The 72,089-nt window shown below is 41.3% G+C and overlaps 5 protein-coding genes across 5 annotated transcripts in view; 1 reads left to right on the top strand and 4 right to left on the bottom strand.

Moving 5' to 3' along the window:
- Positions 1–5,852: 5,852 nt before the first annotated feature.
- LOC109178744 lies at positions 5,853–6,239 on the bottom strand. The gene has a single exon (XM_019328285.1). It carries the CDS (start codon positions 6,237–6,239, stop codon positions 5,853–5,855), a length of 387 nt encoding a protein of 128 aa, XP_019183830.1.
- Positions 6,240–23,070: 16,831 nt separating this feature from the next.
- Positions 23,071–27,298, top strand: LOC109178723 (synaptotagmin-5-like). The gene is made up of 13 exons (XM_019328258.1): positions 23,071–23,451; positions 23,544–23,648; positions 23,719–23,769; positions 24,012–24,132; positions 24,269–24,390; positions 24,661–24,762; positions 24,910–24,984; positions 25,172–25,251; positions 25,438–25,588; positions 25,677–25,907; positions 26,063–26,347; positions 26,462–26,575; positions 26,950–27,298. The coding sequence occupies exons 1-13, from the start codon at positions 23,347–23,349 to the stop codon at positions 27,094–27,096; spliced, it is 1,689 nt and encodes a 562-aa protein (XP_019183803.1). The 5' UTR covers positions 23,071–23,346; the 3' UTR covers positions 27,097–27,298.
- A 1,070-nt stretch (positions 27,299–28,368) lies between these two features.
- On the bottom strand, positions 28,369–28,902 carry LOC109178745 (agamous-like MADS-box protein AGL61). The gene has a single exon (XM_019328286.1). It carries the CDS (start codon positions 28,900–28,902, stop codon positions 28,369–28,371), a length of 534 nt encoding a protein of 177 aa, XP_019183831.1.
- A 4,115-nt stretch (positions 28,903–33,017) lies between these two features.
- On the bottom strand, positions 33,018–33,578 carry LOC109178746 (agamous-like MADS-box protein AGL61). The gene has a single exon (XM_019328288.1). It carries the CDS (start codon positions 33,576–33,578, stop codon positions 33,018–33,020), a length of 561 nt encoding a protein of 186 aa, XP_019183833.1.
- Positions 33,579–67,915: 34,337 nt separating this feature from the next.
- The window catches only part of LOC109178792 (ubiquitin carboxyl-terminal hydrolase 22), a 4,883-nt gene continuing 709 nt past the window's right edge, over positions 67,916–72,089 (bottom strand). The window contains exons 1-3 of the mRNA XM_019328354.1: positions 71,574–72,089; positions 71,011–71,135; positions 67,916–69,349 (exon numbers count right to left, since the gene is read on the bottom strand). The exon at positions 71,574–72,089 is cut by the window's right edge and continues 709 nt beyond it. Coding sequence (XP_019183899.1) covers positions 68,583–69,349; positions 71,011–71,135; positions 71,574–72,089 — 1,408 coding nt within the window. The 3' untranslated portion in view covers positions 67,916–68,582. The remainder of the gene's footprint in view (positions 69,350–71,010; positions 71,136–71,573) is intronic.

Consider the following 72,089-nt stretch of genomic DNA (forward strand, 5'->3'; position numbering starts at 1 on the left):
GTTTATATTTTACTTGTGTTTTAATTTCAAATCTAGTAATTTAGAATCGACAATGTTAGATGCATATATATTAATTTGTATACATAATTTTACAGGATTTGATGTGATGACTTCATTTGATTAAATAATGATGGAGTCCATCAAATTATAAGTAGTTAATAAGTATAAAGATTTGAATACGCACTTTAACTTGTGAATAAAATTTTATGTACAAATATTTTTCATTTAAAAAGTTGTAAAATATAACTGTGTCATAAGTCTTGTACAACTCGAACACACTATTACACTTCAGTGTTGGAGCAAAAATCACAACCTAGCTACACAAAAGAGCAAGAGCTTTTTGATTACTAGAGAAAGTGTTACAACAAGAATATATATATATATATATATATATATATATATATATATATATATATATATATATCTTTTAAACACGTAAAGATTATAATTTTTTAAAAATTGATACTCTATATACAAAACAATAAGGTTATACAATACAACTTTTGGGCCGGAATACGAAAAAGACACTATTGTTTTAAATAAGGGAAAATGGCACTTTTTCCCCCTGTGTTATATGCTTATAGCATTTTTTCTCCCTGAGTTATTCATGCATTCACATTTGCCCCCTCAATTATTATAGAAGTGGCGGTTTTTCCCCTGATAATATTAAATGGACATTTCTACCCTTAAAACAAATATTTTATTTATTTCTCTTCTTCACCAAATTATTGCTTATACGTAGGGATGACCACGGTTCGGTTCGAACTGAACCAAACACTATAGCAATCAAATTAAAAAATTTCGGTTATGATTCATAACATAACCCAATATTTGGGTTTCCGTTTATTAAAATCGTGAACTGGAAAAAAATAGATCCTGAACCGTGAACCGGAGGTTCAAATCGGAACAACTACTAGCAATAGCTTAAATTAGAATTATAATATTTGCAAATAGTGTATGTTTTTTTCCGCATTTGTATTTGAGTTTTATTTTGAACCGTCGGTTCACGATTTTGGATCCAATTTGAACGGTTGGTTCAAACTTTCTTTTAAAATTTTATTTTTTTATTTTTAAAATATTCTAAATTTAACACTTAATGTATTTTATTTTTTCAAATCGTGGTTATAATTTGTTGGATAAGAAAAATAAATGAAATATTTATTTTAAGGGTAAATATGTCCATTTATTATATCAGGGGGAAAAACTGCCACTTAAATAATTTAGGGGGAAAAAGTGCTATAAGTATATAACAAAGGGGAAAAAGTGCCATTTTCCCTTTAAATAATTTATTTATAGCACTTTTTTTTTTAATGTGCTTATGTTTTGAATTTATCAATTACTACTTTCAATGGCGTGGTACACTCCACAAAGCAACAATTTGCATTATATTAAACTCCCATCATTTCTCTAACATCTTTTACACATGACATGCATCATCTATTTATATTGAATTAGGGGAAGTTAAGGTGGATGAATAATTGGATAGGGTGTTGAACTTTTTAGTATAAAATTATATTATAAGTAGCTATTTTGTGGTATAAATATATGTGGGATTTATTTTTAATTTGAATCGGGTTAAAATGAATTTGCATTTTTTATAGTGAGATGACGAAATTAATATATTATACGTTCAAAATGAGTAATAAGTGAATAAGTGAAATTGTTTCTTAAACTAGTCGTATTTGAAAGAAATGAAAACTTAAAGTGTTAATTAAGATTAGCACTGTAAAGGGCTATCTAAAAGCACCATTCGTGCTATATGTAGCACTTCCAATTTGTGTCAATCAGGCAAAGTTACGAAATTTAAATTAAGCTTAAGTAAAGCTTTATGAAAAGCTTACGAGGAGTTGGAATTAAAGCACTGTAGTAATTCGTAGTGTGCCAAGCACTTTGTGCTTAGTAAATCGACTTATTCTACACCTACATATATAAGGAAGTTAAGGTAGTTTAACTTCCATTGAATAAGGGCATAATTAAGGGGTTGAGGTGGTTAGATCAAATTCAAATCATGAATAAGATATTTAAATTGTAATCCATAGGAATAACCACCAAAATTGATCATATGAATATGATTTTCATATAAAACCATCACCTTGAATGAAATATTAAAATTATAAGTTAATTAAAAGTGACAAAAATGAAATAAAATTAATCTCCCAATAATAGCATAGAGTGTGTTTACTAAAAAATAATGTTGGAAAATGTTTTTTTTTTAAATGAAAAACAGATAAACAATATGTGAAAGAAAAATAAATAAATAAATAATTTTGAGAATATTTTAACCAATTTAAATGTTCATCACTCTTTTACGTACTATCTGATCTCTTTGATAAAATGTACCAAGGAGTGCAGCATGTTGCTCTTGCTATTTTGGGAAGGAAGTTTCTTAAGTAGTTATATTATACTGGGTGTGGGAAGCTTCTTGATGAGTGGATAGAGATACAAAAATATTATCACGGCCAGACAAAATATATGGAAGTACCCTTGAATTGTTGCATCACTGGGATATGAATGATTGAATGAATTTTGTGGAGCAGTACATACTAAGCTTGTTGGTATTTTTTTTCTTATTTATTTATTTATTTTTTTATGGTAGGTCCATTCTTTTCTCAATTAGTTGGCAACTGATAGCTTATAGTTGATTGTGTTAATTATTTTGACCAACTAATAGTATTGACTGTTATAGAAATGTGTTTGGTAATTGAATAGTTTAAGCTTAGCTAATTACATATAAAATGACATATAAGTGCATAAGTATAGTACACTATTTACTTAATTTTTAATTATTTTTAGAATTTATTATTGTTATTGTTATTAATTATTTTTTTCTATTTTTTGTTTTATTATTAATAATATTATAATTATAAAAAAAACTCCATAGTTGATAATAATAATTCAATATTAGGTATATAAATTTAAATAAAATAGAATAAACATAAGTTGTTAATAATAATAATAATAATAATAATAATAATAATAATAATAATAATAATAATAATAATAATAATTTAACATAACAGTTAACAAAATTATATATAATAAAAAAAAAGTGTTGTAGGGCGAGACTCAATTAAGATATCCAGCTCTAGGCTTGGTGTAATTAAAAATGTACGTGTGAATAAAAATTGAATAAATATATAAACACTACAATAACTTACGACTATTAATGGTAAACTAGACTTTTAAAATGAAAATACAATAAGCTGATAAAATAAGCTACTCAAAATAACTTTTTTATTTTCAGCTTAATTATTGGTATTATTAAGCCAAGGCAAAAAGTTATTTACCAACAATAAGCCAAACTTTAACTGATAAGGCATTATCCAGACACCCTATTTGTATCTTACCCCAAATACATATTGGCTTTAAAGATTCAAAGGATAATTTTCTTTACTTTTCTATAATCAACAACTCTACTGTTTTCAAAAAATAAAAAATAAAAAAATCAACAACACTACTATACATAGACATTTTAATTAAAAGTCAAATATATTTTAATCATTAATCGTTTACGAGACATTTTTGATGAATTAAAGATTTTTTTACACTAAATCTAAGACATCTCGGCATTCAAAAAAAATTTTTTTTTAAGACATCTCTTGCTCATTGTTTGGGTTGTGTTGTCTTATTTAAAAGTAGGAATAAGGGTCAAATAGGCCACTGAACTGTACACGAGAATGCAATTAGGCCACTGAACTTAAAAAACCTACAATTGAGTCCCTAAACTAACCAATTTCATTCAATTTGTCCATTTTTTCAAGTTTCTCAAGTTGCTAACAAGTTACCCCTCCACCTAGGATGCATATGTGGTACTGTATTTTTTTTAAAAAATAATTTATTTTTAAATTAGTTTTTTTAATATTTAATAAATAAAAACTAAAATAATTAATTTTTAAATCAGTTTTTTTTAATGTTTAATAAATAAAATTAAAATATTTTTTTTTTGAAAATAAAATAATTTGTTAAGTCGTACAGGGCTTGGATTTTATTTTCAAAAAAAAAAAAAATTATTTTAGTTTTTCACTACTGGAAATTATGAAATTTCCGACCACCTGAAAGTGATCTTAAATCAAGTCAAAAGTCTTGTTCCGATCACTTTTGGTATTCGGAAAAATCTTTGTTGCTATTTCCGACCACTTTTTGGTATCAACTTGATTTAAGATCACTTTCAAGTGGTCGGAAATTCCATAATTTCCAGTAGTGTTTATTTATTAAACATTAAAAAAAAAACTAATTTAAGGTGTTCAAAAAAAAAATTAAAAATAATTTTTTTAAATGCCACATATGCGTCCTAGGTGGAAGGGTAACCTGTTAGTAACTTGAGAAACCAGAGAAATGGACAAATTGAATAAAATTGATTAGTTTAGGAACCCAATTGTAAGTTTTTTAGGTTCAGTGGCCTAATTACATTAGTGTGTGCAGTTCATGGCCTATTTGACCCTTATTCCTTAAAAGTGTATTGCTTTAGTGTGCCTGCTCTTAAACAGATTTGTAAACCCATTAGTTAGATTTTAGCTTTTAATTATGCTACTTTGAACTTTACTCACCACATGGCCAGGTACTAAAATCCCTTGTTGTGGTCGTTGTGGAGATATGGTTTTTGGCAAAATATTGAATATGAGCATGTTCCCACATATTGTACTAATAATGGCAAAGATGGGAGAAGAATAATGGCAAAGATTCCCTCTTTATCAGGTTGTCAGTGAAAATGTTGGTTCAATTCGGAAATGACAATAAGAGCATCCACAGTAGTGGATAATAGGGGGTTAATGTTAGATGAATTATCTTGGACGGTGTTAATAACAAATGTGGAGTGGAATTATTTTACAAGATATTTATCCTGCAAATGTTGAGATAATGTCAGCAAAAAAGAAAAAGTAGAAAGAAGAAGTGAACAATGGCTGTGCGCGTTTGCGCACAGCCCATGCTACACGGTGGCGCGTCAGGCGCGCTGTTACGCAACTGTTTTTTATTATTATTTTTTTCTTTTCAATTTTTGTTATTATTTTTTTCTTTTTTGTTTTTCTCCCTTCCCACATTCTCTCTCCTAATCACTCTTACATTATCCCACAATTCTCCCAAACCATTGTGGATGCTCTAAGAGCATCCACATTTGTTGGGGAGAATAGGGGGATAATGTAAGAGTGATTAGGAAAGAGAAGATGGGAGGGGAGAGAAAAAAAGGAAAAAAAAAAAGGAAAATTAATTTTTTTTAAAAAAAAAATAATAAATAAAGACTGTCAGGCGTGCCTGACGTGTGCACGCGCCAGCTGGGCGCAGAGGTGACAGCCACACATGGCTGTCACACTTGGTTAAAAATTATGGTGGGTCCCACATTTCTGAAATCTCCCCACATTTGCAGGAGGATCCCATTTTTCTCTTTCTTCCTTCTCTTTCCTCCACATGGCACAAATTTCTGACATTATTCTCCCATTATGCATTGGTGTGGTTGCTCTAAGGCCCCAATTCAGTAGAAGTTGTAGTTTTTTTTTTTTTTTTTTTTTTTTTTTTTTTTTTTTTTTTTTTTTTATTGAAAACCAAAGATAAGTGCATTAATTCAAATCTGAACAAAGGGTATTACAAATGATAGAAGGAGGGTTCGTGAACCACTCCGAGCAATCAGACATAGAAGCAGACTGCCTTGTCACCATGTGGGCTGCCTGGTTCGCGGATCGCTTAATAAAAGTTAAACTAGCATGAGCAAACAAACTCATTAAGTTTTTAATATCATCTAAAATCAAATGAAAGGATGAGACTCCACTTCCTGAAGAAAAGCTCCGGACCACTTGTTTGGAGTCAGTCTTGATTATAATGTTGTCTGCAGTAAAAGAACTGAGCCAGTGAAGAGATTCTCAGATGGCCACGACTTTAGCCTCTTTAGAATTGAAAATGCCTCTCCAATGAGCTCCCTTAGCTGCAACAAAATTCCCTTGATGATCTCTTAAGACACACCCTAAACCCATGCGGCCATCATTAACATTTATCGCTGCATCAACATTGAGTTTCAAATATCCCTGTCGCGGCTTGCTCCAATGATCCAAATGTACGACATTGTTTTTGGGACGGTGCACCTCTATAGTAACCTCTTTCCAGACTGCATAGTAGGTCCGTGACTTAAGAATGAGACTAACTGTTGGCTCTAAGGGCTGATTTTTCCACACAATGTTGTTTCTTAAGTTCCAAATATTCCAGCACACCATGGATAGAGTGCAGAACTGCTCATTTGATATAGTATCCATAGCATTGCTCAACCACAAGACAAAGTTAGCAGCATCTATTTGAAGAGAGTGGAACTGAAGATGATTCCAGCACGACTTGGCATAGTCACATTCAGACAGAAGGTGCAAAATAGTCTCACTTTCATTGGTACAGAGACTACAAGATTCGTTGCAGTCAATGTGTTTCTGTCTTAGCTTATCCTTGGTGGGGAGATATAAGTTGCACGCTTGCCATAGGAAGATTTTTACCTTTGGAGGAATTTTACTCTGCCACAATCTGCTCCAACTCTTGGTGATGGTTTTTGGGTTTTCGAGCCAAAGGAGGTCCAACACAACCTTAAGCTGGAGGATACACCTTTCCCAAAAGGGTTTGAGTCTTAGTAAAATATGATGCTTAGTAGTACTTGTCTATTCCCTCTCCGGGTTCTTGAATCTGCCTCATACAAGGGTGGAGGAGCCCTCTTTATAGTGGCTCCTCCTCTACTGACTTAAAGGCTTATGATGGCCGACTTAAAGATTACATTCAATGCGCCGAGCCGTTGGGCGACGTTACGGATTCTGCCAACGGCTCTCTTTTGGCTAGTAACTGGCGGACCGAGCCCGGCCTTTAATGCCTCAACGGCTCCTTGTCTTAACTGCGTTGAAGGCTCCCTCAACGGCTCTCTGGACCGAGTCCTCTCCTAGGTCGGGCCTGGGCTGACTCCTCGTCCCCATTTGGTATTGGGCCGTCCTTCCAGTCTCTGAACTGGGCCTCCCTCTTTGGACCTGGGCCGAGTCCTGGACTCGGCCCATGCATTCTTTCTGGGCCTCTTTTCTTGGGCCGGGGTTCTCACCCCATCAACTAGTCCCTCACTTTTCCATACCCGGTCCACCAACCTGGGTTTGGAAAAGTAGTAACCATCTCCTGCTCACCGAATCCGTGCCTTGAATGACTCAGGATTGGCCCAGATTATTCGCTATCTCCCGGATCTCGCGGGACCGTTCTGATCTCCTCGGCCTGGCCTGACACCTATAAATGACCTTGGCCGTTCTTTTCTTAACTTACTAATTCCTTATGGGTCGCTCACCACTGAAAGGGAAGCAGATTGATTTTGGGTCGCCCCGGCGCCCTTTGCCTTTGAAACGGACTCGGCCTGAGAGGGAGCCTAAAAGGAAGGCTCCCCGTCCGACTCCACAGAGATCACCTGCTGGCGCTGCCTCTATGGCTCTTCATCCGCCGACTCCTGCTCGTCATGAAGTCGCTCCGACTTCTCGCCATTCTCCCCCTCCGGGGTCTGCTCGAGTAACTTCCCCAGGCGGGACCGTTGTTGACGTGCCTGTCCCAGAGCAGCTGACCTTTCATATGACCTTTTCTATTCCTCTGGATGACTTGGACGGTCCGGTTACCGGGCTAATGAACGAGGAAGACTTCGCTCGTTATCAGGAGATGTACCCGGACGATGAAGAGCTGGTTGTGCCGCCACTCATGCCGGCGTTCTGGGACTCGCTTTGCCCACCCTCTCCTGGGCCATCGGAAGGGTTCTTTGGAAGCGGCTCCTCCTCGCCGAGTGAGTGATCTTTGTGAACTGGGGTCGGCCGGATTCTCTAGAGGGGTAGTTCTGTTAGGAGCACTCGCTTACTCTGTAATAAGCTCCTTGTAACCTGCACCTTCTTTATTTTATAATAAAATATTTTCGGCCTTCAGTTTTCATCTTTTTCAGTATATTTAGTGCACTCGTCCGTCTCAATTGTCGAGGAGTCGGCTGCGATGTCGAGTCCTACTTCCGCTTGACACTTGTAAATCTCGCTTCCCAGGGCGAGCCAGGCTTTTTCCAGTTTAGCGTGCGAATCTCACCCTTCCCGAGCTAATTGGATGGGATTAATCTCTGACAGAGATTCACGCTGCCCATCCAATCCGGCTCAGTTATGTCAGTTACGATTCCCTCCGTGATTTGCGCCTCGGTCGTTGCTCTCTCGAGGCTCTATATATAAGGGCTTTTGGTAGCTCTGTGCTTTCTCACCATTTTACACCTCAAAAACCTCAAGCTATGAGTTTCAGGGACGGTGATCGTCGTTGGTCCATCCGTAATAAGGAGCATGCCCGGCAGGAGGAGCTCCGGCGGAAGAGGGCGGCTAGCGGAGGGTACCTGGTGGGCGACTCCGCTTCTGATCCCATCGTGGTGCCTCCTGACATGCTTGATCCGATGGTCGTGGAACCGGAGGAGGACGAGATGGTGCCCATGGTAGAAGATCCAGAGCCAGAGGGGGACCTAGACTGGGAGGCTCCTCCGCTTTTTGGCGTGGCCATGTCGCCGAGTGCTCTGGAGAGGCCCCTGCAGATGGTCGTAGATGGGAAGCCTGCTGTGTATCTGGATGAACTGCCCGAGCCCGAGCCTGAGCCGAGTCCGTTGCCTTTCCGCCCCCACTACTGTTTGGAGGGTCCGGAGCCGGTGCGTCACGCGGAGGAGGAGGAAGTTAAGCCCTAGGCCTGTCTTTTCTGTGTAATGCCTATAGCCGAGTCCTCGGTCTTGTACCCCTGTCTTTATGGAATAAAATCTCGTTTTTACTTTTCGGTCCCCGGTTTTTGTGTGTTCCTTTGGCCGGCTCTTGGTCGTTATGACCGACTTGTAAACTCTGTCCGACTAAGTCCCGTGGGTGGGGGACTTGGCAAATTTTTTCGGCCGATCTTGCAACCTGAAGCTCGTCCGGGCCTCTTTATTTGGCCGGACCCGGCCGGGTCACTTCTAGAAACTTCCAGCGAGATCTGGATGGGCCCCCATAGTCTTTGCCTTGATGGGCCTTTGGTCTGGCAGGCCGGGTCATCGTCACTCAGCCTTGGCCTAGGGTAGACGCGCCGCTTGCAGGCTAGCCCTAGGCCTGAACCGTCGTTCCGCCCATCGAGGCATTAAATGCGGCGTCCCTTCGACGTCTTGTCGCCTCCGATTCCTCCACTACGGAGGCGCCGCGTGGCAGCCTCTTGGACTTCCTTCTCCCTTTAAAAGGCCTTTTCCTTCCATTCTTCTTCTTCAATTCTCCCACCAAGCTTCTGCTCTTTCATCGTGTTCTCAGCCTCAACTCCAATCTGTAAGTAATGCCTTCCTCTTCTCATTCTTCTTCTTCCTCCCGTCGGCCGTCTTTTGACAATCCGGCGGGGACCTCTCCATCATCCTCTTCTTCTTCTTCCGTCGTCCGCCGCCTGGAAATGCCGGCGGACTTCCAGGCGGTGTCTTCTTCTTCCCTCTTAGCCCCTTCTTCTTCTGGGGCGGCCACTCCGATGAGCCCAGCCCCGTTAACTACGGTGGCGGCTTTGCCGGGCGGTGTTGCACGGCCGCGAGGCAAGTTTGACTCGGTTGTCCGGCCGTCCGGTCTTCCGTCGTCGGCCACAACGGCGGACCTGGATATGGCCCGCTTTCTGCTTGGCCCTTCGGCCATGGTCGTCGCGGCGGAGGGCCGGCCTATCCACGACCCGCCGGAGGGTTTTGTGGGTATCCATTTGCACTCGGTTGCATTCGGCTTCCGAGTGCCCCCACACCCATTTCTTTCGCTTCTCTTTCGGCATTATAACTTGGTCCCGGGCCAGTTAGTGCCTAACTCTCACCGACTCCTTACCAGCTTCATCAATCTCTGTCATTGGTGGAAGTGCGAGCCTGGACCTATTCCGGTACCTCTTTACCGTGAACAAGGTCGGCTCTCACTCGCCCGGCTTTATCCAAGTGGCCGCCCGTCCGGGGCGACAACTTTTCGAGGGGTTGTCCGACTCGATAAAAGAGTGGAAGCCCCTTTATTTCTTCGTCCGACCTCGCTCCTCTTCCTTCACCTTTCCGACCCTTTGGCCGGCGACTCTCTTCAAGCCCTGCTCTCGGCGCGCCGTCTTTACGGAGGATGCTGTCATGGGCGGCGACTTCTTGAAGGGCTTCGGGCCGTACTCCGTTAAGTACTGGTCTCGAGTCCGGGCCATGGCCAAGCATGGCCTTCTGCCGGAGGGCGCCGCCACCATAGGTAGCGTCTCTTTCCTCTTCCTTCTCGTCTTGCTTTTTGTTTTCTACGGGAACACTCACAAGTGAGTGTATTTCTTTTACAGGTCCGTACGACTCCGATACCTCCAGCTCCGGCGAAGCAATCGCACCGACTCCTGAGATGGCAAATAGAGCGGAAAAGATGAGGCGTCGCCTGACGCAACGCTCCACGGGTACGGCCGCTGCGTCCTCTTCTCAGCCATCGCCGGCGGTCCGGCCGACTCCTCCGTCTTCCCACAACGTGGTCGACCTCACACCTTCGCCCGTGGTATCGCCCAGTCGGCAGCCGCCTCCTCCCTCTACTGAGAGTCCGAGTTCTAAGCGGCCTGCTGAGCCTACGGAGGGGCCGGCTCCAAAGAGGATCAGGCTGTGCCACGAGGTGGACGAGGACGCCCAAATCTGGATGGGCAACACCTCCGTTCGCAAGTGGTGCAAGGATGTTCTTTTGCCAAAGGATGTGGAGTCGACCCGTGCTCTTGGCGACGGGTTCATCATCGAGGCTTTGCTCCGGCAGTCGTATCGCGTAAGTGTTACTCATTCGGCCTTTCCCTCTGTTTACTCTCTTTTCTTTTTTTTTTTTTATTTTTTTTTATTTTTTTTATTTTTTTATTTTTCTTTTCTTTTCTGTTCGACTGACGGCTGGGTGTGCAGGACCTCGCCCTCCAGATGGAACTGGGCAATCGGTTCCAGGGCTTTAGGAACGATATGCGGGCCATGACCGCCAAGCAGCGCCAGACAGAGGAAGCTCTTCTGGAAGAGCAGGCGAAGCACCTCAAGATGGTGGAGGTGCACAACGCCGAGCTGCTGAGGGTCACCCGTCAATGGGAGGAGGAGAAGGGCAAAGTGGCCACGATCGCCGCGACTTCCGTCGCAGATTATAAGAAGTCGGCGGCCTTCGAGGCGGATGTGCAGGCGGAGGTGGCAGCTCGGAGGAGAGAGGTGGCCAAGGAGTGGCTGGCGACCCCGGAGGGCGATGATTTCCTCCTCGACCTGGGCGAGCGAGATTACCGCCTCGGCTTCCGCGAGGCGCAGATGGAGATTCACGCCACCTTGTTGGCCCGCGACCCTTCGTTTACTCCCGAGAGCTGGGGCCTCAAGCCGGTGCTGGACGCTGATGGGCCGATTGCGCCTACTGACCCGGCGACTCTTCCTGCGGCGACGCCTCCAGAGCTTGCCGAGTCCCTTCCTCAGGCGGAGGACCCTTCCTCTGTTCCCCTTGCTGGACCATCGGCGGGGGCGCAAGTTGAAGGGGTCGCCGTCGATACCCCCTCCACTGTAGACTAGGGTCTTTTTAGAATAGACCCTCTTTTTGTAAGGGCTGGCCTCCTTATCGGCCGTATTTTAATAAAGAAACAGTTTTTTTTCATCTCTTTTCACGGAATTTGTCCTTGGGCTCTTTTAATATTGGCATTCTTCTAAGGCTTTGAACTTTACTTTTTCCTCGCCGAGCTCCTCAGTCAAGGTGACTCTTTCATGCTTCCTCCGAGAAACGACTAAGGGCCTGGGCTCTTGTCTCCCAGCTCTTTCTCGCCGAGTCCCTCAGTCGAGGCGACTCCTTTCCGCTTTTTCTCTTGGAAACGACTAAGGGTCTGGCCCCTTGCTTCCTATCTTTCTCTCGCCGAGTCCCTCAGTCGAGGCGACTCCTTTAGGCTTTTCCTGTTCTCAGGAACGGTTTAGGGTCAGTGCCCCGTTGTTTCTATACATACTTGCCGAGTCTCTCAGTCGAGGCGACTCCTTTTGGCTTTTTTACGGAAACGTCTAAGGGTCTGGGCCCTTGTTTCCTATCTTTCTCTCGCCGAGTCCCTCAGTCGAGGCGACTCCTTTAGGCTTTTTCTGTTCTCAGAAACGGTTTAGGGTCAGTGCCCCGTTGTTTCTATATATACTTGCCGAGTCTCTCAGTCGAGGCGACTCCTTTTGGCTTTTTCACGGAAACGTCTAAGGGTCTGGGCCCTTTGTTTCCTGTCTTTCTCTCGCCGAGTCCCTCAGTCGAGGCGACTCCTTTAGGCTTTTTCTGTTCTCAGAAACGGTTTAGGGTCAGTGCCCCGTTGTTTCTATATATACTTGCCGAGTCTCTCAGTCGAGGCGACTCCTTTTGGCTTTTTCACGGAAACGTCTAAGGGTCTGGGCCCTTGTTTCCTATCTTTCTCTCGCCGAGTCCCTCAGTCGAGGCGACTCCTTTAGGCTTTTTCTGTTCTCAGAAACGGTTTAGGGTCAGTGCCCCGTTGTTTCTATATATACTCGCCGAGTCCCTGGGGACGATTGGCTGCAACCCACGCACTTTTATTCGGATTTCTTGGAATCCTCGATCTCATACATGACTTGTCATTGGCTACTGATAAAATCTTTTCAGATGCGTAGCATTCCATATTCGATCTATAAGCTTGCCTTCCATGGTCTCTAACTTGTAAGTCCCGGCCTGAACTACGGTCGCGATGCGGTACGGTCCTTCCCACTTGACCGCGAGCTTGCCTCCTTCGGTGGGCTGGCTGGCTTGTCGATCCCGCAGCACTAGGTCGCCAACCTGGAAGGTTCGCGGGCGAGTTCTGCGGTCGCGGTATCTTTTCACTGCCTGCTGGTACTCAGCTATTCGCGCACTCGCGGCTTCCCTTCTTTCTTCTAGAAAATTTTTCTCAATCTGCAGGCTCTCCTCATTTGTTGCGTCCGAGTAGGTGCGAACCCGGTGGGTGGGTTCGACCACTTCGACGGGAACCTTGGCCTCAAAGCCGTATGCGAGCGAGAACGGACTCTCTCCCGTCGCTCGCCGCTGGGTAGTGCGATAGGCCCAAAGGACTCGATCAAGCTCGTCCGCCCAGTTTCCTCGGACGTCTTCGAGTTTCTTCCGGATCCCATCGACCAGGGTTCGGTTCACATTCTCCACCTGTCCATTTGCATGGGGGTAGGCCACCGATACCTTGGTATGCTTGATACCGTGTCGGCGGCAGAATTCGGCGAACGCTTGGCAATCAAACTGTCGCTCGTTATCGCTGACGATGTGCTCGGGCAAACCGTAGCGACAGATCACCTTTTTCCACAGAAAACGTCGACACTGGTACTCGGTGATGGTAGCCAGGGGTTCCGCCTCGACCCACTTGGTGAAGTAATCGATGGCCACAACGCAAAACTTCAATCCTCCCGGGGCGACGGGTAATGGTCCCAACAGGTCTATTCCCCATTTGGCGAAGGGAATGGCAGTGGTGACCGGTGTATAGAAGGTGGCTGGCCGAGTGTCTTTCCTGGCGAATGCCTGACAAACGCCACATTTGGACATCCGTTCAACACAATCTCGCATCATGGTCGGCCAGTAATACCCTTGAACGACCAATTTTCGGGCGAGCGTGTGAGCGCCCTGGTGCGCAGCGCAAATGCCTCTGTGGGCTTCATCCATTACCTTCTCGGCCTCAGGCTTAAGTAGGCATTTCAACAAGGGTCCTCCGAACGACTGTTTATATAGGTCTCCGTCTACGATCCGAAAAGAGGGAGCTTTCCGCCGAACCCTTGCGGCGACTGATGGGTCAGCTGGCAACTCGCCTGTTTCCTTGAATCGCCGGATGTCATCTATCCAGAACATCTCCGGGTTTTTCTCTCGATCCCACCCTTCGATGCTTACTTGCTGGATATCTAGCGGCGCCTCTTCGACACTCGGCCGACTTAGCTCCTCCTTCTGGCAAATCTTTATTAAGCGGTCCGGCACCCCTTCCAGGGCGATTTTAGACAAGATGTCGGCCTCTACGTTGTCCGCCCGGGATATGTATTCTATTTCATAAGCTTCGAACCCCTTCAACATCTTGGTGGCACATTCTTTGTACAACGCCATCCTCGCGTTCTTAGCTTCGCACGTACCCGAGATCTGCCCGACCACTAGTCGGGAGTCGGTTTTGACTCGTAGCCGTTCGATTCCTAGACCCTTGGCGAGTCGGAGGCCGTTCAATACTGCTTCGTACTCGGCCTCGTTATTTGATACAGAGAACAGGTACCTTAGGGCGTAATACAGCCGAAATCCCTCCGGGGTGATGAGCACAACGCCGCCTCCGCAGTGCTGTCGACTTGATGCTCCGTCCGCATGCATCTCCCACCACTCGCCCGGGGTGCTTTCCGAGGCACTTTCCTTCTCCTCCTCGCTCGCCGTACACTCGACCAGGAAGTCGGCCAAAGCTTGGCCTTTGATGGAGGGCCTGGGTTGGTACTCGATCCCGTATTGAGTCAGCTCGACGGCCCACTTCACTAGCCGGCCAGAAGACAAGGGGTTCCGTAGTACACTCCCGAGTGGTTGATCCGTCAGGACCCGGACGGTATGGGCTTGGAAATAAGGCGCCAACTTGCGAACGGTGACCACCAAGGCATACACGATCTTTTCCAGGGCAGTGTACCGTGTCTCGGCAGCTTTCAGTGAGCGGCTTACATAGTAAACCGGGTGCTGGACTCGGTCCTCCTCTCGAACCAACACCGAACTTACCGCTTTGGCCGAGGCGGCGAGGTACAACAGTAATGGCTCGCCCTCCTGGGGGGTAGACAGTACTGGGGGAGTCGACAGATATCGTTTTAATTCCTCGAACGACTGTTGGCATTCGGCAGTCCAAGTGAATCCCTCTTTCTTCTTCATGGCTTCGAAGAAAGGCACAGTCTTATCCGCCGATTTGCTCAGAAAACGGCTGAGAGCGGCCAGTCGTCCGGTCAAGCGTTGTAGGTCTTTGATAGTAGTAGGAGGCTGCATGTCGAGGATGGCTTGTACTTTCTATGGGTTAGGCTCAATGCCTCGTTTGGTGACCATGTAGCCCAAGAACTTACCGCCCTGGACGGCGAACGCACACTTCTTGGGGTTCAGTCGGAGGTTATACTTTATCATTACTTTAAAGCAGTCGGCTAAATCCTCCGCGTGCTTGTCCTCCTCTCGACTCTTGACGAGCATGTCGTCGACGTACGCGGCCATCGACTTTCCTAGCAGGTGGTGGAATAACCGGGCGACCATTCGGGTGTACGTAGCCCCGGAATTTTTGAGTCCGAATGGCATGACTTGATAGCAATACACTCCGTCCGGAGTTAGGAAGGCGGTCTTCTCCTCGTCTGCCGGGTGCTTGAATATTTGATGGTACCCTCTGAAGGCATCCATAAAACTGAGCAACGCCGACCCGGCCGTCTCGTCGACTAGCTGGTCGATTCGGGGCAGAGGAAACGGATCCTTTGGGCACGCTTTGTTAAGATCTGTGTAGTCTACACACATTCGCCACGTCGGGGGCTTGGGCACAAGGACCACGTTAGCCAACCATTCCGGGTACTTGACCTCACGGACGTGTCCGGCTGCTAACAGCGTGCTGACTTCTTTCTTCACAAACTCCCTCCGTTCGTTGGCCAAGTATCGTTTCTTTTGCACGACCGGCCGGTGCTCCGGGTCTACGGCGAGTCGATGCGATATGACCGATCGATCTACGCCGGGCATATCTTCTGGGCCCCAGGCGAAGACCAGCCGGTGCTCTTGGAGTACTCTCGTGATTTCCCCCTTTAACTTCTCCGAAAGGCCGACTCCGATTCTCACTCGCCTGCTTGGCTGCGCTGGGTCCACTTCAACTTCCTCTAGCTCGACGGCCGGCTCCGGGCGTGGTATCACTGTTTTCTTAGGGGGCCTCTCGGTGATCTCATGGACCTGCATCCCACGCTTGCCCATACCTCTACATGCCTGCAGATAGCAGTCGCGGGCGACCTTGCGGTCACAACGCACCGTTCCTATTCCGTTCGGCGTGCGGAATTTCAGGCACAAATGTTCGATTGAGATCAGAGCCCCGAGGTCTTCCAAACCCGGGCGGCCGAGTATGGCGTTGTGTGAGCAGGCTAGATCGACCACGATGAACTTCATGCTCAACTGCTGCACATTCGGATAGCTGCCGATTTCCACAGGAAGAGTGATGGACCCTTCCGCCTCCACCGAGTCCCCGGTGAAACCGGCGAGAGGGGTGTTCACGGGCCTGAGCTGTTCTCGGGTCAGCCCCATCTTGGTAAAGGTCTCCAGGTACAGTACGTTGACGCTGCTCCCGGTGTCGACCAGGATTCGGCGAACGACCACACCGTTGATGTCCATGGCGATGACCAACGCGTCTCGATGCGGGGTTTCCCCGGCTGGCAGGTCTTTATCGGTGAACACGATGGGCTCCCGGCATATCTTTTTGGAGCTCTCTTCTCGACCATAGGCTGGCAGGTCTTTATCGGTGAACACGATGGGCTCCCGGCATATCTTTTTGGAGCTCTCTTCTCGACCATAGACTGTTCCGACATATAGCTGCCGAGCCCAGGCTTTTCGGGTGTTCGCGGAATCGCCGCCTTCTGGCCCACCGACTATCATGTTAATGACCGGCTTCTGGCGCCATTGGGCTTCATCCTCTTCGGAAGCCGGCTGCTTGCCTCGGCTGTTTTCTGAGTCGGCGACGGGTCCCTCACCTCCTCGGCCGGTCGACCCTCGCTTCCATTGGTTAGGGGGCGATGTCCCTTGCTGGATGATCCCCTCCATAATCTTCTTTAGATAGTAGCATTCTTCTGTGCTGTGAGTATAAGATTTGTGATAGCGACAATATTTAGAAGTCTTACCCGTATCCTCGTCCGCTGCTCGGTCGTCCATCGGCGGAGGCGGAGGCGGGGCGACCGCCTGTACTTCGCGGACTGGTCGCTCTGGAACCGGTCGATAGGTGTGAACGACGGGTCGGTCATACGGTCGCCTGACCTCGGGTCGCCGGGCGGCATCCGAACGCCTTTCTCTCGTTTCCACCCGCGTCCTTTTTCCGTTGGCGGACCCACCGACCTCGCGCTGCCGTTTATGCTTCATGGCCTGCTCTGTGTTGGCCCTCTTATTGGCCATCTGGACAGCCTCCGCGTATGTCGCCGGGCGGTTGTCCCTTAGATCTCGATACAGCTGTCCGGATCGCAAAGATTCAATGAAGAAGGTGAGCGCTGTTTGGTCCTCCACCTCTTCTATCGACTGGATCTCCTTCTGCCAGCGAGCAAGATAGGCTTTCAAGGACTCGCCTTCATCCTGATGGATGTCGCCTAAGTGCGTCAGATCCTTCTGTGGCTTGATGTTAGCGGCATAGTGGCTCATGAAGCGGTCTGCCAGTTCTTCAAAGCTGTGGATCGACCCTGGGGGCTGACTTACAAGCCATCTTTGGGCGGGCCCCTTCAGCGTAGGTAAGAAGGCACGGCACATGACCGGATCCCGCACTCCTAGGACTTGCATCTTAGCTTGGTAACTCAATAGATGTTCTCGCGGGTCGCCTGATCCGTCGAATGTGGCTTGCTCCGGGAACTTAAAGTCGTTCGGTATCTTAAAGGCCATAACCTCGTCTGAGAAGGGTAAGGCGGTCAGCAACGTACGTCCTGGGGATTTGGTTTTTCCTTCCATCCGCTCTTTCAGGCTTCGTACCTCCTGTACTAGGTTAGCCACTTCGATCCTCTCCCGGGTGCGATTTCCCGTGGATTCCGTGCTTTCACCGACCTCAGATTCAGCCGGTGGGACGGGGTTGCGGGGAGGTTGCTCCACACGACGAGTCTCAGTCCTGGCTCTTTTGGTTCGGCTCTTCTCTCGTGCAGCTTGTCGGTCGCGGGCGACTAATGGGGCACGACTGGGCTCCTTTCGGCCTAATCGCTCCCTTGCCGACCGACGTCCGATGCTGGGACCCAGCCGGGAATGAACGGATTGCACCGGTTGGCTTTCTGCCCGTCGGCTCAATTGCCGATTGTCTGGCCTCTGAGGCGGTTGCAACTCGCGTTGCAACTGGCGAGTGATGGACTGTTCTCTCACTCCTAGGCTCGCTTCCGCGCAGGCGCGTCCGATTGCACGCAACTGCTCCGGGGTGAGCTGCACTTGAGGTAATTGCGGGTTTCTCAGCGGCGTCGGCGGCGGTGTCGTCTCGTTTTCATGGCTTCGGGCGTTTCTTCTATTCAGCTGGTTTCTCAAGTCGGCCTCTCGTCCGTTGTCTTGACGGCTCGACTGTTCCCCGCTTCCAGCCATGTCTGGAGCTGACCTGATTCAACTATTGTTTCTCGGACTCGCCTCACCCAAGAGGACACGTGACTCTTCGTTTCAATCCCCACAGACGGCGCCAGTGATGGTTTTTGGGTTTTCGAGCCCAAGGAGGACCAACACAACCTTAAGCTGGAGGATACACCTTTCCCAAAAGGGTTTGAGTCTTAGTAAAATATGATGCTTAGTAGTACTTGTCTATTCCCTCTCCGGGTTCTTGAATCTGCCTCATACAATGGTGGAGGAGCCCTCTTTATAGTGGCTCCTCCTCTACTGACTTAAAGGCTTATGATGGCCGACTTAAAGATTACATTCAATGCGCCGAGCCGTTGGGCGACGTTACGGATTCTGCCAACGGCTCTCTTTTGGCTAGTAACTGGCGGACCGAGCCCGGCCTTTAATGCCTCAACGGCTCCTTGTCTTAACTGCGTTGAAGGCTCTCTCAACGGCTCTCTGGACCGAGTCCTCTCCTAGGTCGGGCCTGGGCCGACTCCTCGTCCCCGTTTGGTATTGGGCCGTCCTTCCGGTTTCTGAACTGGGCCTCCCTCTTTGGACCTGGGCCGAGTCCTGGACTCGGCCCATGCATTCTTTCTGGGCCTCTTTTCTTGGGCCGGGGTTCTCACCCCATCACTTGGTATCCTCCATCCTCAACTCTTCTCCGATGGATTTATAGCAGCTTTTAATTGAGAACAAGCCACTATCTTCAGGGCCCCAAATGACTTTGTCCTGCACAAGTTGCTTGGGTAAAGGTATCTTCATGATTAGGTCCGCATCTCTGATTGTGAAGATGTTCCGGATAGTATATTCTTCCCAAGAATGAGTAATGGGATCAATGAGGTCTTCCACTTTTGAATTCTCCATGAACGGGTAGGGAAACGATTGAATCTTTGGATTGTTGTTATCTGGCAGCCAATTGTCTCCCCAAATGCGAGTAGACGAACCATTCCCTATTCTCCATCTGGAGTGCTTACGGATGATCTCCTGTGTTGCCATCAAGCTGCTCCAAATAAAAGAAGGATTGGAACCTAACTTTGCATCAAGAAAGGAAGACCTAACTTTGCATCCTAGAATTTGTAGTTAGGACATTTACATTTGTGATTTTTACACAAATTTTGCATAACACAAAATCTACCCTTAGGATTTTAACTGATGTGAATGGTGTTTTTTTTTTTTTTTCAAAAAGTTTACTCTTTGTTTTTGCAGGAGTATTTAAAAGAAAAATAAAATAAAAGAGACTAAAGTGCGCAAGTGAAGCACATTTCGCGCCTGCTGGGGCACGTCAGAGTGGCTGCCAGCTGGCGGCCACTATGACTCAAAAACCTTTGTTTGCTATTTTTTTTTTTTTTTAGAATTTTCAGATTATGTTTTTTTTTTTCCTTTTGCTTTTTTTTTTTTTTTTTTTTTTTTCCCTCCCTCTTCTCACTCCTATGTGGCACTCAAAAAAATACAAAAAATTTTCACTACTATGGATGCTCTTAGGCCATCCCCAGTAGGGAGATTTTGCACAAATTTTAAGAAGAAAAATGCAAGGTGGAGGAGAGAGGAGAGAGGAGGCTGAGATTGTTGCAGTAAAATGGGAATTTTATCAGTAATTTGGGTCCCATCTATTTAATAATTTGGGCATTCCTTGCTCGTTTATAAGAAACAGCGCGCCCAGCGAGCGCGTTAATCTTTTTGTTTTTTTTTTCTTTTTTGTTTATTTCTTTTTCTCTCATTTTCTCTTTCCTAATCACACCTATAAAATCCCCTTAAAATTTTCACACTATTGAGGATGCCCTTAGAGCATCCTCAATAGTGTGAGGTATTTGAAGAGTTTTTGAAAGACTACGAAATAGAAAATGAGAGGGGAGAAAATAATGAAAAGAAAAAAAATAAAATCAAAATCTGAAATTTATTTTTTTAAAAAATACAGATTTACGTGCCTAAGAGGGCGCGACTACATGCGCCCGACTGGGTGCGAGAGTTGCGCCTCACGCGTTGTGAGGCGCAACTCTTCTCCTCAGTGGTGAGATTCACTCACTGCAAATTAAAAAATCACGTATTTACTATAGAACCTCACCCATTCTCTCTTTTCACATTTTCTCATTCACATTATTTATCGTTTTTTAAAAAATCGTGATAAATCTTCTATTAAGGATGCCTTAGATAAATTCTCATGTCAGCAAGTCCAGGGGTGTCTCGCAGACTAGCATATAGCTCCTAGTAGGGGTGCTTCAACTATGAGTGGGACCCTCAAGTTCCAACCATATCTTGATGGTATTTTTTTTTTGTTTTTTTTTATACATTTAATGTTTTCAACCAAGCTATATTAAAAAGTTCTTAGGCTATCTTTATCACTGTAATACTCTCTCACTTTTAAAAGTGAGTCCTATTTTCACATCATTATATTTACAATTTGTAATTTTAACACACTTTTAAAAGTGAGACCACATTTTTAATACTATTATTATTTAAATGTGATAGAAATGTACTTAAAATGCAAATTTTAATTAATAAATAGTGACATGGCTTATGCCATGTCACTTTGAAAGAAGCAAAATCTTAGGGATAAAGATAGCCTTAGGCTATCCTTACCCCTGTAATACTATCTTACTTTAAAAAATGAGTCCACTCCCACATCATTAAATTTACAATTCTTCAACTATTTTCTCTATATCCCTAAAATACTCTCTCACTTTTAAAAGTGATCTCACTTTCATATTATATTATTATATTATATAAATATAATAATAAAATAATATTAAAATAACAAAAAGTAAAAAAAAAAAAAAAGTCAAAAGGTTGTAGCAAGCTTTCAAGCCACATAGGATAAAAAAAATAAAACAAAATAAAAATAAATATTCCACATTATCTTACTGCTTACACACTATAGTATTTTGCAAGAGGTCCTCTTTCAGGAATGAAAACAGCCTTAGTAGTTAGTATTCTTGTCTAAGAATAAATTGCAAACAAATCTGTTTCCAAATTCTCACCTATTTCTTGAGGGATTTCTTTACCTCAGGTACTTCTTTCCAATTCTAACTCTATTTTTCGAAGAAAATTCAATGGATCAAATTCGAGTTGTAGTACCTAATAAGACTACGAGACTATCTTGGTTAATAAAAAAGACAAGCAAGTGAGCAACATGCCACTAATGTTGATCGCGCTATGCGTTAGTCTCTACCTCAATCGTGGCCCTAGCTAGGATGTTGCCTCTCATTCTCTCAATTAAGTGTATGCTTCCATATAAAAAAAAATAATAACGGGCCGTTATTCGTTCAGAAAATTTAATTTAACAACTCAGAGACACAAAGGCTCCTGTACAACGTAAATAACTTGAGTCAAATCTAAATAGTCAAAACTTAAAGTTTTGTTTGATTTAAAAAATCGAAACTCAAACTCAATTTTTTTTAGATCGAGCTCGACTCTACACAAGTTTAAGCTATTCAAGCTTAATTCAAATACGTAAAATACTTAAAGTTGTATTTTTCTAAAAATTTATTTTTGTTAAAGTTGTAATTACCAAATATTTGATTCAAATTATGATTTTGATTCCATTATTCGAACCAAACGTCCCTAAATTCAATAATAATTCTTTTCCAAATACTATCGAATTAAGTGTGTAATCAATAAAAGATAAGAACTAATAATTCAAGAATATAATCTTAATGTTACTAAGCTTACTTCACGTCAATTAAGTTGGAGAGTGTTGTTGGATATTATCCGATGAATCCACGAATAACGCATCTTTGTCTCCGTAGTCCTCAATATGCACATCAACAATCTTAAATATTAAGCCACATAGCTATGCTATATATTAATTTCAAACTTATGGACTTTGGCGTTGCATGCATGCTTCTTAAAGCCATATGGCTTTAAGCATTTAATTTTCACATCTTAAAGTAATTTTCACATCTTAAAGCCCATTTAATTTTCACAAGACTTTCACATCTTAAAGTCATATGGTCTTGTGAAAATTAAATGCAACATTCAATTTTCACAAGACCATATAGCTTTATTATATATAGGATAGGATGAGATAATAAAAGAGTAGCACTAAATGTGACAATACCACAATAATCGATTAATAAAGTAAAATTTGCTCATATAAATCAGAGAGAATACTATTGAGCTTCAATTTAGATTACACATATTTCAATTTGGTATTAGAGTACGTCTACCTATCTAAAATGTTATAAGTTTAATTTGAATCTCCACACTATGGTCTACATGTTGTGTGTGTATGTCAAAAAGTAATTAGAAGGTTAAAATCTCCGACCCGCAATATGATTCACGTGTTGTGCGTAACCTGTCAAAAAGTAACCGACAAGTGCAAATCTCTACTCTATGATTCACAACTTATAAAAATGTAATTGATGGGTTTGAGTCTTTGTGCTATGGTCAGCGCATTGTGTGTGGTCTATCAAAAAGTAATATGTTCATACACGTAAGGAGGCGTCTTGTCATTTGTTGTAGTAAACTCACTCATTGATTGTAATATATAATTGTGTAATATAACATATTGTAAAGTTTTAGGTTAAAAGTCAAGAAAGCAATGAAACAAGTATCAAAATCACAGAATATTTGCAACACAAATTGAGTGGTGTCACTGGCGTAGATGGCTCAGCATTTCCGGCCTTTGATGACCCACCATGGCTGACCTCCCAATCAATTGATTATCAGATATTACAATAATTCACCTACCTTTAATCAAAGGCTACAATAATCTTGTCTCGTCAATGACAAAAAATGAACATGGAAAATGAAACCTAACAAATAAATTAAATTGGTGAAAAAAATAAATAAATTGGTGAAACCTAACAAATAAGAGTTGTTGACATGCTTTGTCTGATTGTGTGTTCCGAAAAGGATAATGTGATGACATGTAAGAATAGAATTGGTTCCAAGCGTCATGGCCTCACCACCTTAACCACGTTGTCGGCAGATTGCAAGTTGCAGCCATGCATCCTTTTCATCTTTTCGCTTTCTGGCAACAGAATTCGCGCTTTTGGCCGCGCAAATCCTTTGATTACAACGACCAAAATCCACTCATTTCGCCAACTCTAATACCCCATAATCAGTAATCGCCAGAAAGCACTTCACTCTTCCAAGGACTTCAATTCACTCCATAGAGTCTTTCAGAGGCCCAAAGATGGCGTTTTTGTTTGGAATAGTGATCGGAATCGCATTCGGGTTGGCTTTAGTTATCGCGTTTGTGAAGTCGGAAAACAGTCGGTCCAAACGCCGTTGTGAACTGGTAACTGAATTCTACTACTTATTACTGTGTCTGCTCGTATTTTTTTTTTTTTTGGTATTTATTCATTTATTTATTTGAACTACCGGAAAAAGGCTACTACGGTTGCGGCGTATGCAAGAATGAGCGTGGAAGATTCCAGAAAGATCTTCACCCCTGACCAGTACCCTTCTTGGGTTGTCTTCTCTAAGTACCAGAAGGTCCAATCTTTGCCTCTGTGTATAACTATTTTACAGAATTCAATTCCCATTTTCCTTTCTCAATTTTCAGTTGAAGTGGCTAAATAGTCATCTCGAAAAGATCTGGCCATACGTGAATGAGGTAAGAATTCTATTCTTCGCTGTGCAGGGATTTTGTGCTTATAGGGTGAGAATCCTTATTGGTAAAACGGGTTGAATCAAGATAGAAATGTAATACTTATGCTGACGGGATAAATTGACTGATTGTTACTTATGAGCAAAATTGTGATAATTAATAATTTTGATGCACAATGTAATACATATGTGGAAAACTGTAATACTTATGAAAAACCTGACTCGTTTCACATATGAGGAGTGCATTAGGCGGCGTCGGAGTTGATTAAGATGAACGTCGAGCCTGTTCTGGAATCATACAGGCCAGTGATTTTGGCATCATTGAAATTTTCAAGGTTCACTCTTGGTACTGTTGCCCCACAGTGCACAGGTTGGAGCCTTAATTTGGTTGTTTACATGTTCCTTAAGTTGCTCATAATGAATGCCACTGAATTATATAATTTCTTGAGCTCATCATATTAAGGCAGAGTATTTGTGATGATGACGTGAATTGAGCTTTTCTTTAGGAATTTCTATCATTGAAGATGGAAGTGAAGGGATTACCATCGAGTTACAGGTGCAGTGGGATGGAAATCCGAGTATAATACTTGATATTAAGACTTATCTCGGTGTTGCACTACCTGTGCAGGTAACTAAGTTGTTGGTTAGTTGAATGCTACTGAGCCTTCTTGGTTTGAACTGGTCAGTTATGGGAAACCTAGGCTGGTTTACCTCATTGTGATCCTTTGCTGGCTAGGGTCACAAGGTGGGGTTTACCCAGTGCACACTCTCGGGTAGTGGTTGCGGGTTTTCCTTTGTCACCCAAAAACAACTGATTCTTAGGGATTAGGACAAAAAAAAACGTTCTTTCTATTTCATAGAATTTCACTTCATGCCATCTGATTCTGCCCTTTTATAGGTGAAAAACATTGGGTTTACAGGGGTTTTCAGGCTGATCTTAAGGCCGCTTGTAGATGAGCTTCCTTGCTTTGGAGCTGTATGTGTTTCTCTAAGACACAAGGTGATATATAAGCTTCTACTCTCGAGTTTTGTCTTAGATAAGTGAAGGGAATTTGGTTAAAAGCTCTAAGACAGTTCTATTAACTCATAGAACCGCATCTAAACTGGCATTGGCATCTGTGGCTTACGAGCATTTTTTTACTTGCAGAAAAAGCTGGATTTTACGCTCAAAGTAATTGGCGGTGATCTGACAGCAATACCTGGCGTCTCTGATGCGATTGAGGTTCGGTGAAAACGTTGACTTAATTGCATCAGTTTCTTTTAGAATTGCAAACAGGCAAACCAAGCTAAACATCTAGTGTTTATACTACTTAAAAAAATTGTATGGTCAATTGATATATTGTCAATGTTTTTGGTGTTTTGTTGGAGGATGTAGTCTTGGTTTAACAAAATGATATTCAATTCTCTAGGGCACAATACGAGATGCTATTGAAGATTCTCTCATGTGGCCTGTTCGGAAAGTTATTCCCATTTTACCTGGGGATTACAGGTATTACACTAAGTAACAAACAATTTATTCCTGATTAGTATTACATTTTCATCTTGACTTGACCCGTCTCACGGACAAGGATCCGTGAGGCAGTCTTCCACAAGTTTTTGCCTAGTAATATTGTTGTGCTTGATAATAACGTCGATTTCTAATTGAGATTCTGAGTTTCTTTTGTTTTTGTTTTAGTGACCTTGAACTGAAGCCAGTTGGATTGTTGGAGGTTAAACTTATTCAAGCAAAGGGGTTAACAAATAAGGACATAATTGGGAAATCTGATCCTTATGCAACATTATATGTACGCCCCTTACGTGATAAAACAAAAAAGAGCAAAACAATTGTAAGTTGTTCATCTGTTTCCTTTCAAGAATTCTCTGCAGGATCCATTTGACCAAGTAAATATAAACGAGTATAATTCTTCTTTTCAGAACAATGACTTGAACCCAGTTTGGAACGAGCATTTTCAGTTTGTTGTTGAAGATCCATTAACACAGCACTTGGTGGTAAAGATCTACGATGATGAAGGGCTTCAGTCAAGCGAGTTGATTGGATGTGCTCGTGTCAGTTTGAACGAGCTCGAGCCCTGCAAAGTTAAGAATGTATGGCTGGAGCTCGTGAAAGACTTGGAGGTTCAAAGAGACCAAAAATATCGGGGGCAGGTCAGAACTGTATCCTTTTGACATAGTGATAAGCGCTTGATCCTAACAAATTTTATTTAAAAATTGAAAACGATTCGGTTTTGGGATAGAAATTAAAAGACAGTCAAAATACAAATAGAGGGTGTTTTATGATGCTTATTGTGGACATTCATTAGGTGAACTTGGAGCTGTTGTACTGCCCCAATGGCATGAAGAATGGGTTTATGAACCCTTTTGTCGAGGACTACTCCATGACCGCATTAGAGAAAATTTTCGAAAGTGAGGCAGAAGCTACAGAAAATGGAGCTGATATGAACAAAAGAAAGGAGGCCATTGTGCGAGGCGTACTTTCTGTTACTGTCATTTCTGCTGATGACCTTGCTCCCACAGATCTAATGGGAAAGGCCGACCCGTATGTTGTGCTTTCTTTGAAGAAAGCCGGAATCAAGAACAAAACCAGGGTATATATGATACCTCTATTTCTTGTGTTTGTATTATATTTCAGCAATAGATTAGTTTCTTCTATTGATTTTCTTAATCTGAATCCAGTCTGGATATCCATTTTGTATTTCCAGGTTGTAACAGACAATCTGAATCCTGTCTGGAATCAGACTTTCGACTTTGTTGTTGAGGATGGATTGCATGATATGCTGATTATAGAAGTATGGGATCATGACACGTTCGGAAAGGTAAAAATACATTGTTTTTTGCGAAAATGGTTATGCTTCTTAAGAACATGAGTTCATTATAAATCTTTTATACTACTATGCCAAGTGCTAGAGAAAGCAATCTCGATCTTTAAGTTATGTGTATTTAATCCTTTAGGAATATTTGTTGACAATGTGGGTTGGATTCTACCTAGAGTCACATGCTTATACTTGCTATAGCTCGTAGTTTCCTTATATACTGTCACATTTTCAAGAGGCAGGGTGCTGGATTTGACCCTTATTTGCCAGCCTTGACTGTGCAACTGTGACCTGACTCTGATACCACTTGTTGCAACTTTATCAGCCAGTCTTTGGCTAAACCGTGTGTTCTTCGATTTCTTTTTGGGTGCTTGCAGGATTATATGGGGCGGTGCATCTTAACTTTGACGAGGGTTTTGTTAGAAGGCGAATACAAAGAAACGTTCGAACTAGATGGAACGAAATCAGGAAGAATCAACCTGCATCTCAGGTGGACACCACAGCCAATTTTCAGGGACACTTAGGTGTGAAATGGTGAATGCAGCCTCATGTGAAGTTGCCCTCTTTGGCCCCCTTTCAAGCTCTGATCTGCAGAGGATGCTGCTCTAATCTTATTTGGGGGACTATAAATAACATTTGGCTTGAAAGGTTGTGGAATTGAAGTAAATATAATATCTGTTGTACGTATATATATATTAACTGTTTAATTAAAATCAGAGATTCTGATAATTTGCAGAAACTTAGCTTGTTGTACAGAATAAGGGTACACACACACACACTAAGAACGAAATATCTGGTGTCCTTACTTTTGTTTCTTACAATTTTATTTTTGCTAGTTTTTCTCACCTCTTCATGTTGTTAGAGAACTTTTTGCAACATATTACATATCAAGCAACAAATTTTCATGAGAAACAAAACACTTCCATGAGAAAACAAAAATACTTGGGGTGTGTTTGGTTCATGGGTTTATACATTAGGAATGTAAATCAAAATCATAGTTAGTGTTTGGTTGATAACTTTTTAGAACACAACTTGGATTTTGATTACCGCTTTAATTAAAAATTCCATTTCCTAATTAAAAATGGGCATTATTCCATCTTATTGATAATCTAATTTTTAAGTTTGGATTAATATTTTTAGATTTTTAAAATTTTTTTTGTTCATTTTGATGCTTTAGATGTCATTATATTATATGAAGAATTGTCTTGCTTTTTTTTTTTTTTTTTTTTTGGTTTTTGTATTTTTAAAACATTTATTCCCATTATAGAGTCGGATCATACTCAATCAAACATTAATATTAGTAATCATTTCAATTCCACCCGACTACCAAACATGCAAAATACTTTCATCAGAACTCATTACCATAACAAGTATTTGATTCCTATTTCAATTATAATTCTCATATGCGAACCAAACATGGCGTATTGTTAGTTTCGTCAATAACTATTGTTGTTAACTTCCTATGTGGAAGGTTTTTTTTTTTTTTTTTTTTTTTTTTCTTTGTACTATAGAATAAATTAAATTTGACAAAAAAAAAAAGTAAATGCCAATATATTATTGCCATAAATAATTTATTAAAATATCAAAACTCTAACATGAATATTAAAAGATAACAAGAATGCACATGTGCAGTCATATTATCTCTTAATCAATCATTTGTATATAACTTTTTCAAAACATAATAAAATGCGAAAATGATATAAAAAAAAATATAGTGCTAAATATCACAAATATCTTAATTCTTCTGATTAGGTCTCTCGGGGAATGTCCGTCACCATTTGGTTCTTACTAGTTCATTAGAGGGCACTACCACCGCTAGGACCAACATCATCATGAGCAATTTTGGCTTGTGCATGAACTTTCATTTTTGCTTGCAAAACATCACATCGAAGCATTTCCATGCGGTGTTTCATGGCTTGTAGCTCTGATAATGGAAGATCAGAAATAGGAGGTCTGGCTTTTTCAGCATCACGCAGAGCTTGATTTAGTTTCATTTGATCTTGAATTTGCATTTCAAGGTCAGTAATTCGAGAATACTGAATTTGCATGTTGACCTCCTGCTGAGCAGGCAAGTGTTGTTCGGTGAAATTGGTTTGCGCCATAGGATTATCCCCAAAATATTTTTTTAGGATCGTATCCATGTTAGGGTTGCTGAAAGTATAAGCCTTGCCAGAAGGTGAAAAAAACACCAACAACATCTCCACGCCACACAGTGTAGATATCTCGTTGGCCTTCTTGATAAGGCCATCGCGACGTTTCGAAAAGGTGCCACTACGTTGAGCATCATTTTCAATTCGAGATAGGGGAATCCTCTGTCGACCTCTACCCATTCTTCCAGTACTATTATTGCTAGACATTTTTTTTTAAAAAATATAATTCACTCACAAAGATATAGAGATTAAGTGTATTAATAATATAGAATGAGTGGTGTATTTATAGTCGATTGCCCTTGTTTTTCCATGAACTTTTCAATTCGATGTGATTGATTGAAATATTTTTATTATGGTATTAAAATAAAAACAAATTAAATTAGATGTTTACAGCTCAGCCATGGATGGAGATTTTCACCGGTTGGTATATAGGATCATAAATTTGTAATTATATAATGGAAATATTTAATGTTTTTCATGTATAGATACGTAAGATCTATAATTGGTCATAACAAAATGGAAATTTTGGCTGTCATATAAAATATTTCTTTATTGTATTAGCTATTTAATTGATTTAGGCATGGGGTTCAAATGACTACAATATATTACCATAGGTGCTTTGAGAATAGTGGGAGAAGAAATTTTATCTAATCTAAAAACATATAAGTGTGAATGAAAGTTATATCCTTCATTTATGTCCGTTTTTCCGATAAGTTTTATATATATATATATATATATATATATATATATATATATATATATATATATATATATATATATATATATATATTATGTTATACAGGTTGTACTTTACAATATTTTAGACAAACATACCCCTATCGTTATAACTTCCGTTATCTTTTCCACTATCATTACCATGCACATGCATCCACCATATATTTTCTTATCTTCTTCAATAATAATAATATTTATACATTATAATTTGGAGTTATTTCCTACCATATAAATATCAAATGTATAAAAATGTTTAAATTATTATTATTATTATTATTATTATTATTATTATTATTATTATTATTATTATTATTATTATTATTATTATTATTATTATTAATGGAATTGAACATTCCTATATTATTATTATTATTATTATTATTATTATTATTATTATTATTATTATTATTATTATTATTATTATTATTATTATTATTATTATTATTATTTATAATAATGAGAAAATTGTAAAAAATGCCCCTCTATAATATGTTAATTATCAATGTCACCCATAAATTATGAGTTGTGTAAATGTTGCCCCTCAATTATCAAAATGGTGCACATATAGCCCCTCCCGTAACGGACCTGTGGTTCCCTACCGCTGTCCCTCGCTGGTACTTCGAAGCGAGGGAGGGAAAAAGCAATTAAATTACATATTTACTCCGACTTAACGGTGTCGTACACTAACGGGGAACCACATGTCCGTTACGGGAGGGGCTATATGTGCACCGTTTTGTTAATTGAGGGGTAACATTTACACCACTCATAATTCAGGGGTGACATTGATAGTTGACATATTATAGAGGGGCATTATTTATAATTTTCCCTATAATAATTTAAATATAAAAAAACTTAATATAAAATATTAATATTGGGCACCTAATTTTTGCGTATCGCGCATAAGAAAATACAAGTTATTCTAATAAGGGAATAAATAATAGGTCTCTCAAGAGATTTTCTACGTATTGCAACGGAGACTATAGTCCGACCTTGAGGAAATTGGTTACCAATATTTGTGAATGGGACCCGTTCACCTTTAAAACGAGAGTTTCATCGTCTAAGAGCGCGGTCTGATAGCCTAGAAATTTTGAAATTTCTTGGGAATTTAAAAGGTGAGTAAATTATTCCCACATTTGGTACAATCTTTGACTTAGGAAAGTTTGAGCCAATGAAAATTACATTCCATAATATTAAGGAAAGTAAATCCCGCCTAAAGGAGGTATGATTTTTTCCCGGGTGGCTAGAAATCTACCAAATTTATTCAATTATGTATTTATCTTCTTCTTCTTCTTCTTTTTTTTTTTTTTTTTTTTTTTTTTTTTTTAACTTTAGGTTAAAGGTCTCTTATAAATATAAAAAAATTTGGTAACAAGGATACAATATGATTCATTACATAACGATGCAGTACGTATGTGTGTGTAACTATATATATATATATATATATATATATATATATATATATATATATATATGCAGTACTTCATATAAATAACCTTTGGCTTGAAAGATGGTGGAAATTGAAGTAATATCTGTTGCATTGTACATATATATTAACTGTTTAATTAAATCAGAGATTCTGACAATTTGCAGAAACTTAGCTTGTTGTACAGAATAAGGGTGAAATCAATGACTTCAAATGCTCATTGAATTTGGAAGAACCATTGCCTAGTATATAACTAGGATAATTTTGTTTCTTTAGTTATTTCAAGCATTAGTATAACTATCTAATTTAAATAGCTTTTTTTGTATATGAGAATGGATAACCAGAGAAATATCAATATTTATTATTCAATACCTTTTTATTTATCTTCCTAAGTCATCATCACGTGGCGGAAGCTAATGTCAACATATACATGTTGTTGGACAACTTGTTGGAACATATTGCATATCAAGCAACAAATTTTCATGAGAAACAAAACACTTCCATAAGAAAAAAAAAATAAAAATACTTAGGGTGTGTTTGGTTAATGGGTTTTATACATTAGAAATATGAATTAAAATCATAGTTAGTGTTTGGTTGACAACTTTGCATAGCATAACTTGAATTTTGATTACCGCTTCAATTAAAAATTTCAATCCCTAATTAAAAATGGGTATCATTCCATCTTATTGATAATCTAATTTTTAAGTTTGGATTAATATTTTTAGATTTTTAAATTTTTTTTGTTCATTTTGATGTTTTGGATGTCATTATATTATGATCAATTGCCTTGATTTTTTTATTTTTGTATTTTAAAAACATTTATTCTAATTATAGGGTCATACACAATCAAACATTAATACTAGTAAACATTCCAATTCCACCCTACTATCAAACATGCAAAATACTTTCATCAGAACCCATTACCACTAACAAGTCATTGATTCCTATTTCGATTCCAATTCTTATGTGCGAACCAAACACACCATTATTGTTAGTTTCGTCAATAACTGTTTGTTACCTTCCTATGTGGAATTTTTTTTTTCTCTTTTTTATTTTTTCTTTGTACTTTTGAGTAAATTAAGTTTGACAAAACAAATGAGTAAATACTGTTTGACCAGGACTATGTGGTCTAATGGTATCCGGGTTGGACTTCCATTTGGAAGGTTATGAGTTCGAGCCTCAGTGGAGGCGTTATTGGCTCTTTGTGTTTCAGTAGATTGAGAAAGTATATGAACAGATACTACAATGTAATAGAGCTAGTAACATTAAAAAAAAAAAAAAGTTTGACAAAACAAAAAACTAAAGTAAATGCCAATATATTATTGCCATAAATAATTTATTAAAATATCAAAACTCTAACATGAATATTAAAAGATAACAAGAATGCACATGTGCAATCATATTATCATTAAGCAATCATTTGTATATAACTTTTTCAAAACATAATAATGTAGACACTTAAATTTTGATAAATATTGATTATTTATCAATATTAGTATATTTGAATATATTTAAAATATTTTGGATAATATTGATATTATCTAATTTGTTTAATTAGATAATATCAAAAGAGTTTGAGTTTATCAAAACTCTGTATCCTACAGCTATAAATATGACCTTTCATTTCTATGTAATCACACATCTTAGAAAAAATCATAGAAAGTATTCAGAGATCACAATAAAAATGTGATCCTGAAAGTAAAAACCCCTCCTCCTCCAAAATGCATGTTGATCCAAACCTCTATTGAAGATCAAGCCATTTGAACCCGGAGGCCCTTCAAGAAGAACAAGCTATATATACAAGTCCTTCTTTGAATATCAAACCACTTGAAACCTGGAGGCCCTTCAATGGTGGAGTGTTCAAGGCATCTAATTGAAGAATCAGAGGATATCCCAGAAACTTGTACTCACACCGCATTGATATATACTACTGTAACTCAAGAATTTTGAATTTCTATATTTTATTCAATTTTCTTTGTTCACAAATAAAATACGAAAATGATATGAAAAAAACATATATTTTTTTTTTGAATGTTATGAAAAAAACATATAAATATGCTAGATATCACAAATATTTTAATTCTTCTGATTAGGTTTCTCGGGAAATGTCCGTCACCATTTGGTTCTTAATAGTTCATTAGAGGGCACTAGTACCGCTAGGACCAACATCGTCATGAGAAATTATGGCTTGTGCATGAACTTTCATTTTTGCTTGCAAAACATAAGATCGAAGCATTTCAATGCGGTGTTTCATGGCTTGTAGCTCTGATAATGGAAGATCAGAAATAGGAGGTCTTGCTTTTTTGGCATCACGCAAAGCATGATTTAGTTTCATTTGATCTTGAATTTGCATTTCAAGGTCAGTAATTCGAGAATACTGAATTTGCATGTTGACCTCCTGCTGAGCACGCAAGTGTTGTTCGGCAAAATTGGTTTGTGCCAAAGGATTATCCCCAAAATAATTTTTTAGGATCGTATCCATGTTAGGCTTGCTGAAAGTATAAGCCTTGCCAGAAGGGGAAATAAGCACCAACAACATCTCCACGCCACACCATGTAGATATCTCGTTGGCCTTCTTGATAAGACCACGGCGACGTTGCGAAAAGATGACACTACGATGAGCGTCATTTTCAATTCGAGATAGGGGAATCCTCTGTCTACCTCTACCCGCCCTTTTCGTACTATTATTGCTAGACATTTTCAAGAAAAATATAATTCACTCACAAAGATATAGAGATTAAGTGTATTGATAATATAGAATGAGTGGTGTATTTATAGCTGATTGTCCTTGTTTTCCATGAACTTTTTCAATTCAATGTGATTGATTGGAATATTTTTATTATGGTATTAAAATAAAAACAAATTAAATTGGAAGTTTACAGCTCAACCATGGATGAAGACTTTCACAAGTTGGTATATAGGATCTTAAATTTGTAATTATATAATGGAAATATTTAATGTTTTTCATGTATAGATACGTAAGATTTATAATTGGTCATAACAAAATGGAAATTTTGACTGTCATATAAAATATTTCTTTATTGTATTAGCTATTTAATAGATTTAGGCATGGGGTTCAAATGACTACTATATATTACCATAGGTACTTTGAAAATAGTGGGTGAAGAAATTTTATTATTCTAGTAAGGAAATAAATAGTAGGCCTCTCAAGAGATTTTCTACGTATTGCAACGGAGACTATAGTCCGCCCTTGAGGAAATTGGTTATCAATATTTGTGAATGGGACCCGTTCACTTCTAAAACGAGAGTTTCATCGTTTAAGAGCGCGGTCTGATAGCTTAGCTAGAAAGTTTAAAATTTCTTGGGAATTTAAAAGGTGAGTATATTATTCTCACATTTGGTGCAATCTTTGACTTAGGAAAGAATGTAATTTCCATTGGCTCGAACTTTCCTAAGTCAAAGATTGCACCAAATGTGGGAATAATATACTCACCTTTTAAATTCCCAAGAAATTTTAAACTTTCTAGCTAAGCTATCAGACCGCGCTCTTAGACGATGAAACTCTCGTTTTAGAAGTGAACGGGTCCCATTCACAAATATTGATAACCAATTTCCTCAAGGGCGGACTATAGTCTCCGTTGCAATACGTAGAAAATCTCTTGAGAGGCCTACTATTTATTTCCTTACTAGAACAATAAAATTTATTCTCCCACTATTTTCAAAGCACCTATGGTAATATATAGTAGTCATATATATATATATATATATATATATATATATATATATATATATATATATATATATGTATGTATGTATGTATGTATGTATGTATGTATGTATACATATATATATATATACATATATATACATATATATATATATATATATATATATATATATATATATATATATATATATACATACATATATATATATATACATATATATATATATATATATATATATATATATATATATATATATATATATATATATATATAGGGGCGCGATCTGGTGAGAACAGCCACCCAAGAGATAACTGAGAACCATCCAGTGCTCGCCACGTGTCCTTTGGTGCATGTAAATGCGTTATATGCGCAAGTAGTTGGTGCACTTTTACAAGTAAAAAGTGCAGGTAAAATCACTTACAGGTGCACCTACTTTCACCTACAAGTGCATGTAATTTTGTCTTGTTAACATTCATTGATCTGGTGTACCTACTTTCACCTACAAGTGCACCTACTTTCACCTAGGTTCACCTATTTATAACTATTGGTGCAGGACACGTGGAGCGCGCTTGATGGTTCTCATTTCTCTCCTGTGCGGGCAGTTCGAACCTGAACGCGATCTTTAGAGAGAGAGAGAGAGTTAGGATCATATGAGAACATGTACTTAGGTGAGCACGTGAGAACACATCATGTGCATCCATCTAATATCTTTTAATGATCTAGATTAGATTAAGTGTGTGCGAACACACATTAAATGTGTGCAAACACACTAGATTAAGTCATGGAGTACTATATTTCATCTTTATGGCCCTGAAACTTTCCAGATATTTCTAATCTAAAAATTCAAGATACTTGTTAATTTCTAATCTAAAAATTCAAAATAGCTATTAGAAGACGCCTCATGGAGTACTAAATTCTGACGCAGTGGAGAAAATCTCATCTTTCTTCTCCTTCTCAGTCTGAATTTCTAATCTAAAAATTCAAAATACTTGTTACTATATTCCATCTTTCTGCATATATATCTTGTTAATTTTCTCTGCTGCTGCGACTGCTACTTCCTCTGCTGACTTCTTCTACTTCAGGCTTCACCGAATCGCCGCTTCAACCGGCATTGCAAGACTCCACGCTCCGGTGAGCATAGCAAACGACAAGCAGCAGGAACGAAGGAGGAAGAAGAATAAATGACTTGAAATGACCTATTTGTCCTCATAATTAAATAATTATAAATGGTCTACAATTTTCAGGCAACATCTGGCCGCGAGGACCAAATCTGCTAAAAAAAACATAGTTAAAGGACTAAATTGTTAGTTTTAAAAGTTACGGATCGAAATTAACACACACACTATAGTCATAGGACCAAAAGTGTAATTTTCTCTCTCTCTCTCTCTCTATATATATATATATATATATATATATATATATATATATATATATGCAGTACTTCATATATAATTTGAGTTTAATTTTTAGCGTACTTAATTAATTTGATGACTTGATGATTTTTTGACATATGTTTTATTAATTTTACAAGTAATTTATTAAACTTCTCGATTGTTTGTTATATATATTCTTTAATGATTATTTATAGGAAAGATATATTAGAGATTATAAAATTTTTTCTAGGGAAGTTTAAACGAACCAAACTGTTGTAAATATTAATGGTGGCAATTATTTTGTAACGTTTGTAACAGACATATTAATGTCCCATTATGTATGCCATTATTATTCTATATTATATATGTGTGTAATCCTTTTGTAAGAGGAAGCCATGGAAATGAAATCATGTCACTCACTTCTCTCTCTGTCTATTACTTCTTATTGTTGATTCAATTCTTACACTCACCGGTTAGGAGCTATAGGCCAACGGGCACAAACGACAACATCACAACACGTTATCAGCCGCTCAATCCCGATGAACAGTACTTTTAAGAGTTTTCTAAGCCTTATTATTTGCAGATGCTTCAAATTGCATATTTATATGATCTGTGAATTTATACATCTGATTATATGTTCTGATCGTATATATAATCTGTGAATTTATATATACAACTTTCTATGATGCAATCATAGAGCATAAATTTTATGTTCATATTTTTGAGCAATTTTCTGGAAATATATACCAACATTACCAGTTTCTGAGATTATTTTCCAAGATGAATCCGTACAATATACACACAAATTTGTTCATGGATCTGTTTTTTTCGAAATATCAATACCCAGAATACAGATTTGGATATTTCCTTTGAACAATTTTTTTTTTCCGAAAACTGGTTCATTTATCATTATCAAGTTAATATTGACTAATTCGATTAGAGTTGCCCCCAATATAACAAACTCTTAAAGGCATATAATATATTATATTCAAGAAATTAAACTTTCTTTTCATTTTTTTATATTTTTTCATTTTTGTGTTTCACTGTAATAATTAAGGACCAATTTTTGGAGATGTTAGTAAGAATTAAATCTATGATCCTCTACTTTCAAAAAAAAAAAAAAAAATCTATGATCCTCTAATACCTGAATAATGTTCCACTCACTCTGCTAATCCTTTCCTAAAAATAAAATGTCCTTTAATATTAAAATATTAACTAACAATAGAACCAAAGAAGAAATAAAAAAATTATACTCCAAAGATTAAAATATAGGAATAGAAAACTTCTGCAACGTTAAGAGACATGTGGCCAACCAAATGTCATCAAAGATGGCCACCTAAGACCGGACGTTTTCTTTTATAAACAAATTAAATTGATCATGTAGCGTACGGTCATTTTCTTGCTCCCTAAGCCTCGGACTTCTTCTTTTCCTTACACACTTCAATTATGCCATGTATCTGTGTCCATCTTGTAAGGTGAATCCGAGTCCAAAACAATGTCGTTTTAGTTTTAAAACAACACCGTTTGAATTTTAAAAAAAAAAAATGTTACTCCGTACCTTGCTGTTAACTTACTGTTTGTCTTTAGAATTCGTTCCTTTATATTTATAATTTTTGAACTTTATATTCATAATTTTTGAACTCTATATTCACAATTTTTGAACTTTATATTCACAATTTTAGATCTTAATAAATAAAATTACAGAACTCAATATTCACAATTGCATAACTCTATATTCACAATTTTATAACTCTATATTCACAATTAAAGAACTCTATAAGAGAGGGAGTCGTTGGCTCCTTATAGTCACTTATGAATTTCAATTTTATATCGTGACAACTCTTGTTCCCCTACTAGCGCTCATCCCTTGCTTGATTATATGGATTAGGTCTTTTGGTTTATTGGGTGTCACAATTATAGAATTCTATATTTAACCGTATAACACAATTTTTGAATCTATATTCACAATTTTTAACTCTATATTCACAACAAAAAAATAAATAAATAAATAAATAAATCATTGGCTGAGGAAACAGTGCCACTAACAGCACCGTTATTCCAGACGCGCGTTTCGGACCTGGGTCCATAGCATAATTTGCCTTACACACATACATATGTATATCAATTATTATTGTGTAGACTGTGATCCACATAGCTGTGTGGATCACAGTCCAAAAACACATAAAATACATTATTCTAACTCATAAAATACATTATATTACCTAAGAAATTTCATTATTCTAACACATAAAGTACATTATACATTATTCTAGCTTATAAAATACATTATTCTAACATATGAAGTATATTATTCTAACACATAAAATATATTATTCTAACTCATAAAATACATTATCTTACCCTAAAATGTTCATTATTCTAACACACGCGCAAAATAAGGAATTTTTTTAAAACATCGAAACGACGTCGTTTTGAACCATGATCTACAATAATTTGCCATATATATATCCTCTTCGTTTTATTTTGAATGTTACTGACTCTATTATATTGTACTTTCTCAACTTAGTCACAAAGAGTCAACAACGTTTTTACCGACATTTGATCGCATGACCTCCCATATGAGAGAGGTCACTATATGCTATTTGAGCACAATATGCTTGGTCAATTAAGTCTTATTAATTGAATTAGACATATAAAATGGGACCCCGGGAGGATGTATCTTATGTAGTGCCGTGAAGTTTCTATGATGAGCAATTTGTTTAGGTTTATTGGGAACATTGGAGTCAATGTTTAATTAACACGTACGTACAGTTGAATGAATTCTAAAATTAGTGAAATGTTGTACTATTTATATAAATCTTAATTTTCATATTAGGAGTTGTTTTTTTTTGTTTTTTTGTTTTTTTTTTTTGAATACTTAATATTAGGAGTTTGATTCTTTCTCTGTACAAAATATGGATATTAATGTTGAGTGTTTAATTAATTTATTTATTTTGAACCACCCCTCATATTAATATTTAGAGTTTATTTATTTGTTTTCAATCCTTTTGACAAAAATGATTGTTGTGATTGTTAGTTTTTATATAAATTTGATTTATCGACTTATTCATTTATACCATGGCTACTTTACACATGATACAACGAAAGAATTTATATATGATAATACTTCATTCACTAAGCGTACAATATGAATATAATTAATAGATTAAAATAGTCAATTTTTTCCGAGTTGAAATGATATGGTGAGAGTAGATAAGTTTGAGCGAATAGATAAGTAAGTAGTAGTGAAAATATGCGATGATGGTAAAAGTTATAGTGGTGAAGTACTTGTACATACATTGTTGTAGATGGGGTGTAAATTGGCAATAATGAAAATAAATAATACTTGTGACAAAATGTGGAATCGCACACTCCAGACGTCTCCATATTTCGAATCGACAATTTGTGAAAGAATAAATCATGATGAAAATTTTGATGACTTAATTAATTAACAGATATTAGATTTTTGTTTACTGTACACAAAAAAACTCCCAATCATTTGAGATTGCTCCTGTTGATGAGATTCAATCCTTAATCACGGATGCAGTCCAAAACAGGTAGTACGCACTGAATAGAAGTAATGAATGCACGGATTCAATAAATAAATTAATGTCGGCAGTTGGTAGCATGGGGTTGGGACAATGCTTAGACCATGTATCATGGTATATTAAAATATATGGATTCTTGATACAAATTTATTTTAGTATATTGTAAATTTTTTTTTAATTAGTAATTGTCTCATGCAATGCATGAACTATTATTAATTAATTTAACAAATTTATCAATTAAATTTTTGACGTTGTCTGAATTATTAAAGAAAGTAATAGTTGTGGAAATGTAAAAACGTACTTGAGTTCTTGAGTTCAGAATTAGTTTGATTAAAAATGTATAACTATACAATGTAATATTTAATATTTTTAAAAGTTTAATTATGCTATTATTATGTTGATTTTAAAGTTTATTGTTACTTGTATTATTATTTGAATTTGAATTTTTTTAACACAGTAAACTTTTTTGCATACTTCATTATGCTTTAATATATATAGAGATAGAGCTATAATAATAAAATATAATTTATAAAAAAAAATATGTATAAATACATCTACCCACACAATTAATGCATTCATACTTGCTAATCTTGTTTCTATCAAAATGCATTCACACTTTGAGGAAAAAATTTTGTGGCTAGATTCTGCTTTATATTATATATAAATAGAGTAAATGCCCAAAATGGTCCCTCGACTATAGCTAAATTCACAAATTGGTCCTTGACTTTCAATTTTAACCAATTAAGTCCTTAACTTTGCAATTTTAACACGATTTGGTCCTCCGTCTATTTGACTGTTTGTTGACTGTGATTTTTTAGGATATATATGTAATTTCATGGTCCATCGTTGATTTTTTAAGGTTCCGGTTGCATTTTCAGACCGCACTGTTATATTTGAATCCACCGTCGAAAGCAATCTGTCAAATCCTGTGGCCTTTCTTCATCCTCCATTTGGATTCAATGTAGTTGAGTTCGTACCAGAGTGAAGAAGACAACGTGTTTCCTAACCGGTGCAACGTCATCCTGGAGGCCTCCATGTGCTCCGGTGAGAGCTGCGGGTATTTCTGGAGATCGTCAATGACGGCGCGGGCGCCGGCGTTAATGAGAAGTGTTCGAAGGACCAAATCGTATTAAAATTGCAAAGTTAAGGACTTAATTGGTTAAAATTGAAAGTCGAGGACCAATTTGTGAATTTAGCTATAGTTGAGAGACCATTTTAGGTATTTACTCTATATAAATATAAAGAAGATATATTTATTATCTTTTGGTACATGTTCATTTTTAGTGTATTGTATTAGTTTTACACAAGCATTGCGCGACTAAGTTAATTTTCAATGTTTGTAATTAAATAAATAATTCAAAGTATATCAATGCAAGATTATAGTGTAAATTTCAATTTTGGTCCATTGACTATTGTACTTGTGTTAATTGCAACACTTGACTTTCAAAAATGTTAATTTAGTACCTTGACTATGCAATTCTTATCAATTTTGGTCATACCGGTCAAATGTGACCGGAAAAACTTATACTTTTTTTTAAAAAAATTATTCATAGGGCAAAATGGTCATTTTACGTTTAAAAAAATAAAAAGTTATTTGCAGCTTCTTCTTCGCGTACCACGCTCACCGCCGGCCACCATGGCAGCAGCATCAAGTAATTCAACAAATGGCATCGCAGGTCCAATCATCCTCTTTTTTGGAGCTGAGGTTTCTTCATTAGGTAGACTTAAATTAGCATTATAAGTGTCAACCTCTTCATTTGGCAAACTCAAGTTTGCATTATGGCTATCAGCATCTGGTGACTTTGACTGCTTATTACTCTGCAATGCAGAATTATCAAGATGTTGGTTTTGAAGCTGCGTGTGGGAGTGAATTATTGATCCCACACGTTCAAGTGTAGGACACGCTTTTTATGGCAGTAGAAAGACAAGATCACCATTCTGCTTAATAAGCTTCAAGGAAAGAAACAACTTTCATGTTTCCGTTTACTCTGGCGCTTCTTGTCCCTCCTTTTTCTTTCTCTGTCCTTGTCGCCCTCAGAAGAAATCCTGCGCCTCTCGCCGCGACGCCGTTCCCTGCGGTGAGCGTGGTGCGCGAAGAAGAAGAAGCAAATAGCTTTTCATTTTTTTTTTAAACATAAAATGACCGTTTTACCCTTATAAATAAAAAATTTAAAAAGGTTTAATTTTTTCCAGTCACATTTGGCAGGTAATTTGGTCGGCGTGACCAAAATTGATAAGAATTGTATAGTCAAGGTACTAAATTAACATTTTTGAAAGTCAAGTGTTGCAATTAACACAAGTGTAATAGTTAGTACAGTGGACCAAAATTGAAATTTACTCCAAGATTATATATAGGAGAAGTTCATTATAGTTGACATTAAAATTAATATTTGTACTTTTTAAAAACAATTATCTAAATACTTGTTGTAGTTGGTATGGTATTAGGTAATAGATACTACTTTTGGTTAGAATTACTTTAAGTTTTGTTAATTCGCTTTTGGATATGTTTGTCATTATTTTTATCTTTACTGCTTGTCCGCTTCTTTTTGTTGGTAGTGTCTTATGTACAATTTGGTTACTCGTGCTAATTTGCAAAAAGAACATATTTAAACCTAAAATAGGTCAACAATAGTATTGTTATTTTTGGGGGGTTGTTTTTTTTTTTTTTAAGTTTCATAATTATGTTAGATTTAAAATTGTTGGCTTTGTTGTATGAGTTGCAAACATAAATAGCGTTAGAAGAATGAGTATGCATTACTTGCACAAATTGAATGCTGAAAATATACCAAAAGAAGTTATAGAGAAGGGCAAAATCACATCATTGGCGTATCTCTTTCACTTATATCTGAGAGAGCGCTAAGCTAAAGGGAGTCAATGATGCACACTAGCATCAATCTTATTCTCCCAACCAGAAAAAAAAAAAATTGAAGGCTCGACAAATTTCTCAACTCTTGAGGAATCAATCCTGAAATCTGAGTTGTATAAAGCTGCAATTGTACTAAATTTTTTGCATTTGATCTAGATAGGGGATTGAACGAGAAATATTGTTGTTATTAAGCCGGAACAACCACTTATCGTGATGGAATCAGTTGAAGAGGCAAGCAGTACGTGCCAATTAAATGTCTTAGGAATCAAAGATCTTGTCTGGTGAGGCTCAACCAATTGTTGCTACTCTCTTGTCCTCCTACGTTTGCTTCAATACCCCGCAAGGTTGATGAAGTCACAGCAAACGCTGCCAGTTGGTAACTTTAGTATAAAAAAATCAATTTCGAGCTTGAATGAGTTTGACAGTGACATCAATTCCAGTTGAGTAAGTATTACGGTTATATATATTATCAATAACCACGCATGTGATTTAGACACACTTTTTCCAATTGTTTTTTAAAGTTATTTCAAGAAAATTTCTTCAGAAACTAAGACCTTTTCTAAATATAAAAATTGGTGTTATAATGAGGTTTAATTAGTAAGAAGAGATTAGTGAATCGCAATGTATAATTTTTAGATTTTAAATGTACAATTAATCATCACTAAATGTGCTAATAACATTGTGATATAGTGGTATGGAATTGACTTTTTCAAATTGAATATTATGAATTTAAACTCCAGTAGCAAAAGTATTGACTCTTTGTGTCACGCTTTAATTAATATATATTTAAAAATTATAATTAATATTTACAAAAATATTACAGTGATTATTCTTTTGTAATACTTTCTAGTATATGCGGGAAGTTTTTGCCATAAATCTTTAATCGCCCTAGGAAAGAATTCCATGACAAACTTAATTATTTAAATGAGACAATAGTTGTGGCCTGTGGGCACTCGACTGGTTAGTCTTGTGAAAAAGCATGTCCCACAAACAAAGCACAGTGAATAATATCAAATTATTCTTAATATAACTATGTAATTATATTTAATTGTATCAATACCACTCAATCTTGTCAAATACTTATAGAGACTAGGGTCGTACTAAGTACAATTCGACACCATTAAAATTCTAATTTTATATTATATATTTATTTTAATTAATGAATGTGATGATTTTATTGTTCAAATTATGTAAAAATTATGGTAAAATTATAAATGTAAATGAATGGCTCTCAAGATTTGTATGATACTATATGCAAAAATTAAATAGGGAGCAATCACATATCTATTTCTACTAGGGGTGTTTGGTAAATAATTGTTGGCTGATTGGGTTAGTGGGTTTGACTAGTTGATAATATTGACTAATTTTAAAATGATATTTGGTAAATTAGAGCGGTTAGCTAATATCTGATTATATGCAAAAATGACTTTCTTCAAAAGCTAATAAATAAAAAAAAAAAAGTTGCTTTGAAAAGTTTTTTTAATTTTAACTTTTGGAGTAATAAGTTGTTACAAAAAGCTAATTAACCAAACACTTATATTAGTTGTTTAACCAGTCAAACAACTAATAGTGATTAAACAAGTCAAAATTGATTGATAGACTAACTATTTTACTAAATAAGACATAAATTAAATCAAACGTCACTCTATTATGTATGTATGCGTACATGTACAAGAGCATGTGATTCAAATGCTCCATGACTATGGAGATTTGTGTGTTTTTTGTTGTAGAGTTTATGGGCTTTGAGAGAGTTTTATCATGATAAAATTTCGTGTGAGATCATCTAATGAATTTTTGTATGTGAGACGAGTCGAATTGAGATAAAAATGTAATACCTTATACTAAAAAATTAATATTAATATAGAATAAAGTGTTTTTGTAAATGATGGGGTGAGAACCCCGGCCCAAGAAAAGAGGCCCAGAAAGAATGCATAGGCCGAGTCCAGGACTCGGCCCGGGTCCAAAGAGGGAGGCCCAGCTCAGAGACCGGAAGGACGGCCCAATGCCAAACGGGACGAGGAGTCGGCCCAGGCCCGATCTAGGAGAGGACTCGGTCCAGAGAGCCGTTGAGGAAGCCTTCAACGCAGTTAAGACAAGGAGCCGTTGATGCATTAAAAGCCGGGCTCGGTCCGCCAGTTACTACCCAAAGAGAGCCGTTGGCAGAGTCCGTAACGTCGCCCAACGGCTCGGCACATTGAATGTAATCTTTAAATCGGCCATCATAAGCCTTTAAGTCAGTAGCCACTATAAAAAGGGCTCCTCCACCATTGTATGAGGCAGATTCGAGAACCCGGAGAGGGAATAGACAAATACCATTAAGCATCATATCGCACTAAGACTCAAACCCTTTTGTGAAAGGTGTATCCACCAGCTTAAGGTTGTGTTGGACCTCCTTGGGCCCGAAAACCCAAAAACCATCACTGGCGCCGTCTGTGGGGATCGAAACGAAGAGTCACGTGTCCTCTTGAGTGAGGCGAGTCCGAGGAACCATAGTTGAATCAGGCAAACTCCAGATATGGCAGGAAGCGAGGAACAGTCGAGCCGTCAAGACAGCGGACGAGAGGTCGACTTGAGAAACCAGCTGAGTAGGAGAAATGTCCGAAACCAAGAAAATGAGACGACACCGCCGCCGACGCCGCAGAGAAACCCGCAAGCACCTCCAGTGCTGCTCACCCCGGAGCAGTTGCGCGCAATCGGGCGCGCCTGTGCGGAAGCAAGTCTAGGAGTGAGAGAACAGTCCATCACTCGCCAGCAGCAACGCGAGCAGCGACCGCCTCAGAGGCCAGACAACCGGCAATTGAGCCGACGGGCTGAAAGCCAGCCGGTGCAATCCGTTCATTCCTGGCTAGGACCCAGCGTCGGACGTCGGTCGGCAAGAGAGCGATTAGGCCGGAGGGAGCCCAGTCGTGCCCCATTAGTCGCCCGCGACCGCCAAGCTGCACGAGAGAAGAGCCGAACCAAAAGGGCCCGGACTGAGACTCGCCGCGTGGAGCAACCTCCTCGCAACCCTGCCCAACCGGCTGAATCTGAAGTCGGCGAAAGCACGGAATCCACGGGAAATCGGACCCGGGAAAGGGTCGAAGTGGCCAACCTAGTACAAGAGGTACGAAATCTAAGAGAACGGATGGAGGGAAAAGCCAAATCCCCGGGGCGTACGTTGCTAACCGCCTTGCCCTTCTCGGACGAGGTCATGGCCTTCAAGATACCGGGCGACTTTAAGTTCCCGGAGCAAGCCACATTTGACGGATCAGGCGACCCGCGAGAACACCTGGTGAGTTACCAAGCTAAGATGCAAGTCCTAGGAGTGCGGGATCCGGTCATGTGCCGTGCCTTCTTACCCACGTTCAAGGGGCCCGCCCAAAGATGGCTTGTAAGTCAGCCCCCAGGGTCGATCCACAGCTTTGAAGAACTGGCAGACCGCTTCATGAGCCACTATGCCGCTAACATCAAGCCACAGAAGGATCTGACGCACTTAGGCGACATCCATCAGGATGAAGGCGAGTCCTTGAAAGCCTATCTTGCACGCTGGCAGAAGGAGATCCAGTCGATAGAAGAGGTGGAGGACCAAACAGCGCTCACCTTCTTCATCGAATCTTTGCGATCCAGACAACTGTATCGAGATCTAAGGGACAACCGCCCGGCGACGTACGCGGAGGCTGTCCAGATGGCCAATAAGAGGGCCAACACAGAGCAGGCCATGAAGCATAAACGGCAGCGCGAGGTCGGTGGGTCCGCCAGCGGAAAAAGGACGCGGGTGGAAACGAGAGAAAGGCGTTCGGATGTCGCCCGGCGACCCGAGGTCAGGCGACCGTATGACCGACCCGTCGTTCGCACCTATCGACCGGTTCCAGAGCGACCAGTCCGCGAAGTACAGGCGGTCGCCCCGCCTCCGCCTCCGCCGATGGACGACCGAGCGGCGGACGAGGATACGGGTAAGACTTCTAAATATTGTCGTTATCACAAATCTTATACTCACAGCACAGAAGAATGCTACTATCTAAAGAAGATTATGGAGGGGATCATCCAGCAAGGGACACCGCCCCCTAACCAATGGAAGCGAAGGTCGACCGGTCGAGGAGGTGAGGGACCCGTCGCCGACTCAGAAAATAGCCGAGGCAAGCAGCCGGCTTCCGAAGAAGACGAAGCCCAATGGCGCCAGAAGCCAGTCATTAACATGATAGTCGGTGGGCCGGAAGGCGGCGATTCTGCGAACACCCGAAAAGCCTAGGCTCGGCAGCTATATGTCGGAACAGTCTATGGTCGAGAAGAGAGCTCCAAAAAGATATGTCGGGAGCCCATCGTGTTCACCGATAAAGACCTGCCAGCCGGTGAAACCCCGCATCGAGACGCGTTGGTCATCGCCATGGACATCAACGGTGTGGTCGTTCGCCGAATCCTGGTTGATACCGGGAGCAGCGTCAACGTACTGTACCTGGAAACCTTTACCAAGATGGGGCTGACCCGAAAACAGCTCAGACCCGTGAACACCCCTCTCGCCGGTTTCACCGGGGACTCGGTGGAGGCGGAAGGGTCCAACACTCTTCCTGTGGAAATCGGCAGCTATCCGAATGTGCAGCAGTTGAGCATGAAGTTCATCGTGGTCGATCTAGCCTGCTCACACAACGCTATACTCGGCCGCCCGGGTTTGGAAGACCTTGGGGCTCTTATCTCAATCGAACATTTGTGCCTGAAATTCCGCACGCCGAACGGAGTAGGAACGGTGCGTTGTGACCGCAAGGTCGCCCGCGACTGCTATCTGCAGGCATGTAAAGGTATGGGCAAGCGTGGGATGCAGGTCCATGAGATCACCGAGAGGCCCCCTAAGAAAACAGTGATACCACGCCCGGAGCCGGCCGTCGAGCTAGAGGAAGTTGAAGTGGACCCAGCGCAGCCAAGCAGGCGAGTGAGAATCGGAGTCGGCCTTTCGGAGAAGTTAAAGGGGGAAATCACGAGAGTACTCCAAGAGCATCGGCTGGTCTTCGCCTGGGGCCCAGAAGATATGCCCGGCGTAGATCGATCGGTCATATCGCATCGACTCGCCGTAGACCCGGAGCACCGGCCGGTCGTGCAAAAGAAACGGTACTTGGCCAACGATCGGAGGGAGTTTGTGAAGAAAGAAGTCAGCACGCTGTTAGCAGCCGGACACGTCCGTGAGGTCAAGTACCCGGAATGGTTGGCTAACGTGGTCCTTGTGCCCAAGCCCCCGACGTGGCGAATGTGTGTAGACTACACGGATCTTAACAAAGCATGCCCAAAGGATCTGTTTCCCCTGCCCCGAATCGATCAGCTAGTCGACGAGACGGCCGGGTCGGCGTTGCTCAGCTTTATGGATGCCTTCAGAGGGTACCATCAAATATTCATGCACCCGGCAGACGAGGAGAAAACCGCCTTCCTAACTCCGGACGGAGTGTATTGCTATCAGGTCATGCCATTCGGACTCAAAAATGCCGGGGCTACGTACACCCGAATGGTCGCCCGGTTATTCCACCACCTGCTAGGAAAGTCGATGGCCGCGTACGTCGACGACATGCTCGTCAAGAGTCGGGAGGAGGACAAGCACGCGGAAGATTTAGCCGACTGCTTTAAAGTAATGATAAAATATAACCTCCGACTGAACCCCAAGAAGTGTGCGTTCGCCGTCCAGGGCGGTAAGTTCTTGGGCTACATGGTCACCAAACGAGGCATTGAGCCTAACCCAGAGAAAGTACAAGCCATCCTCGACATGCAACCTCCTACTACTATCAAAGACTTACAGCGCTTGACAGGGCGACTGGCTGCTCTCAGCCGTTTTCTGAGCAAATCGGCGGATAAAACTGTGCCTTTCTTCGAAGCCATGAAGAAGAAAGAAGGATTCGCTTGGACTAGCGAGTGCCAACAGTCGTTCGAGGAGTTAAAACGATATCTGTCGACTCCCCCAGTACTGTCCACCCCCCAGGAGGGCGAACCCTTACTGTTGTACCTCGCCGCCTCGGCCAAAGCGGTGAGTTCGGTGCTGGTTCGAGAGGAGGACCGAGTCCAGCACCCGGTTTATTATGTAAGTCGCTCTGAAAGCTGCTGAGACGCGGTACACCGCCCTGGAAAGGATCGTGTATGCCTTGGTGGTCACCGTGCGCAAGTTGGCGCCTTATTTCCAAGCCCATACCGTCCGGGTCCTGACAGATCAACCGCTCGGGAGTGTACTACGGAACCCCTTGTCTTTCGGCCGGCTAGTGAAGTGGGCCGTGGAGCTGACTCAATACGGGATCGAGTACCAACCCAGGCCCTCCATCAAAGGCCAAGCTTTGGCCGACTTCCTGGTCGAGTGTACGGCGAGCGAGGAGGAGAAGGAAAGTGCCTCGGAAAGCAACCCGGGAGAGTGGTGGGAGATGCATGCGGACGGAGCATCAAGTCGACAGCACTGCGGAGGCGGCGTTGTGCTCATCACCCCGGAGGGATTTCGGCTGTATTACGCCCTAAGGTACCTGTTCCCTGCATCAAACAACGAGGCCGAGTACGAAGCAGTATTGAACGGCCTCCGACTCGCCAAGGGTCTAGGAATCGAACGGCTACGAGTCAAAACCGACTCCCAACTAGTAGTCGGGCAGATCTCGGGTACGTGCGAAGTCAAGAACGCGAGGATGGCGTTGTACAAAGAATGTGCCACCAAGATGTTGAAGGGGTTCGAAGCTTATGAAATAGAATACATATCCCGGGCGGACAACGTAGAGGCCGACATCTTGTCTAAAATCGCCCTGGAAGGGGTGCCGGACCGCTTAATAAAGATTTGCCAGAAGGAGGAGCTAAGTCGGCCGAGTATCGAAGAGGCGCCGCTAGACGTCCAACAAGTAAGCATCGAAGGGTGGGATCGAGAGAAAAACCCGGAGATGTTCTGGATAGACGACATCTGGCGATTCAAGGAAACAGGCGAATTGCCGGCTGACCCATCAGTCGCCGCAAGGGTTCGGCGGAAAGCTCCCTCTTTTCGGATCGTAGACGGAGACCTATATAAACAGTCGTTTGGAGGACCCTTGTTAAAATGCCTACTTAAGCCTGAGGCCGAGAAGGTAATGGATGAAGCCCACAGAGGCATTTGCGCTGCGCACCAGGGTGCCCACACGCTCGCCCGAAAATTGGTCGTTCAAGGGTATTACTGGCCGACCATGATGCGAGATTGTGTTCAGCGGATGTCCAAATGTGGCGTTTGTCAGGCATTCGCCAGAAAAGACACTCGGCCAGCCACCTTCTATACACCGGTCACCACTGCCATTCCCTTCGCCAAATGGGGAATAGACCTGTTGGGACCATTACCCGTCGCCCCGGGGGGATTGAAGTTTTGCGTCGTGGCTATCGATTACTTCACCAAGTGGGTCGAGGCGGAACCCCTAGCTACCATCACCGAGTACCAGTGTCGACGTTTTCTGTGGAAAAAGGTGATCTGTCGCTACGGTTTGCCCGAGCACATCGTCAGCGATAACGGGCGACAGTTCGATTGCCAGGCGTTCGCCGAATTCTGCCGCCGACACGGTATCAAGCATACCAAGGTATCGGTGGCCTACCCTCAGGCGAATGGACAGGTGGAGAATGTGAACCGAACCCTGGTCGATGGGATCCGGAAGAAACTCGAAGACGTCCGAGGAAACTGGGCGGACGAGCTTGATCGAGTCCTTTGGGCCTATCGCACTACCCAGCGGCGAGCGACGGGAGAGAGTCCGTTCTCGCTCGCATACGGCTTTGAGGCCAAGGTTCCCGTCGAAGTGGTCGAACCCACCCACCGGGTTCGCACCTACTCGGACGCAACAAATGAGGAGAGCCTGCAGATTGAGAAAAATTTCTTAGAAGAAAGAAGGGAAGCCGCGAGTGCGCGAATGGCTGAGTACCAGCAGGCAGTGAAAAGATACCGCGACCGCAGAACCCGCCCGCGGACCTTCCAGGTCGGCGACTTAGTGCTGCGGGATCGACAAGCCAGCCAGCCCACCGAAGGAGGCAAGCTCGCGGTCAAGTGGGAAGGGCCGTACCGCATCGCGGCCGTAGTTCAGGCCGGAACTTACAAATTAGAGACCATGGGAGGCAAGCTTATAGACCGTATATGGAATGCAGCACATTTGAAAAGGTTTTATCAGTAGCCCATGATAGGCCATGTATGAACTCGAGGACTCCAAGAAATCTGAATAAAAGTGCGTGGGTTGCAGTCAATCGTCCCCAGAGACTCGGCAAGTATATATAGAAACAACGGGGCACTGACCCTAACCGTTTCTGAGAACAGAAAAAGCCTAAAGGAGTCGCCTCGACTGAGGGACTCGGCGAGAGAAAGATAGGAAACAAGGGCCCAGACCCTTAGACGTTTCCGTGGAAAAGCCAAAAGGAGTCGCCTCGACTGAGAGACTCGGCAAGTATATATAGAAACAACGGGGCACTGACCCTAAACCGTTTCTGAGAACAGAAAAAGCCTAAAGGAGTCGCCTCGACTGAGGGACTCGGCGAGAGAAAGATAGGAAACAAGGGCCCAGACCCTTAGACGTTTCCGTGAAAAAGCCAAAAGGAGTCGCCTCGACTGGGAGACTCGGCAAGTATATATAGAAACAACGGGGCACTGACCCTAACCGTTTCTGAGAACAGAAAAAGCCTAAAGGAGTCGCCTCGACTGAGGGACTCGGCGAGAGAAAGATAGGAAACAAGGGCCCAGACCCTTAGACGTTTCCGTGAAAAAGCCAAAAGGAGTCGCCTCGACTGAGAGACTCGGCGAGTATATATAGAAACAACGGGGCACTGACCCTAAACCGTTTCTGAGAACAGGAAAAGCCTAAAGGAGTCGCCTCGACTGAGGGACTCGGCGAGAGAAAGATAGGAAGCAAGAGCCCAGGCCCTTAGTCGTTTCTCGGAGGAAGCAGGAAAGAGTCGCCTTGACTGAGGAGCTCGGCGAGGGAAAAGCAAAGTTAAAGAGCCTTAGAAGAATGCCAATATTAGAAGAGCCTAAGGACAAGTTCCGTGAAAAGAGATGAAAAAAAAAAACTGTTTCTTTATTAAAATACGGCCGGTAGGGAGGCCAACCCTTACAAAAAGAGGGTCTATTCTAAAAAGACCCTAGTTTACAGTGGAGGGGGTATCGACGGCGACCCCTTCGACTTGCGCCCCCGCCGATGGTCCAGCAAGGGGAGCAGAGGAAGGGTCCTCCGCCTGAGGAAGGGACTCGGGAAGCTCTGAAGGCGTCGCCGCAGGAGGAGTCGCCGGGTCAGTAGGCGCAGTCGGCCCATCAGCGTCCAGCACCGGCTTGAGGCTCCAGCTCTCGGGAGTGAACGAAGGATCGCGGGCCAACAAGGTGGCGTGAATCTCCATCTGCGCCTCGCGGAAGCCGAGGCGGTAATCTCGCTCGCCCAGGTCGAGGATGAAGTCATCGCCCTCCGGGGTCGCCAGCCACTCCTTGGCCACCTCTTTCCTTCGAGCTGCCACCGCCGCCTGCACATCCGCCTCGAAGGCCGCTGACTTCTTATAATCTGCGATGGAAGTCGCGGCGACCGTGGCCACCTTGCCCTTCTCCTCCTCCCATTGACGGGTGACCCTCAGCAGCTCGGCGTTGTGCACCTCCACCATCTTGAGTTGCTTCGCCTGCTCTTCCAAAAGAGCTTCCTCTGTCTGGCGCTGCTTGGCGGTCATGGCCCGCATATCGTTCCTGAAGCCCTGGAACCGATTGCCTAGTTCCATCTGGAGGGCGAGGTCCTGCACGCCAAACTATCAGTCAAACGGAAAAGGAAAAAGAAAGCGAACAGAAGGGAAAACTGACTGGTTGACACTTACACGATACGACTGCCGGAGCAAAGCCTCGATGATGAACCCGTCGCCAAGAGCACGGGTCGACTCCACATCCTTAGGCAAAAGGACATCCTTGCACCACTTGCGAACGGAAGTGTTGCCCATCCAGATTTGGGCATCCTCGTCCACCTCATGGCACAACCTAATCCTCTTCGGAGTCGGCCCCTCCGTAGGTTCAGCAGGCCGCTTAGAACTCGGACTCTCAGTAGAGGGAGGAGGCGGCTGCCGATTGGGCGACACCACGGGCGAAGGCGTGAGGTCGACCACGTTATGGGAAGATGGAGGAGTCGGCCGGACCGCCGGCGATGGCTGAGAAGAGGACGCAGCGGCCGTGCCCGTGGAGCGTTGCGTCAGGCGACGCCTCATCTTTTCCGCTCTATTTGCCATCTCAGGAGTCGGTGCGATTGCTTCGCCGGAGCTGGAGGTATCGGAGTCGTACGGACCTGTAAAAGAAATACACTCACTTGTGAGTGTTCCCGTGGAAAACAAAAAGCAAGACGAGAAGGAAGAGGAAAGAGACGCTACCTATGGTGGCGGTGCCCTCCGGCAGAAGGCCATGCTTGGCCATGGCCCGGACTCGAGACCAGTACTTAACGGAGTACGGCCCGAAGCCCTTCAAGAAGTCGCCGCCCATGACAGCATCCTCCATAAAAACGGCGCGCCGAGAGCAGGGCTTGAAGAGAGTCGCCGGCCATAGGGTCGGAAAGGTGAAGGAAGAAGAGCGAGGTCGGACAAAGAAATAAAGGGGCTTCCACTCTTTTATCGAGTCGGACAACCCCTCGAAAAGTTGACGTCCCGGACGGGCGGCGACTTGGATGAAGCCGGGCGAGTGAGAGCCGACCTTGTTCACGGTAAAGAGGTACCGGAATAGGTCCAAATCTGGCTCGCACTTCCACCAATGGCAGAGATTGATGAAGCTGGTCAGGAGTCGGTGAGAGTTAGGCACTAACTGGCCCGGGACCAAGTTATAATGCCGAAAGAGAAGCGAAAGAAATGGGTGCGGAGGCACCCGGAAGCCGAATGCAACCGAGTGCAAGTGGATACCCACGAAACCCTCCGATGGGTCGTGGATAGGCCGGCTTTCCGCCGCAACTACCATGGCCGAAGGGCCAAGAAGAAAGCGGGCCATGTCCAGGTCCGCCGCTGTGGCCGACGATGGAAGACCGGACGGCCGGACAACTGAGTCAAACTTGCCTCGCGGCCGTATAACGCCGCCCGGCAAAGCCGCCACCGTAGTTAACGGGGCTGGGCTCATCGGAGTGGCCGCCCCAGAAGAAGAAGACACCGCCTGGAAGTCCGCCGGCATTCCCAGGCGGCGGACGACAGAAGAAGAAGAAGAAGACGACGGAGAAGTCCCCGCCGAGTTGTCAAAGGACGGCCGGCGGGAAGAAGAAGAAGAATGGGAAGAGGAAGACATTACTTACAGATTGAAGTTGAGGCTGAGAAGACGATGAAAGAAGCGGAAGCTTGGTGGGAGAATTGGAGAAGAAGAAGGGGAGGAAAAAACCTTTTAAAGGGGGAAAGAAGTCCAAGAGGCTGCCACGCGGCATCTCCGTAGTGGAGGAATCGGAGGCGATAGGACGTCGAAGGGACGCCGCATTTAATGCCTCGATGGGCGGAACGACGGTTCAGGCCTAGGGCTAGCCTGCAAGCGGCGCGTCTACCCTAGGCCAAGGCTGAGTGATGATGACCCGGCCTGTCAGGCCAAGAGCCCATCAAGGCAAAAAGCTATGGGGGCCCATCCAGATCACGCTAGAAGTTTCTAGAAATGACTCGGCCAGGCCCGGCCAAATAAAGAGGCCCGGACGAGCTTCAGGCTGCAAGATCGGCCGATAAAATTTGCCGAGTCCCCCACCCATGGGACTTAGTCGGACAGAGTTTACAAGTCGGTCATAACGACCAAGAGCCGGCCAAAGGAACACGCAAAAACCGGGGACCGAAAAGTAAAAACGAGATTTTATTCCATAAAGACAGGGGTACAAGGCCGAGGACTCGGCTATAGGCGTTACACAGAAAAGACAGGCCTAGGGCTTAACTTCCTCCTCCTTCGCGTGACGCACCGGCTCCGGACCCTCCAAGTAGTAGTGGGGGCGGAAAGGCAACGGACTCGGCTCAGGCTCGGGCTCGGGCAGTTCATCCAGATACACAGCAGGCTTCCCATCTACGACCATCTGCAGGGGCCTCTCCAGAGCACTCGGCGACATGGCCACGCCAAAAAGCGGAGGAGCCTCCCAGTCTAGATCCCCCTCTGGCTCTGGATCTTCTACCATGGGCACCATCTCGTCCTCCTCCGGTTCCACGACCATCGGATCAAGCATGTCAGGAGGCACCACGATGGGATCAGAAGCGGAGTCGCCCACCAGGTACCCTCCGCTAGCCGCCCTCTTCCGCCGGAGCTCCTCCTGCCGGGCATGCTCCTTATTTCGGATGGACCAACGACGATCACCGTCCCTGAAACTCATAGCTTGAGACTTTTTGAGGTGTAAAATGGTGAGAAAGCACAGAGCTACCAAAAGCCCTTATATAGAGCCTCGAGAGAGCAACGACCGAGGCGCAAATCACGGAGGGAATCGTAACTGACATAACTGAGCCGGATTGGATGGGCAGCGTGAATCTCTGTCAGAGATTAATCCCATCCAATTAGCTCGGGAAGGGTGAGATTCGCACGCTAAACTGGAAAAAGCCTGGCTCGCCCTGGGAAGCGAGATTTACAGGTGTCAAGCGGAAGGAGGACTCGACATCGCAGCCGACTCCTCGACAATTGAGACGGACGAGTGCACTAAATATACTGAAAAAGATGAAAACTGAAGGCCGAAAATATTTTATTATAAAAAGAAGGTGCAGGTTACAAGGAGCTTATTACAGAGTAAGCGAGTGCTCCTAACAGAACTACCCCTCTAGAGAATCCGGCCGATCCCAGATCACAAAGATCACTCACTCGGCGAGGAGGAGCCGCTTCCAAAGAACCCTTCCGATGGCCCGAGAGAGGGTGGGCAAAGCGAGTCCCAGAACGCCGGCATGAGTGGCGGCACAACCAGCTCTTCATCGTCCGGGTACATCTCTTGATAACGAGCGAAGTCTTCCTCGTTCATTAGCCCGGTAACCGGACCGTCCAAGTCATCCAGAGGAATAGAAAAGGTCATGCGAAAGGTCAGCTGCTCTGGGACAGGCACGTCAACAACGGTCCCGCCTGGGGAAGTTACTCGAGCAGACCCCGGAGGAGGAGAAGGGCGAGAAGTCGGAGCGACTTCACGACGAGCAGGAGTCGGCGGATGAAGGGCCATAGAGGCAGCGCCAGCAGGCGACCTCTGTGAAGTCGGACGGGGAGCCTTCCTTATAGGCTCCCTCTCAGGCCGAGTCCGTTTCAAGGGCAAAGGGCGCCGAGGCGACCCAAAATCAATCTGCTTCCCTTTCAGTGGTGAGCGACCCATGAGGAATTAGTAAGTTAAGAAAAGAATGGCCAAGGTCATTTATAGATGTCGGGCCAGGCCGAGGAGATCAGAACGGTCCCGCGAGATCCGGGAGATAGCGAATAATCTGGGCCGATCCTGAGTCATTCAAGGCACGGATTCGGTGAGCAGGAGATGGGTACTACTTTTCCAAACCCAGGTTGGTGGACCGGGTATGAAAAAGTGAGGGACTAGTTGATGGGGTGAGAACCCCGGCCCAAGAAAAGAGGCCCAGAAAGAATGCATGGGCCGAGTCCAGGACTCGATCCGGGTCCAAAGAGGGAGGCCCAGCTCAGAGACCGGAAGGACGGCCCAATGCCAAACGGGACGAGGAGTCGGCCCAGGCCCGATCTAGGAGAGGACTCGGTCCAGAGAGCCGTTGAGGAAGCCTTCAACGCAGTTAAGACAAGGAGCCGTTGATGCATTAAAAGCCGGGCTCGGTCCGCCAGTTACTACCCAAAGAGAGCCGTTGGCAGAGTCCGTAACGTCGCCCAACGGCTCGGCACATTGAATGTAATCTTTAAATCGGCCATCATAAGCCTTTAAGTCAGTAGCCACTATAAAAAGGGCTCCTCCACCATTGTATGAGGCAGATTCGAGAACCCGGAGAGGGAATAGACAAATACCATTAAGCATCATATCGCACTAAGACTCAAACCCTTTTGTGAAAGGTGTATCCACCAGCTTAAGGTTGTGTTGGACCTCCTTGGGCCCGAAAACCCAAAAACCATCAGTAAATATAAGAAAAAGTGTAATACTTTTGAAGAAAAATGTAATACTTTTACATTTTAATTTAAAAGTATTACATTTTTACTAAAAAAATATTACATTTTTCCTTATAAATAACAAATATTTTTACTTATTAATATTACATTTTTATCTTAATTTGACCTGTTTCGCGGATCTCACAGAGAGTCACTCTTTATCATTCATATGGTAAGGAAGGAATCCTCTTTCTTGTAACAAATAATAAGCTCTTAATTTTTGCATCCAATGAGGCAACAGGTAACACAATATGGTAGCTCAAGTGACAAATGAGCTCTCTTTGTGGGGACAAATCCGGAATAATTTGAGTTCGATTTTCATAAGTGATGATTTACTTTGAGCCAGCTCCCGTGCTTCCTGGAGTGAACGGAGATAGTCAGGTGGACCTGGACTGTTATGCTCTATGTTCATAATTATAAAGCTACATGTTGAGCATATAGCCATTAATGTGCAATCAACTATTAGCTTAGGCTTTTAGTTGAGATAAAGCATATGCTTCAATTTGGTATCATAGCCAGACCAAAGGTAATGGGTTCGAATGTCAGCGCCACCCATAAGCGTCTACGGTCCACGTATTGCTTGGAACCCACCGCACATGTGAGGAGACGTGTTGAGCATATAGCTATGGTTTTTAGTTGAGATGGAGCACATGTTGCAATTCTACATATTCATAATTATGAACAATTTTAGAATCGTGTCCACTTTGTAAGGTGGACACGGTTCCACAGCATAATTTGCCACCTTGTTGTGTACACCAAAAAAATAAAAAAAAATAAATAGAGGCAACCGGGTGACTTGTCCCAATTAAAGATTAATTTAAATTGTTTATAATTTTATTTTTTAATACAAAATAATTATGTAGTAACTAGCAAGTAAATGTATTATTAAAATAATGATATTAACCGTATCTTTTTATATATATATATTTCTTCACCCAAATATTTTTTTATTAATTATAGGCTAGAAAAAGGTTCCTTATAAAGGTGAATTACAAAGTTGAGGGAAAATGCGAGAATTGAACAGCTTAAAAATAAAAACGTTAAACAGTAGGCTATATAGGTCCTCAAGCCATCGTACGGACAAGCAAAGACGGACTGTTTTCATAGTTTTGTCTCTTCCATGGAAGAAGGAGAAGAAGAAGAAGAAGAATTCATGAAAGAAGAATCCCAACAAATCTTAAGAGTCTTGGAAGCTCTAAAACAAGCTTCTCAGGAGCTTCAGGCAAACCCCATTGGGAACTCGCTCGACTCGGACTCACCATCTCCGGCCATAGAAGCTTTGCTGCAGCTCGGCGAAACCGAGTCGGACTCAATCCTCGCCTCCGACCCGCGCCTCTCCGCGCTGTCTCGCCACCTCTCCGACCTCAAGTCCCTCGTGGACTCCCTTCACGAATCCAACCGCGGCCGGTTCACGTCCTTCCTGACTCGCCGGTCCAGGTCGCACGAGATCTCCCGGGTCGCCGGTTCGATCGAGTCGGAAATCCAGGCGTGGATCGACCGCGAAGCCGTACGCGGCCTCACATGCCATCTCCGCCGCCTCCGCTCCCTGGAAACGCCTCTTTCTTCGCGCGAGGCGGCGGCGGTCGAGGAAAAGTTAACCAATTTCCACGACAAACTGGCGCAAGGGTTTGACCTGAACTTCCAGGACTTGCTCCTGAGGTCACGAATCTTCCCGGAGCTGGAGTTTGTGGTGTGCGGCGAAAACCTCCCGAAAGGTGTTCGAGAAAATGCCGCTTACGCGTTGAAACAATTAGTCCTGTTCAACAAGGACGTGTTCGTCGCCCAAGTCCTCACAGGGCAGAGCATCAAAGCCCTGGTTTCGATGGGCACAATGTGTTCGCTAGAAGTAATCTCGGCGCTAATCCGAGCCATCAAAAGCCCTCTGGTCGACATCCTCGAGTCCGTCGGCGGGATCCCCAGCATAATCACCTCCTTAAACTCCGACGACGTCGGAGTAAAGATCACGGCAATGGAGTGCGTGCTGGAAATCGGGTACTTCGGGCGAAAGGAGGCAGTGGAGGCGATGCTGAACGAGGGATTGATCAAAATGCTGGTGGAATTGCAGAGATCGGAACTGGGAGGCGACTGGAAGAAGAGCGAAAGCGGGTTCTTGGAAAAGCATCCATTTGCGAGCTGTGTAACGAGATTTTCAGTGCAGATGGAGGTGGGTGAAGGGCTGAGACAGAGTGAGAAGAGGGCTTTGAAGCAGGAGATATTGAAGAGAGTAAGAGAAGCCTCTGCTTCTGATGCTGAAGCCGCCACCATTATCGCCGAGGTCTTGTGGGGTTCTTCTCCCTGAATCTGGGGATTCTATTTCCTTTTAATCTACACAAAATTATTATCATCCAAATTCTCTATTAAAAAAAATAATAATAAACTTGTAGAATTGGAATCTTGTGGGGTTTGTTTGGTTTTGGGTTTTGGAGTTTTGATGAGTTGTAACTATGGAGGTATATTAGATTGCGCTGTACAGAGATCTCTAAATAAAACATTATTACATTCAAATTTCTAAAATTAGCATCATTTGATATGATATGTGGCGTTGGTAATTCCCTTAATGGTGTGTTTGGTTGAATATAGTTGGAATTCATTTCTTAATTTATTTCACGGCAAAAATTATAGTGTTTTTTTTTTTTTTGAGAATGTAAATTATAGTGTTTGATTAAGGGAATTGCAACTCTTTTCTTTTGTTGAATTACAATTCACGGACACTCCCATGAATTGTAATTCAGCGGTTGTGGGAAAGAAAAAAAAATGACAAAAGTACACTTGGTTATTATTATTATTATTATTAGGAATAAGGGTCAAAAAGGTCATCGAAACCAAAGATTCAAAGACCTTGTAATCCAATGATACCACGTTGCTCCCTTAAGTGAGAGGTGATAGATTGAAGATATTTGATGTAATAAGGTATCCCTTCCTATAAATAAATAAATAAAAGTAGGTCATCCTCTCAAATTAATTATTTTTTAAAAAATAAAATTTAAAAATTAATTATTAAAATTAAAAAAAAAAAAACAAAAAAAACAAAACCAAACAAAACAAAATTCGGCCACCTTCTTCGTCTCCCGCCGGTTTCTTCGTCTCCACGGTCGGAGACAAAGAGCTGGAGACGAAGAAACCGGCCGGAGACGAGGAAGGTTTCTTCGTCTCCGGCCGAATTTTGTTTTGTTTTGTTTTTTTTTTTTTAAAAAAAATTAATAATTAATTTTCAAACTTTATTTTTAAAAAAATAATTAATTTGAGAGGATGACCTGTTGACCTATTGGAAATCTTTAAATTAAAAGAATTGTTTGAAATTGGTCTAATTGCATTATCGTGTGCAATCCGATGGCCTATTTGACCCTTATTATTATTATTATTATTATTATTATTATTATTATTATTATTATTATTATTATTATTATTATTATTATTATTATTATTATTACACAAAGACATTTTAATCTTTATATCACTCATTTCCTTCATCCCTATTTCCTACCAAAGAATGTAATTTAAATTCTTATTTTATTTTTATTTTATTTTTTTCCCACCAAATTATTATTCTTTTCTTCTTTAATTCCTTCCTTTAAACCATCTTTCCTTTCTATCCCCACATTGATAAAATATGTACAACTTTTTTTCTCCTTAAATATGTTTTCACCTACTTGCCTCTGTTTACTTTCGTGTTTTTGCCTGATTGCAATAGTTACATCGTGCACGGGGCACACAATGACGTCGTTTTTTATATTCAGATTTTATGTGTATTATGTTAAAAAGTTTATATGTATTCTGTTAAAAATTTATGTTTATTATATTAAGAGTTTATGTATATTCTGTTAAGAGTTTATGTGTACTCTGTTAAGAGTTTATATGTATTATGTATTATGTTAGATTATGCATATGTATTCTGTTATGAATTTATGTACATTCGAAACAAGAGATTTTTTTTTTTCTTTTGAAGTTAACGGTAGAAATAGAAATCGAAATTTTTAAACAAAAACATGACCAAAACGACGTCGTTTTGGCCAGAGCGCATCCCGCTGTTTGTTAACAGGCTTCTCCCCACAAAGTGATTGGTGTTATTATTCTCTAATATTTGTTAATTATTCGTAAATTTGTCAACTATATTGTAAATTGTAGATGAGGTTATATCAAATAGTATAATATTTGACTGAGAAGAAAGGATTAAGTTGCTTGAACGGGAGATTTGCAATTCAAAAACATACATAACAATAAGATGTTTTGAATAAATTAAAATCTAATCAAAACTTGATTATATTAGTCTAAGGATAAATGGGGTGTTTAATAAATGATTGTTAGCTAATTGTGTTAGTTGGTTTGACTAGTTGATAGCATTAGCTTATTATAGAAAATATTTAGTAAATTAGTTGATAGCTGATTACATACAAAATTACTTTCTCAAAAAGCTGATCGAAAAAAGTACTTTGAGTAACTTTTTGAATTTTAGTATTTTGAGCAATAAGTTGTTACAAAAAACTAATTAATCAAACACTCATATTGATTGTTTAACCAAGTCAAACAACTAATAGTGGTCAAATAAGCCAAAATTGGCTGATAGGCTAACTATTTTTCCAAATAAGGCCAAATAATAGAAATGATCACATAAAATAGGGAGTTCTACTACATAGACTCTCAAATTTTACTTCCTGATGTGACGGACACTAATAAACTACTTTTTTTATGTTGTTCTAATACAAATATCTACATCAAGATTTTATATTTGAGAGAAAATTAAAAGTAAAAAATCAGATTACATATATTATTTTCCTAACATAGATACCTTGTTAACAATTTGTGAGGGAATTAACTGTAACTTTATTGATGTAAACTATGATCTATATATATAGTACATACAGGAGAGTAAATAGCAGGGAGTTGTAACCACAATTCAAATATAGCTAGTCTAAAGAAACAAAAATAGAACAAATAATAGCTGAATATCATTCTTGTAACACCCCTAATTTTTAAAGCATTTAAAGCCTACGAAATAAAGGCAAATCTATCATTAATCATCCAAACAAAGCGGAACAAACAACAACTATCAGGGTGTTATGCCACATCTAGATTTGAGAACCAGATGCACAGGCTAGACTAACTTAAACAAGGCATAAGCTATAATTAATATCCACAATACAATTCAAGGCTCATAGGCCATCTAACTAATAATAAGCTAAATTCACGTGTCCATCTAACGCGCTTCGAAGCTACAAGTCAGCACCTGAAAAACATACGGTGTAACAACCGTCAGCGAATAATGTTGGTAACCCACTCCATCGCGTTAAGTACAATATAGGTAGATATAAGAAAACCATTTTGAAACCGGAATACGTATATAATCCTAAACAAACACTAGCTTTAAAACCAAGACCATCCTTATAACACCACCACATTATCCCTCCGGGCAACTACATGCCCCCACCAACATACCTCCAACATAACCACCGATCTGATAGCACCGCAGTACCATTAACACATGATCCATGCCTTTAGCACCACTATCGAGGGGTCTTGCATATAGCACGAAGACATAGCAGCGCAGTGCTTATAACTTGATCTATGCCTTTAGCAAACTAATCAAGGTTGGTTCATGCATTCAGCACGATAACCGAATGGTATGTGCCTTTAGCACAATAACCGGGCACTCGTTGTGCCAACCTCCAACAATTCTTTTCCACCAATCTCATCTCTTTCTCATTAGGTACAACCAATCAGTTAACATGCACAATAACGCAGTGGCCACCGCTCAATAACAAAACACTCAATACACCTCAACACATAGCAAGGAACAATCAAAAGGAAAGAACAACAATCACATCAACAAGTGACATCAACATAACACGAAACCCACAAGATACATCCTCTAAACTCTACTTCCCAAGATAACGAGACAACCACAAGGCACCCATGGGATCATACAAATCTCATCCTAGGTCAACGGGATACTAACTTAACCCACATGCAATAATCACGACTCATAACTCCTAAAACGGTACCCGAAATATCAAACTAGACTCATAAACATCAAACGGGGCACAACGGGACACGGCGAAACAATAAACAAGACAAAACGACGCAACACGCCACCCCTTTCCAGCGGGTGGTCAACCACCCGCCGGGGGTGGCTATGTACCAACGGGTGGTCACTCACCCGCCGGCTACCCGCTGGTACATATACATGTACTGGCAGGTGGTCGGGTGGGGGTTCGTCCCCCCACCGACCCCCCGCTAGTACGATGGTAATTCAGCCTTTTCCCTTTTTGGGAATTCATCCGTTAAACCCAAAACCGAGTCCAAACACATCCCAATACACAACAACAACGACATGGACTTGAATCACAAGAATTAAACCAAGAAATCAGCACAAACGAATCCTAAATACATGCTCCTAACATATTAAAATTCAAGAATCAATTCCCAATCATGCAAGAACGACAAGAATCACAAGAACACAAAGATCCCATCAAATAAACCCTAACGGCAAGCTCTAGACATGCTCAAACGCAAGATCACATATATAATTCATCACAACATCAAGATTATCAAATAAACCCAACATAAACCCTAGGCAAAGCTCTATCAAGACTCAATCACGGAATCACACATATGATTATTAAAGGAGCCAATAAATAAGCTATAGCAAGGAAAGTAGGTTTTGTAAGACATGGGTTATTTCTTAGCCTTAAATTAATCCTCCCTTGACTATTAAGGTTCTTTACCAAGACTCTCCTCCGATTGGTTTCCCTAGGCTTGGTGGTGGGGAATTTCTTCTGCTAAGCTCCCTGGGCAAATCGTGTATTTTAGTATTATGAGGGGGGAAGAGGGTTCTAAGTGCTTTCTAATCCTCTATATATATTTATTCAGAAGTCCTATTTGGAATCTGAATGGCAAGGCCCGCTTTCTTTATTCCCACCGAGTTTCAGGTAAGGATCCATGATCCATTATGGACCATATTAATAAATTAAGAAAATCTTAATTAGATTAAATCTTTTTTTAATTATTGATAGCGAAATTAACTTAATTAATTAATTCGGACTTGAAGAGCGTAACACGGAGTGTTACGATTCTAGCCACATATAAACTTAACACAATTGACAAGATATATGTGATACTCAAAAGAAAAGACATGATGATAGCTCTTATCGGAAAGAAAGACAAATGGTCAAAAGTTAATTTCCATTCTATGGGTAAAGAGGAGAGTACAAGTTTGACTCTCATCACAAGTATATAACACTGGTTCTTGGATCCCTACAATTATTATACCATAGATCGGGTTCACATTGTAAGATAAATTAGTAACATAAGATGCATTTTTATTATATTAAATATTTTTTTAATACATTAAAAAAATTTGGAAAAAATTATAGTTTTGGTCTCTCAATTGTTTTGCAATTGTTAATTTGGTCAAATTGACCATCCAATTGTTTTAAATTGCGTCAATTAAATCTCATATCCACTATTTTGGTAACTAACAGCTGACTGGTGGAATAGTGGCTAGGGAACTTAATTGATAAAATTTAAAACAATTAGAGTGTCAATTCGACTAAATTAAAAATTAAAGACTAAATTGACAATTGCAAAAGAAGTGAGGGATCAAAACAATGATTTTTCCTTTATTTTTTTAAAAATATATTATTTGAGTATTAAATATTTATTATTTGGTATACTGCTAAATATTGTACATTCAATACATAAATAATGTGTATTTAATATATTAAAAATATATATTTATTCATTCTTCCCTTTTTCAATCGTTATGCTATGGACCCGTGTCCAGCATGCATGCTAGACACGGGTAATAGTGCCGTTACTGGCACTGTTATCTTCCACTTTTTTTTTTTTTAATTTCAGATCGCTTCGTTATAGGAGTATATGTTCATAATTTTATTACTATATGTTTATAATTGTAAGTTCATAATGTTAGAGCTCTATGTTCATAATTTCATAACTGTACATTTATACTTCCATAGCTGTACATTCATAATTCCGTAAATGTACATTCATAATTCAATAACTGTAACTTCATAATTTTCGAAGCTCTATGTTCACAATTTTAGAGCTCTATGTTCATAATTTTATCACTATATGTTCATATTGTAAGTTCATAATTTCAGAGCTCTGTGTTCATAATTCCATAACTGTACATTCATAATTGCATAACTGTACATTCATAATTCCGTAACTGTACATTCATAATTCATTAACTGTAAAATCATAATTTTCGAAGCTCCATGTTCATAATTTTATCACTATATGTTCATAATTGTAAGTTCATAATGTCAGAGCTCTGTGTTCATAATTTTATAACTTACATTCATAATTCTATAACTGTACATTCATAATTCCATAACTGTAGATTCATAATGGCACAAACGAATAACGTCGTTAACGCCATTAACGGCTCAAAAAAAAAAAAAAAAAAAAAAAAAAAAAAAAAAAAAAAAAACAACCTGAAATGACACGTTTTTCCTGAAAACGACGTCGTTTTGGACTCGTGTCCCCATAGCATAATTTGCGTCCCTTTTTTAACCCCAAGGGCCCAATATATATTTATTCATGGTCTACCAGTGGTATCCCCATTACCCAAATAATCCCTTGTGTTTGGTATTCATTGAGGCCCCATTTGAGAGCGTTGGAAGTTTTAAATAGCTGTTTTGATGATGTCCTCCTTCCTAATTTAATATGCACCTTCCTTTTTCTATTCAATCCAAAATAGTTTAGCAGAATCGTACCGTTTGGAAGTTTTTGGAGTTGTCCCCTATTGATGGCTTGCTTTTAGAGGTTTCGCACGAGTTCTACTACATCTACCTTTTATATCTATTTTCTCACTTTTACTCCTTAACGGCCTAACGTAGCAATAGATGATTAGTTATTTTCGTCTTGTAGGTCTCAAAGAAAATGTCTACATCAACTGTGAGACAAATAAAAGTTGAGAGTCGAATTTAAGAGTAGAATTATAGAAATAATATTTTTCGTTTCGCACTTCGCATTAAGAAATTTTCTTTTCTTTTCTAATTTTTTTAGAATTTAAAATTTAAGAATTATTTTCATATTTGGTAAATTCTTCTGTATAGTAGACTCTACGGGCGTATATCCCTATCAAGTAGCCCGCCTAGCTCGTGAGCTCGACGACCATCGGAGAGGAGGGGTTCGAGTCACGCCTTGCCTAAGGGCGCCCCAAGACCAGGGTCGTGTGCGTCGCGGCGCACGCGGGCATCAACCGTCCTTTGGGTTAAGGAGACACGCATCGCTCAGCGGGAGATCTCGGGATCTAAGCGCGGATTTTTGGGAGCCGAAACGCTTTCCCGCCGTAAACGTGTCCCTATAAATAGGGCCAGCATTGGGGTCCCATTACGCTTTCAACCCCTTTGGATAGAGATCGAACGCTCTCTCGAGCGACAACCATAATCCTTCTGAGATCTCTTCAAATACTGCAAATCGGTATGTATTCTTCTACTATGCCTTACCTTGTTTGTAGAGTAGTTTTAGTCTTTAAGGGCCCGGTGGCCTTTAGCCCGAGGGGCCCATTTCGGGCGCAATCGTTGAAAACCTCATCCCCTCGTCTTTTAGGGGCGGGACCATGTCAAGCTCCGACAGTCAAAACCGGCTGATTCAAGATTATGGGGGCAGCGATGAGAACGAGTCCGAACGTACGATGCCCAAGGACTCGTCGCCTGAGCAGTCAAGGACCACACAGGGTGAGGGTGCCCGGACGCAGCAGGGCAGCGGTAACAACGACCGGACGTCTACACGGTCGGGCGAAGGCAATGTGTCGGCCCAAGGTGAGGCGGCGGACGAGGGCGCCCGAGTACAGCGAAGTGACAGCGGTCGTGACCAGGCGTCCGTCCAATCGGGCGGAAGTGACGAAGACGACAAGGGCGACGAAAACAGCCCCGGGTGGGGCGGACGCGGCCGGGCCTTCAGGTCGCGAGCCTAAGGCGTACGACAACCAGGGTCGTGGACTGCCTCCCCACGTCATGGTGACCGCTCTCGACCCCACCCTTTCTCCCACATCGGCGGCTCGTCTAGCTGAGGACCTGCTGAACAAAAAGAAGATCTTCCTTAATAACTCGTCAGCCGAGCAACACCGGAGCCTCTTGACGAAGAGGGAAGTAGAGGAGACCGCCACACTCTTGACCGATCGGGTAAAATTTAGTACACGCAAGTCTTTGGAAACCGTAAAGGATCGCACCAAGGGCTATGGCTCGGGATGCACCTGGACTCCCTGAATACCCCTCTAACCTTCCCGTTCAGCCCATTCTTACTTGCCTTTCTCGGCTACTACGGTGTTCTTCAACAAACCACTAGAGTTGGAAATTACCAAAAAGTGCTCGATTGATCGAGAAACTATACGGTAAACCAATCGGGCGTAATCCGCAGCAAGCTAATCGGGAAGAATTGCAAGGAATTTTTTTTTACTTCTAGAACCCGACGACCCTCGCAAATTCAAGGAGTAGGGGAGTCGTGATGGGTAAATACGCACAAGGACTATTCCATGAGGTCACCTAGCCAGTCCTTTATAACCACTGGCCCAACGGAACTAGATCACTTGTGACCAATTGTACCGCTCGTATTGACATGCCTCGTGATAGGTGAAGATGTTCTCGGATCACCCCAACGAAGCACCACCCGACCGGTCCGCCGTAAGTCAACTGGTCGGTCTACGGGGCAACATACTCTGCAAGATGGAAAGTTTAGCTTACATTACAAGTAAAGGAAGCCACTTACACTTGCAGGGGCGGCGACGGGCAACTTGCAGGAATAACAGCTTTGTCACCTCGAACAGTCAACCTACATGTAGCTGGAAGCGACCTTTTGACCAAGCCAACAAGAACGCACCACATTAGGCCACTTGCATCTGGAGCAGCCAACAAGAATGCGCCACATCAGGCCACTTGCATCTGGAGCATTAAATGCGTAGACCGACCTATTTAGTATAAATAGAGGGGTCTCCCTCTCACTTGTCATATTCAGTAATATGTAACATCACACCACTTGTGATTTACTCTACATTGCAATCTACTTCACTTGTAATCAATCGTTACTTGTAATACATCGTAGTCTCAGACCGCTCAGTCGTCACCCAGTAGATCGACCGTACAACGTAGTCTCAGACCGCTCAATCGTCACCCAGTAGATCGACCGACCAACCTAATCGCCACAACGTACGTATTCATAACAGGTGGACCATTTACGTTATCACTTAGTATTTATCTTAAAAATTAAAATTAATCCAATTGAACCTTAATATAATCGTATTTGAAATGAGACTTTCCCAAGTCCTATTTGAAATTAGACTTTCCAAAGAGTACTGCATACACATAGTTCAACTCATGCTTCTTTTCATTCTTATTCTTAGAAATAAAAAGCTGCTATGACAGGCGCACCATAAAATACTAAAGAGCTTACCAGAACAAGTATGCTTACAACATGATTCAATCTCCACTGAAAATGTAGTGCAGATATGTTGATGTGATTAGACAACATAAATGTACAATCTCTATGGGATATGCAGTATAAATTAGTAGATATATACAGTTAATGAACCACATAAAGATAAGCAATCTCATCATGTGGTGCACAATGGTTAATTTTTCATTCACCAAAGAGATCAGCACAGAAATCTGAAATTGGAGTGCCATTAAAAACAAATTTTGGGTTAGGTGGCTCATCAAATTCAACACCACAAGTCCCAGCAAGCACACTGAATCCTGATTTCATGATGGGGAGAAAACCAACAATGCAACTAAAAAGTATATCTTTAGTCAGCCATGTATGAATGAATGCATGAGGGAGGAACTAGAAGGGTTTCTTTCAGGTGTTACCCTTTTCCTTTTTGTATTTTCCCCCCTCTTTTTAAATGTTGGGGGGTGACAAATGAATTAAAAAGGAATCAAATCAAGTTCCCTGCATTGTTTCTATGCAAGGAATCAGTATTTCTTCAGCTCTTCTCATCAAAATTTCCCAGAGGTTAGGGAGTTTGACCTTGAAAATTCAGGTTTTGCATTGGACTCCAGCCGAGAATAAGCCATCACCATCCGATACTGCCAAGAAACAGAAAGAAAAGCTTTAGTCTTTCACCATATGTGGTCGTGCCCAAAGCTAACGATTTCACAGGACTCGGCTTTGATAAGCACTCCTCTGTTACGCGCCAACAGTGATTTCAGTTTTATCCAGTGCAGGGGTGCATTATCGCAAAATTCTCTGCTCCTGCATGTCTTGTGCTAGACCTCTTGTTTTTCACTTGCCTTGTAGTAAAGCATTTTCTGCACATAGAACATCATATATCCCTGTGCGGCTCTCACTATACTTTCACTTACCTGCGTAATCCATGCATCATCACATTTGTACCATTGATTACTTAACCTCAAATAAGTCACATAATGGCCAGCATCAAGTTTACCATTATGTGTGATGACAGCAAACAATTCAAACTCTGATGACAATTCACTGGAAGCATCTTCTTCGTCCCCGTCAAAGGAGAAAAGTCTGTTTCCAAACCGGTTCCTTAATATAGAGGAAGAGAGATAAGGTGCCATGTCCAAGGAAAAAGGAAACTGCAGATAGCGGTCAATCTTTCTGGACATTTTCCGAATATGGGAGTGCTCAAATCTTTTGATATGGAAACAGGATACCAAGGGCAGTTTTCTTATGGACATCTGTTTAAGAGACTCCTGACTAACTTGACACTGTTGGCAGAAAAATTTTTGGTCAGAACCTAATTTCTCAGGTCTTGTAAAACGGTCTAAACATCCCACCAATGTAGAAATTCCACTATTGCTAGAATTCACTAAGTCTGCTTGTCTATAGTTTGAGTGATGAGATTTTGTGGACGTCATCTTCCCAGAAGTCCCTTGGTTTGGTTCCAAATCCAATGAGATGTCAACACATGGATCATATGTTGTAGAAGTGAAGCCACAAGCTGTACACATGACATCAGACCGTAAGATTCCAGAGAACACTTTGTGAGCAATACAACAGTTTCCACTGCCTGCATTAGAGAATAACTCCAATTATATTTGACATAACAATAAAAATGTTAATGTTTGCAGCATATATGTATTGAAACATTTTTTAAAATTGAAAACCGGAATTTATAATCATGTTTTAATGATTCAAAACAAATATGCATGACAAATTTAAACCAAACAAGAAACTTTTGGGCAAAAATATTGCTCCTAAGACACATAATAGGAAGACATTATTTTAAGCTCATTCAGTATGTAACAAGGCAATACCTAACATGGTATAGCAATGTATTATTTTTGTTATTTACTCAATTAGACAATAGAAAAATAAGGGTAACCTCATCTCAACTGTATGTACTACCATACTGGCAAGAGAGAATTGAAGTGACACATTTACCTACAATGAAGAGTTTGCAGCTCAAAATGATAACCTATTAACATAAGGTAGAGCTACAAAGAGATTCCCAAAAGATTTAACAATTCTCCTGAAGAACCTGAAGGTAACCAAAGTCTTTAATTTTCCAAAAATGCTATGCCATAAAGGAATTACAAAAGGATATAGCCACCAATCAACCTAGCAGAGGCTGGAAACTTCAAACTCTCTTCAACCTTTGAGATCAGCTGTCTCGAAGTGAAGACCCTAAAAATGGTAGAACTCGAAATAAGCAGAGGTGATGTCGCACGAGAAAGATCCTAGGCCTAATTACTAACCAATTAGACAAAAAAATTGAGACTTACTGAAGAAGATGGAAGCTTGCAGTTTGAGAAATAGTCCTAAATCTGTTATCTGTGAACACTTGCCAATTCATCAATGCCTAGGTCAAAGGAGGGACCTAAACTCACAGCCTGCAGTTAAATGCGCTAATCAATTGACAACAAGATCCAGTTGCCATGATTCAGTGAGATGCTAGTATACAATGACAAACAAACAGATCCTAAACTATGCAGGACATGTCGGTCAGGGCTCCCAGCCCTTCCACTACAACCAGACATAAAGCATATGGAGTATTTTAATTCTATGCTTAACAAGACAAATCAATAATTATCTAAGAATCTTAAGCGTCTAATTCTATCATCATCCTATTCCAAGTTTGGGGTTAAGACTCCGTCACTATGTGCTACAGCATAGTAAAATTTATTTTTCTGATTCTATATTCCCATTAGAAATAGTTGCATAACAGCAATGGTAAGTGATTTCAATTACCATGTTTTGTTTTGCAACTTTCTTCCAAAGTAGTTGGATAATCAACACAACACATTAAAGAACCATATTTCACTTCAATGCCATAACAAATATTCTTACAAAACAGATCATTCATGTGACACATATAAACACAGATAGTCAGATACACAACATTAACTAATTTTATTTTCTCAAGAAAAAAGAACTTAATACTATGAGTCCTAAATTCAAGAGTTTAGCACCTGGATGATTTAACTAACAAAGCATCTGCTTTTCCAGCAAAAATGAAAGATGGTAAATTTGATGGTTAAATGACTTAAATCCCATGATCTCCATATAGCATAAATCTACACAGAATTGAGAAACCTCTTTACAGAAAGATTAGCTCTTTTTAGGCCTACAATTACTAAGGCACTAAAAGCACTTCAAAGTTCAAACTATACATGGAAAAAGACATTAGGTGTAAGAACTACATTATGGTTTGAACAATCACCAAACTACCTGAATTCTGAGGCTTGCACTTGTCATTCTGCAACCTCTCATGAAGTGCATCAAGCATGGAAATGAAAAATTCATGGGCATCCTGCTGTTCATAACTTGCAAGGTTATTTGCATGCTGCCACCAGCTGTAATAAAAATAAAAATAAAACGTAAAGCCACCAAAAACACAATTTGCGTGAAGCTAATCAAAACCTTGCAAAGACCAATTTCTTAAAATTTCAAATTTAAAATACAGAGAGAGAGAGACAACTTCTTTGTCACTTCAGAGACCCAAAAAAAAAAAAAAAAAATCACATGCAAACTAAGCAATATCTCAGGGAGGACAGTCCAAAAAACATTTAAAACTAAATATTTTCACTGTGACACAGTAAAGATGTGATAGTTACATCACAACTGAAAAGTTAGTATTGCCCTAACTCGATTTAAGTTATGATCAGAATGGATACCCTATTATACACCTTTCACCAAAAGCTACAAAAAAATGCAGATCACTGGATCTATTGTTCATAGCCACTTCATAAACTCCACAATGAACACAAAAGACAGCCCAAATCAATGCAGACCTGTACAAGAACTTTGCAGGGCTATATGGAGCTTGCTCCCCAGAAAAAACAGCAGAGAACATCGCATCCAAATCACAAGCTAAACACAGTTTCACATTTTTATTACTATCTTCTTTCGATCTTGTGGTGATACTCCTATTTTTCTGCTGGCAAAAATATCTGTTATGCTTATCACTCAGAAAATAGTTCCTCAGTGGTGGTGTGTGCATCAATGCTTGCAATACAGAGTTCATAAAGCACGTATTGCCTAGATTGTTCAGGCCTCTCAATCCCCAGGGACGGTCTGGTGACTCGGATTCGTTTCCGTTTCCGGTTTGAGTCGATAACGGCATCGAGTTTTCTACAATCAGGACTTGCTCTTTCAGATCGGGCGACCAGGGTTTGTAATCAACGCGCCGCCGCTTTCTTAAGCTCTCCTGTGGCGGCGGCGGCTGCTGGTGGGTGGATCCGATCATGGCGGCCTCCGTTTGCGCTAGGACCACAGCCGCGTCAAAATCCAAATCATACACCTGGTCC

This window comes from Ipomoea nil, unplaced genomic scaffold, assembly GCF_001879475.1.
Source record: "Ipomoea nil cultivar Tokyo-kokei standard unplaced genomic scaffold, Asagao_1.1 scaffold0869, whole genome shotgun sequence".
Classification (NCBI taxonomy): domain Eukaryota; kingdom Viridiplantae; phylum Streptophyta; class Magnoliopsida; order Solanales; family Convolvulaceae; genus Ipomoea; species Ipomoea nil.

Excerpts from the sequence above, each read along its gene's own strand:
- LOC109178723 (XM_019328258.1), top strand. The coding sequence starts at position 23,347 with ATGGCGTTTTTGTTTGGAATAGTGATCGGAATCGCATTCGGGTTGGCT. Across the intron at positions 24,391-24,660 it reads GTGTTGCACTACCTGTGCAG|GTGAAAAACATTGGGTTTAC; the intron begins GTAACTAAGTTG and ends GCCCTTTTATAG. Across the intron at positions 26,348-26,461 it reads GAATCAAGAACAAAACCAGG|GTTGTAACAGACAATCTGAA; the intron begins GTATATATGATA and ends TTGTATTTCCAG.
- LOC109178745 (XM_019328286.1), bottom strand. The coding sequence starts at position 28,902 with ATGGGTAGAGGTCGACAGAGGATTCCCCTATCTCGAATTGAAAATGAT.
- LOC109178746 (XM_019328288.1), bottom strand. The coding sequence starts at position 33,578 with ATGTCTAGCAATAATAGTACGAAAAGGGCGGGTAGAGGTAGACAGAGG.
- LOC109178744 (XM_019328285.1), bottom strand. The coding sequence starts at position 6,239 with ATGGATACTATATCAAATGAGCAGTTCTGCACTCTATCCATGGTGTGC.